Source organism: Diadema antillarum, unplaced genomic scaffold, assembly GCF_040938485.1.
Source record: "Diadema antillarum isolate AM-2024a unplaced genomic scaffold, OU_Dant_1.0 seq00000248_RagTag, whole genome shotgun sequence".
NCBI lineage: Eukaryota > Metazoa > Echinodermata > Echinoidea > Diadematoida > Diadematidae > Diadema > Diadema antillarum.
In genome coordinates this window covers 1,503,322-1,575,410 of record NW_027271292.1, presented here as the reverse complement: position 1 = coordinate 1,575,410, position 72,089 = coordinate 1,503,322, and the positions used below count along the sequence as shown (strand labels likewise).

Sequence of the window (72,089 nt, the reverse complement as noted above, 5' to 3'; positions counted from 1 at the left end):
CAGACCCAAAGCCCAATAAATGTAACAGACATAGGTGATGTCCAGAACTTGAGAGGGCTTAGCAGAGATTGCCGACACTTTTCCCTTAGAAACCAGTGTTGGAACCTGACAGAACACAAGACCCCCTTCAGACGACTCTGCAATGTTACTTAAAACGCTCTTTTACAGAAAATCCTCAGAAAGGTGACTTGAGCTTTTGATCAAACATGTGGGCAAGGCAAACACTGCCGCCACAAGAAACACCAATCTGTGCAGTGAGGTGCCAGAATTCAGGAAGAATAAAAGAGACTCAATACTGGTTATCTGAAGATGGTTATTTTGATACTCCAGCTGATATGGATGGGTAGGCATGGAAACCACATTGTTGATACCTGGTTTGTTGTAACACAATTTGATCACAGCAAATTCAAAATTCAAGAGGTATTTAGTGACCAAAGAGGATGCCATTTTAGGACACTCTTTTAACAATGTCATATAAAAGGCAGGAACAGAAAAAAATTGATGGTCAGAATGAAATATTGGTGGGGAAAGAGTACAGTATGGTGGCAGGAAAAACAGTTCTAAGTAGAGTAAAAGAAGAGAAAGAATAATACAAAGCAGAAAAAGAAGAAAAAGAAGAAAACAAGGAGAGAAGTAGAAGGAAGGAAAGATGAAGAAGGAGAAAAAAAGAGGTAACAAATAAAAAGCACGTAACCATAAAACAGAAATGAACAAGAGAAAAGAACATCAAAAGAGAAAGAGGAGATGGGAAAAAGAAGACAGGAAAATGGAGGATAAAAGCTAATTTGAAAGACGAAAAGATGAAAATACCCAGTGACAATATAACACTAAAGCATTTAGGGTGATCAGCTGTGAATATTTCATGTCATTTTCAATGAGTCAATGACCAAAGAGACTTAGGCTGCGTTTATCTAAAAAATTTCTGAGGCAGAATCACAATCCTAAACGCGTTTGAGGCATTTTCACGGGTTAGATAAACGCAACCATGTTTCCAAACGCGTTTAGAAACAAAGTGCGTTTTGAAACGCGTTTGAGACCACGATCGCCATTCTGTGAGTAGATAAACGCAATGCCGTTTTGAAACATGTTTATATCTCAAGGTCAAATCCCAGCTGTTTCCGGTTTTGTTTTCTACCATTATTTGTGTGTGACTGATGAGGCATGTTTGGTGGTATGCAATTGACCTTTACTTCCCAGGTCGAACGGCGAAAAGTAGCTATGCAGTGACAACACTCGAATAACTGCGATCGTATGATGGTTAGATAAACGCGGCACCCCCAGAATGAAGTTTCAAACCACGTTCGCAAACACCATTCCAAACGCGTTTTGAAACATGATTCTCTCTAAAGTTAGATAAATGCAGCCTATGAGTAAACTCCAGTTGATAGACAAAGTACTAGCAAATGTCACACTGTTTTTTCCTTTACATCGGTCAAGATTGATATCACTTGTTGAAGGGACATTCCTACTACCTGTGTTGTCACATTTCAAGATGTTTACCACGGACTGACCGAGTGGGCGGAAGTTTCAGCCACTTTTCAAACTGGACCACAAGCTTGTTTTTGATGGCAGCAGGTAACTGGAAAGGGATATGCATTTCAATTGATGGAAAGTTGTTGATGTTTATCCTGTGGGAGGGCGAGTAAGCCCATCATCAACATTTGTGGTCAGGTTCTGCCAAGGAGGGCTGTGTACCAGGATTAGACAGGGCAGGTGCCCAGTTCACATTTGAAATCAGCATTGGGTTAATGATGACATTCTGTTGAGTGATTATACTACTGTGATAGAAAAGAGTTTGATGCCAGTGAACTATAAATGTCAAAACTACTCCACTGAAGAGGCCATGAAAAAAGGCATGAGAAATGTTGTTCATCCCAGTATACAAATTCCACACTACTTCTGTGACACTTACACATTTTTTTTTAATCAGATAATATTTGCAATTTACTAAAAATGGGGTAGTCGCTTTTGTTGATGTGAAACATCATGCTCTGGTTTAGTCTAGACTCACAAGATGTCATTAATGCTGCCAACTGGGAAACTACTTTACTTTATTCATTTAATGAATTTTTTTGTATGAATATATCAACATACACAGTTGACCAGATTTCATACTGCTCAATTAGAATTGACAGTGATATTTGTATAAAAACTGAGCAAGAGGAAGCAGTGGAATCTTCCTGATGAGAGTGAGGCACTTTCATACTGATGCATTTGGTTACACTCCAATCCCAGAAGGAGATGAAAGGTTAAGTGTGATTGGGTACCATGGGGCCATCTTGTGGTAAAGGCAGAGGCTCCTATCCCTACTGTCCTGAATCAATATTGATAGATGAGATGTGTCACGGTTTGAAACACTTCTCACCAGCAATCAACTCTAAGAAAAGACACATCATTCTCACACCAAATAAGAAAGAGCAAAATCTGGACTATGGATCTGTACATGAGTGTGGTTAACTTGTTTGCATGTACTAACACCATACTTTGTATTTCTATCTATACAGTCACATGAATTATGACAATAATGATAATAATAGTTTGTCGATGATGATGATGATAATAATAATAGTAGTAGTAGTAGTAGTAGTAATAATAATAATAATAATAATAATAATAATAATAAAAATAATGGTACTTATAGATTATTAGTATTATTACTATCATTATTATTATCATTACTATTATTATTATTATCGTTATCAATATTTGTGAAGAATAACAATAGCGATGATTAGGGTGGTGTGCAACAATGATGATGATGATGTTGATGACGATGAAAAAGAAGAAGAAGAAACATTAGACACATAGGACTAGGTGAGGAATGATGGAACCCACTGATTCCTATCATAGAACACCTACTCTACTCTTCTTGCTATTTATTCTACTACCACCACCATTTTTCGTTCTATTCTGCTTTCATACAACACTCATTGGATTGCAAACAATGATGCAAATTTAAATCATTCTCTCCTGGCTGGGGTGAGGAATTCATCAAAAACAATGAGGCTCTGACAAGAGAAAACCGGGAATAGACGCACCTGGGACCTCAACGAGTATAACCTAATCTCTTGATAGTATTGTCTTTCCACTATCAAAAAAAAAAAAGGAGCAGCAATAAGAACAGAGGTTATAAAGGAGAAAGTGCTGCAAATTAGCTCTGAACCATCCTAGGTAATCTTAGAAAGGAAAACAAAAGAGACATAAACTTCACACTTTTCATAGATCTATTGAATATTGACTGTGTGGCGATTGCACTTCCCTCCACATAATTGTGACATATGATATGGCATGTTTGTATTTATGATGCCATTATGGGCCATGAAAAATGACATCTGCCTCCCTGAGGAATTCCAGAATTTGTCCGACATCACGTCGCTGCACAGTGGTCCTCATGTGAGCTGAGAAGAGAAAATTCTTCATTTCCGATCCTGAAAGAAGCCCACATTTCCCTTGATACTTAGGCTCTTCATAGGCATTTATGAGCATGTGATTTATTACATTAAAATCAAGAAATAGACATATATTCAACACCTTTAAAAAGTCACAATGGAAATGATTCATGTCATAAACTGAGGAGATAACTCAGTTCTGTGAGATAATCACTGTGGAACATCACTATTTTTGCATCATTTGCAGTCCAATTCCTGACTGTGTGAGATTTCAAGAGGAGGTTTGCTGGAACAAAGTCAGGAAATTCATGCTATGAGGGAGAGGATGAAGATTTTTTTTTTTTTTTAAATCAAGCAATATTGCTTAGTACTACATTTAACAAGAAAACATGATGCTTGAGTAACACACATATCGTCTACATCAATATTAATCTTACTGATCATACTACATCCATGTAAGACACACACCGTACTCTCTAAAAAAAATCGAGTGAAAATTTTCACTCTAAAAAGAGTGAATACAAAAAAGAGTGAATTTCGAGTGAAATTGGAGTGAATTTTGAGTGAAAATGCTCATTTTCACTCATTTTGGAGTGACATCAGGGATCACTCGAGTGATTTCCACTCAAAATTCACTCCAATTTCACTCGAAATTCACTCTTTTTTGTATTCACTCTTTTTAGAGTGAAAATTTTCACTCGATTTTTTTTTAAAGAGTAACCCGTTGAGGACGAGTCCAGAGTATACTGGGGCAGGGGTCTATGGGAAATGCGTGTTGTAGCAAAATCTGCCCGTCCTCAACGAGTTAAAATCACCCATACATCAGGAAGACTGAAACGTTTTTGTTTTTTTGTTTTGTTTTGTTTTTTTTGTTTTTTGTTTTTTAGTTCTTGACACCTCTTACGAAGTTCTGGCATTATTACCGACATCAGCCCAGTCCATTCTGGAGATCTACGAAAACTTTGTCTCGCACCGTTCAGACAGCGATTGAAATCACTCTTTCTCCATTGCCTTGAAATACATATTATTCGTTCTCCACCTCTTCAATTTGTCACACTGCGCAAACATCAAATTTAATTGGATTCTGCAGACATCTTGCAGGTCCTGTCTTCATCCTGTCACCCTCAGGATGATAATCACAAACAAATAAAAGAGAACATAAGGGGGGTGGGGCACAGAGGGGGCTTCTCTGAGAGTCCCTATTGAGGGTAGTGTGAAGACTCTTTTGTCACTCTAAGTGAACCTGGCAGGAACTCCATTCAACCAGCTTAGAAAACAACAGTCACTACCCAAGAGTGCCCGGCAGGTAGTTGTAACTTTTACTCAAAAGGGATTTCAACATTTGAAAGAGAAAGAGATGAACACACCGAAAAAAAAGGTTAAGGAAAGAGAAAGAGGAAAGAGACAAGAACTGGACAGTAGCAGACAGCTGATTATTGTGAGAAGGAACGGGTCTCTAATCACCTTTTCTTGCCTATCTATCTGTTCACTCCTGTTGAGGCAGAGACTGAGGCCATCTACAGGCATTTGACAGGTATCACTTGGGACCTCTGACATAAGCTTCTCAGTAACTAGAAATGATGACCAATCATATATGTATTGAAGACATTTAATTCAAGGGCAAGATGAAACACTTATGGAACACACAGCCCACTTTCCACTGAGAAGACAAATTGAGATGTACTTTGATGTACAGTTACTCAATTTGGAAGCCAATGCCATTTGCAAAAGACTGATGACACAAAAATGCATAGTAATACTACATTACTTTCAGATTTGTAAAGCTATCTCTAAAAGCCTCAGCAACAATTGCTACCTTCAAATAAACATTGGAATATTAGGCATGTGGCTACCCTCCTATCAAATTTAAACAATCTGTACCTTTTCTATGGGTTTACACATCATAAACAGCCTTTAGGGCTTGAAATGAAAATATCATGAAGTATTTGTGTCCGCAAATGAGAGAAACATTATACGAGGTGATTACTTGCTTCATTTTAAATTGTTTCTATAACCTTGCAGTTAAAGCTCTTTGAAAATTCATTACTTTCTTTTAAATTTGCTAAGTTTACATAAGGGGAGAGGGATCCAATGACTGTTGTTTTTACAGAATGAGAGGGGTACTAAAGTTGAGATATATATGCCCAAGGCTTAAACCCACATGTTGCTACAAATCCCTTTCTGTATTGCAACCTCCCCTCCAGACTGCGGTTTCCATAGATGGCACTGCTCTGTTGTGACACAAGGGTGTTACTGTAAACTAGTGTGTAATAGAGATTCAAGAATTTGGCCACAAGGGTGTGTCTACTCCTGCACATCTACACATCAGCTCCATCATCTTAGAACTTTCCGCCACACTGAACAGTTGCTTTAAAAAATTCTTGAATCAAATACATAAACATACATATGGTAAAGTCTGAAACCACTTTTTTTTTCTAACAACATCATGAAACTACATAGACAAAGTGAGTATATTTTTTTTGTCGCATTGTACAAATCTAATTACTGATGATATTGGTCCTTCTTCATCGGGATAGCATTCATATTCTCAGCTTATTACAGCAAAAGTCATACAATCCCACAAATTTTGATTTTAGCACAGCTGAGGCAGGATGAAAACTACTATTTTGCAGAAAGGGGTAGAACTTGCATTAACAATACCGGTGGATTTTACTTGTGATTTGCTAAAGTTCAGGTGCCATAAGTCAATCACATGTAACTTTTATTTCAATGTTTAGCTCACATTATAAGACCAACACAATATGGTAAAATATCAAGTACAGAAACAAAATAAAGCAATATGTGAATAATTATAGTTAGGAATTTTTCTAGTCTTCACTTACGATGCACGGATACACATGGTCACAGATTTCACACACAAAACACATTCAAAGTCTGCCAATTACCTACTACAAGCAGATGCATAATCAGTCTTTACACTGCCCTGCTGATCCAGACATAAAGTAGATTAAATCCGGATTAGCTAGTGCCAAAATCCTTCAGGGACCACTACCATTCACTACAGAGCCCTCCCTGGATCAGATTTGCCCCCACAAAGGGTGCCAGTGATTGTGATCAGGTAGAAAGAAGTGCTGCAGCTAACTGGGAGGTGGGGGGGGGGGGGGTGCCTCTATGTGGAAGCAGATTACATTGTAAGTGATATCAAGGGAATGGTTTGGGATTCACAAGGAACTCATCCATGTGCAAAATATGACCACTTTATCAATTGATGTATTCAAGGTCATATTCAAGAAATCATTATTGGTACTATCATTGACAGTATCATTATTATCATTATTACCGCCGCCAAGGGAGGAGGTTATGTTTTCGTTACCGTTGGTTTGTGTGCACGTTCGTTTGTTTGTTTGTCCGTGTGCAAAATAACTCAAAAAGTAGATAACGAATTTGGATGAAACCTGCAGTCTGAAAGGCTTAGAATGATACAAGTAACAGATGATTAAATTTTGGTAGTGATCCGAGAATTTTTGGGGAATTTACGAAGGATTTTTGACATTTTGGCAGGTAGGGTCAATGAACTTGGGAGTTCAGGCTGCGCATATTTGAGGTTTGGATGCGCGCACTAAAGTGCATGCTTTAGTTTCTGCTAGGGCAAGGCGCGCCGTGCAGCTGAGGGTTTATGACGTAACAAAGGCTTCTATATTAGGAAATCGGGCGACTTTCAGCACACAATGCTATAACATAAATATAAGTATAATGGGCTGAAATCACTGATATCTCTATGGAAAAACAAGATCAGTGGTGGAAATGAGCTGCATGCTTGGCGGAGGTCTGCACTCTCAGAGTGCTTCTCTAGTTATTATTATTATTATTATCATTATCATTATTATTATTATCATTATTATCATCAATAATCATTATTTTCATTATTATCATTATCATTATTATCATTATTATTATCATTATCATGATTTTCATTATCATTATCATCATCATTATCATTATTATTATCATTATCGTTATCATTATCATTATCATCATCATCATCATCATTATTATTATTATTATCATTATCATTATTTTCATTATTATTATCATTATCATTATCATCATCATCATCATCATCATCATCATCATTATTATTATTATTATTATTATTATCATTATCTTTATCATCATCATCATCATTATTATGAGCGCTGTGGCATAGCGGATAAGACTCCCGACTCCCAGTCCGAGGACACGAGTTAAATTCCAGCCCAGTGCTTACGCCCTTGGACAAGATGTTTTTACTCGCTATGTCTTGGGTAATGATAATGGCAGGGCCCTGTGGTAGAGCAGTGACAACACTGAAGAAGCTACCCTGGATGAATAAGACATTAGTAGTAGTAGTAGTAGTAGCAGTAGCAGTAGTATCGTTGCTGTTGTTGTTGTTGTTGTTGTCATTATTATGGTTAGCAGCAGCAGCATTAGCAGCATTTTTACCACTACTTCAACTACTGCTACAACTATGATAATAAATTTCATTGCAGTTATCATAATCATTACTATCATTATCAATATAATGTCATCACTATCAGCAGCAACACTACTAAACTGCCAAAAATCCACCAAATATGTATAAACTGCCTGTACTGTTGAATGCTGAAATGAGTGGCTTTCTATCCACTTCAGAGAAGCTGAAAATGTTGAATCAAATTTGAAGAAAAAAGCAGAGTATGCACCTAACAGCTATTCTGGTTCTCAACTGACATGTGTTGCAGAAATTACTGTGGCAGATGAACAATTCTCTGGACTTTATTGGAAAACTGAGTGTAAGGACGTCAACAACCTTTTATTAAGTTAACCTCTATCCAACTATCATAAATAATATACTTCAGCAAGCAATGAAAACTTGAATATGGATCATATGTTCCTGTTTACATGAAATGACATCTGAACAAGAGATGAAATACAGTAATTCTTGATTTCCTGAAAATAAAACATCCTAAATTTACATTAGCTGTTATGATAGGCAAGTTATGTGAGCAGTTGTGAGCCTCTATTGTTTCTGCAAACAATACAATGGTCATAATTTTCCCTCGCTGTGCAGTTTTGATATTTTCTGTCATAAATATTCGATGGCTGCAATGCGAACTAAGAGTCATTCAGCAACAGCATAGATTTAGCATTTCACTGACTGAATGCAATGCAACTAAACTGTGTTTACAACCAGCAAAAAAAAAAAAAAAATCATGAAAGGACTACTGAATGCAGTTGGTATTTCTTTCTCTAAATTTTAGTCAAAGTTGGTTTGTTTTCACGTCTTTAAAAGAAAATTACCTTTATTGTTCAGACAAGAATTCTTGGTTAGGTATATATGGACAGAAAAATTTTGAAGAAAACCTAAAGGAAAGCTATACATTTTCATATTCTTACCTGAAGACTTAAATTTCCCACAAATCCTACATGGTTCTCTGGGCATCTTCTTGCCTTTATCAAGACTCGCTAGGACTTAATTGTGCCGGGACTTCTTAAATCCCTTAAAGTGACATCACACGGACACCATACAAGGCAGTGATGCCATGTGAGAGGTAGACACGACGGTGCCTCCTACATCAGAATTCTCCCGGATTCATTGAGTTCCTAATCCGAGTCTGATGATGTCTGAATACTACAATGTACCCAAATCCAACAGATTTATTCTCTTCCCTCAACGACACTACTGGAATAAGAAATACTGTGCTGAGAAATTCTACGTGAGTAAATCAGTGATTTCATGCTGGGTGATTCAAATGGGTGATTCAAATTCTTTCTTCTTATTATTAGGAGGCCTAGATTCATTTGTGAGGATACATACTTTATGAATCCTCACATGTCATAAATCATTAAACAGGGACTGGACGGATGGGAATATGTGCAATACCACTAACAATCTATCAAACTTCCATCAATCATAAAGTCCTGAAGTTAATTAAAACTTTGCTATTGATTCAAAATCCATAAAGACACTGAGAATAGAGTAAAAAAAATATAAGAAAACATTTTAAGGAAATTAAGTTGTCTAGAAGGTACAAAAAGTGAGGCATTTTGTCTTCACTTCCTAAAGTGTGATACCCGTTATTTTTGTGATGTACATTGCACATTGATGTGGCTACAGCAATATCAGTCGTGAGAACAGCATCAAAACCTATAATTTGCTAATGGACAGTGCAAAAAGTTTGTTTTCCTTTTGCTTTTTACTCTTTCACTGTGGACTAAAATGAAATTCTTTTTCCACCATTGACATCTGAATAGCATATAACAACATACATTGTATTTTTTTAAAAACATGAGGACTGATCAAAGGACTAATCTTCAAATTCATGAAATTCTTGTATCAAGTTGTTTTTATTGTAACTGATTGACAAAATGCCCTACATCAACGTAATGAAGCACTGAATTGATCAGTGTTTTCAGATTTGGTGAATTTGAATAGTTACGCAGTACCCGCTGCAGGCTATAAGGATTAGAACCAGCACTAGCTGTCAGATGGCAGCTCAGTGGTCTAATGGAGAGAACGCCTGTCTGGAGATCAGGAGGTTGTAGGTTCAAATCCTGCTCGAGAACACACACCCATAATTTTTTTTTTTTTTTTTTTAACATGGCTACTACTAAAACACTGATCAATTCAGTGTTTATTTACTTCGATGTAGGGCAATTTGTCAATCAGTTGCCAAAAGGACTAATCTTAACTTTTAGAACCAGAGCAATATTTGTCTGTTATGGTAACTAAAGTTGTAGGTCCAAAATGTCAGGCTAGAACTGAGTAGTGATGACCAGAATCACAATATTGAGTTGCTAAAGTGTGACATTTTCTTAACTTCACTTTGGCTTAATATCAATTTCCTAACATAGACGTACTTTACATCCAATATCCTTGATTCCTAATTTTCTTCACCTGGTGTAAAAACCTCTTTCAGATTCAGGTTATGAGTGTTGGCAGATTACAGACACTTAGAGGATATTGAGGCAAATTGACAACTTCCACTGGATCTACCCACATTTATTAATGTCATGCCAAATTACAGAATGGAAGCTATTCAAAGAATTTAGTTTGTCAAGTTTAAAGTGATGCACGGAACAAACATGCTAGAGTTCTTTTGTTTCCATAGCAACATGCCCAAATTGAATATTGACAAGTTTCATTCATTTAGATAGTATTATTGTTCCTGGTCATTCTTATTCTGACATGTACACATAATAACATAACTCTTTAAAACTCTAAGGAATTCCAAACACTGTACATAAATAGTTCACATTACAAGTACGAGCCAGATGAGAAAGATAAATAAACCGTGACATTATGCTTCACTTGGACAAAGCAATATCCGGTAACTAAAAATGAAATGTATACATCATAACAGACCTAAACCTTCATAAACTTATACCAAGAGATTTTTTTTTTTTTTTTTTTTTTTTTGGGGGGGGGGGTCAATTTATACTGTATTTAAACTTTATAAATTTTTCAAGTAAATACACACTGTTTCAACACATTTACTTGGCTAATTTCACCGGTAGACTAAGCTCCCTAAAACACAAAAATACATGAAGTGTGGTCCATGAACATTTAGTACATGGAACATACTGGAGAGTAAAATGTACTTGGTACAGTATAGTCCATGACAATCACTGGGTTTCTAGCTGTATTTTGAGGAAGCTTTTCAAATCCAGTTGCATCCTAACACCATCAACACAGATGACGAGATCGATATCCTGGAAGCTTTGCGATCCATCGTCCGCTGCCATGCTCCCTCCACCGTGACCAGTGGGGGCGCTACCCTCTTCAGTAGCAGCCAATAGCAGCACCACTAGGGCTCCGAACAATAGCGCAGTGCCAACCAATCATGGGTCACTCCCGGGTGTAGTTTGTAATCTTCGCGTGTGCTATTGCAAGACGCGTGCACAGCACTCTTTCTACATTGTCTGATGAAGACCAGTTAGCAGTTTTAGCTGAAAAGTTACAATATTCTTCGTTTGCTACATCACGTGAAAACTGATCAAGTGTACAATGTATTCTCTTTAATATGATGTATTATGCACAATGCTTAATGCTAAATGTGTATGATTAAGTAAATGACAGCAAGGTCATTATAAATGAAATACGTTGACTTCTATCGAAAGAAGTGCATCACGTCCAGTAAAATGGAGGCATAGTTCTTTATTCAACTTAACCTTTAAGTACAATGAGCCATTTTCAAGAGTTTTTGCTTGCCAACTTTGGACCTTTCATCTAAGATATTGTTCATATTTCTTCCTCAAAAATGGGATTTTCCCTGATTATGCGATCAGGCAAAGTCTAACCAAATTCGGAAAAGTAACGAAAAGTCTGAACATTACAGCCACCAAGAACTAGAGGGACTAAAGACCTGAAAGGAATTATCCCTTAGGACTTTTCTCACTCTGCTTCGCGCCAAGCCTTTCCTGATGTGATGAAGGATTTATATCAACAAAATATCATATTAGAGTATACACAGGTCTCTAAATCTCCACCCTTATGTGGCCATCTTCAAAGCAGGGAGTGACAAGAAGGAAGGGGGTGGGGGGTTTCAGAATCGCTCCTGCCAGAATAGGGCCAGGTAGTATCATCGGTGACTACAGGGTGTGTTTGCTTTGAATACGGTGTCCTGACTTAACCTGTTTCATTTCCACATCCTCTGACAGGTGTGGGGGATAGAGCTTGGTCAGGTACCTAGATAACTTTTCACTTTGAGCGCCTGGAGTGCTGAATGGCACAGAAAGCCCGATAAGGTGCGGTCAGACTGGCAAAAGATTGAGAAGTTTAACATCGCGAAGTCTTCTGGATCTTTTGTTGTGCGGTCACACTGGCAGCCAAACTTGGATCAAGAAGTTTGGGTCATTGGGATGCACGCGCAAGAAAGAAGAAACAGCGCGCTGTCAGATGGCTAGTGATTGTGACGTAACAATGCACATCTGTGCATGATGATGGCCTCGCGCTCTGGAGGCACCATCCGCCAACAGATCGAGAAGTTTGGTGGGGGTGAGGGAAATATCCCCGAGTTGGAGTAGGAAGTTTTGCGAGAAGTTTCGCGGGAAGTTTGTGGTCACACTGGCAAAACTTTAAGATCTTAAGGATCACGAACTTAATCTTATCGATCTTTTGCCAGTCTGACCGCGCTTAATGTGTTAAACACACTGTTCAAAGTTCCTGGTACAGAAAAGGTGTGGTGCATGGTAGGCCTATATGGATGCACTGTTTTTTTTCGTGACATAAACATGGTACACAATTTCTTTATTTTCTTAACTGCTCAAACATTATAGTATCTTAAGTTTATGCAAAACCAACAAAAGCATTGTCTATTTGACTACATCAAGAGGAGTCATCTCATAAACCAATATGACAGAAGGGCCTAGTTTGGGGGAAAAAAAAATTAGACCATTTGTCAAATTCATGAATTCCAAGAATTTTTAGGTTTTTTTTTTAATTTGAAGATATGGCAATATTCTCATTGTTCTTTTTTCATATTCTAGAAATTGAATTTCTTTTAAATGCATGACCTGATGTATGATATTGCCATATATTTTAACATACTTTCACAAGAATCAGTTGTGTTTGTCTACACAAATTCAATCAAGTTCCAAGGTAAGTTTCATCGCTGCAGGCTCATTTGGTCAGTACCTGTCCAGACCATGTCAATTGTGAAATTTCTCTGCAAATATGTTGTCCAAATAAACACTTGAGGAAATTCATTGATAGTCTGGAATGTCACCTTCAGCTCTGAAAAGTAAATACTGCCATAACCAAAAAAAAAAAAAGTATATTATCATTACAGCTAAGTTCTTGGTAAATCCTTTGTGAATACCGACTATTTCTGGAAAGGTCACGTAAGCATGCAGAATGCAAACAAATAATTTCTATTTCTTTGTACCACATAAAAATCAGAGCTATAGAGGATGAAATTAGTCATAAGAAATTACAGCTAGTCACAGGCACGGGAGTGGTTATCTTCTCCCTTGGAAAGTATGCTTCCTAAAACTGAGCAAAGTATACAGTACACTCAATCAGATGCCACTGACATCTTGGGGCTATTTCATCCAGTACTAAATCCCTCATTTTTGTTTTGTTTCTTGGGGTTCTTTGTGTGTGAGTGTTTTTGTTTTGTTTTTTTGGCAGACATTGAACACACAGTATTCAGTGGAAGAAATGAAAGGGAAGTCATGAAAATGACTGATTAATAGGGGAAAAGAGATGAAAGAAATCCTTTTTTCGGCTTAAATTCTTCAAGGCTGCAGGGAATTATTCCAAAAAGAAAATCACATTAATCCCTCAAAGTAATTCTACCTTCAGCTAGTTTAAACCCCTTTGCATGTGAATACAGTTTGAAAAAACAACAACAACATGTCTCCCTGCTTACATGTACTACGTGATGAAAAAAAAAATGCTCATACCAAAGTACCATCCAGTGTTACTCATTGACCAATAGCAAATTAGTGGTTAGTAGAGCCAGTGTAATACTAAATCACAGTATGCATGATAAACAAGGATCAGATCAAAGAATAATTTTCCTGGTGCTGCTTAGCAATTTATATGCATTGTCAGATATGACTGCTATACAAAATATCATTTGTGTAGCTATTTCATTACATCGAGTTGTATACCAATTTGTTCAAAATATGTCCATTCGTTAAAATCGGTATTCACTTTAAGAAGTGAAATCAATCACTGATGATTGACCTGTCATGCGGACAGTATAATTTTTGGCATCCATCCTTCAAATGAAAACTAATAAACATGGAATGAGGACAGAAAGTACAGCAAGTACCTGAAGCCAGTGAAAGACCTGGTCCTCACAAGAGTACTCTGGGTGCCACGCCCAAATATGCCACTTGTTTAACACTATAAGTTTTATCTTGATTTCATTAACCCGTTGAGGACGGTTTGATTTTGCTACAACACGCATTTCCCATAGACGGTTGCCCGAGTATACTCGGGACTCGTCCTCAATGGGTTAAATCTATCTTTCAAATGAAGATATGTGTCCAGATACATCCATTTTGTCAATCATCATTTCAACATTGTATCTAAGATCACATGCACAAATATAATCTCGATTATAGTATCCCCCCCCCCTCCAATGTGATATAGGGCTTATATGTTTAGATTTTCCTTCAAAACTTTAACAAGAAAAAGATTTGATCTTCCTCTAATAGAAAAAAATAATTCTATATGATTTGGACATTATCATGCTTATTTGTTTTCATTTTTCCTCTCTTTCCAAGTCTTGAAATGGGGGTTTGCTATTAGTAAAATAATCAAAGTGAAAACATAAGCTTTAAAAGATCTAAAAATTAATTACAATTTAGTGATATGTGCTTCACACAGTTCATCTGCTTAGCGGTCAAGGTTAGATTTCACCTTGTGTAGTCATATTTTAATCATGAATAGTGAATGGTTCGAGACTTCCTGCGGTTGGCTGGACTGGACTAAGGACATTCCTGTGGTCAGCCTGAGAGAAACACATGGTTCTTTTATAGTATTACTATCTAAAAGGTCTTGGAAAATGTATGAATGTAAAGTGTGTTAGCAGTATAAATTCATTGGAGCATTGATCAGTTTTTGTTGTTGTTGTTATTGTTGTTGTTGTTGTTGTTGTTGTTGTTGTTGTTGTTGTTGTTGTTGTTGCATTTTTTTTTAAATAATGCAATCAGGAGAGATGGTAGTATCAGTATGCCAATAAAAGGACTGGAATGCATAGAAATAATATATTCTGCAGTTTGGGATTATTGGTATTCTTGCTTGTTGGTTCCTTTAAAGGCATGAGTCCCTTAACTCATGTCGTCCTGACATTTTTATTGTTTTGAACCCTTGAACTTAACCTGTTAACATCCCCAGAGGTTCTCTGTTTCTAGTATAGTTGTACTTCAATACAAGGCAAAACAACTGTCAAAACTCTGCTTTTCAGCAAGTAGTTACCCTACCACTATGCCCCGCTGTTAAAGAATATTTTTTTTTTCAAAAAAAAAGTTCATGCTAGAAAGGATACACACCTGTAAATGGGAAGGAATATTGTAAAAAATGATCTACACCTTGCACAGAAAGATACAAAGAATTTAATATTCAGTGTTACTTTGTTCATCAAAAGCTGAGAGTATGTCAAAATAAGAGTTCCACATGATTACAAGATCATTTCAATGCTGGTCTCAAAACAACAATAACAAAATGGAAAGAAATGATGATAGCAACAACAAATGAAGGCATCTCTACAAATCACTTCATGAAGTCACTGACTGAACTGCTAAACTCTTTACATATTTGTGGTGAGTTCAGGCATGTAGTAGAGGAGTATTTTCTATGCAAACTTTTTGATGTAAACAATTATGTCACAATGGAGGTAGAAAAAAAATGTTATGTGATATCCTTTAATAGTTACACAAATAATAATGCTGAATCACAGGCAGACAAGAAAATGCTTGATATATACAGCTCAAAGGCTGACCGTCACTGACCCATCGACTCATCCAAAAGTAGCTGGTTATTTGGCTACAATTTTTGTCAGGGACCGATACCCATTGTGTTTGGCACGTCCCACTGAGGTACAGTACACAAAGCATGTGACTCCTCCCCCACCCCCCTTTCTGATGGTGTTATTTGACCATTACTCCAGCAAGGAATGTAGGTAAAAGCTTGTATATTAAGGATCTTTTCTTTGAATGTTTTCACATCTCTGGTGCATCCTCTACATGCATTTATCTCCAGATCTCCATGAGTGAGTAGAGAATTTTAAAAGCATATTCAGGACCTGTTTTGTAACATGTAGACGGTGACAAACTTTCAAAGATCTTCTCTCGTTGGAGTGTCTTTCTCACACCTAGGTAGTCTTCATTCAGTTTCATTGTGGAGACTCTGAAAGAATCCCCTCTTCTCCATTCTCTTTACCGCATGGTTAACAATATCAGCATGAGTGCAGGTGTGAATCGGTTTACCGTGTGAATCTAGCCTCCTCTTCAAGAACCAGAGGCACAAACTCATTATATCCATCGATGCTCTTAGTTCCTGCTGATTTCTGACCTAGTACCACTGTCAAAATCTTCCAGTTATGAATAAAAATTGCCTTAAGCATATCTTTGTGTCAGTACACTTCTTTAAATTCTGTACATTTACTGTACTTCTTGTGTCAAAGGCTCATGTTCAATTGTGTTTATCATCTTTCTACTTATATACTGTTAAACCACAAGTTTTTGAGAACATGGAATTTTGCAAATTTTGCAAGGAGAAAAGATTCACAAAATTAAAATGCATGCAAAAGTTCTTGTCTACATTATATGCATTAGATGCAAGTGGCAATTCATGAAAATTTCATACCATGAATATTTTTGTTTTTACAGCACTCTGTGATACATTTGTGGGAACTACAGATCAAAGAATGACTCACTTTTACATCATTTGGCATCTTTACAGTAAGTGATGTTCCAATATTACTTTGAAAGGGCAGGGGTTTTTATCACCTTAGTTTGTATGTTTCTGTAAATATACAGCAGTAAATTTTATTAAGTTATTTCTCGCAAGCAGGAGCACGGGAACTCCACTGAAATTATATACTCAAAATCATTGATAGATATGCATTCAAATCATGTTGGCTGTCTAAAATTATACCTATTCATACAAACCAGGGTACCTCCAGAAAATCATGACAAAATTATTTACAGCTACATTCTTTTGGCATGACACAAAAACCCATAGATAGCTAGTGAATTCACAGGTCAATGGTCAACACTCTATAGTGAATCCAGTCCATTCCAATCATCACACAACTTACAACTAACTCTATAAATGGGTAATTTTCTGCCAATTTGGAAATGTTGAAAAAAGTCGACTGACAAGCTTATTAGATGGTCTGTGAATCCTGCAACAATAGAAACTTTATATCTGTATGGATACAGCCTGAACTGGGCCAGGGATGACTCAAAGCAATACGCAGAATTTTGCCAATGTTTGACAGAAATGGTCATTTTATGAATGCAAAGTGTGATTTCTTTGTTAATAGACTGGGTCATGGAGAAGTAGTGTAATACCATAACAAATAGTCATTATAAGAGGTACAAGTCCTTCAGTTATTGATGGTGTTTCTATAGAACTTCACAACACTTGTTCTGACAAGGACTTTTCAAATAAAATAAAAATTCTCTGGAGGATTCAAATCATTCCTTTTCAACCTGGTCTAATACATGGGCAAGTTACAAGACAAAATTTTAAACATTTCGGCTAAATCATAAAGGGCATTATGATCACTTTGTAGTTGTTGTTTTTTACTACTTCATGATTAAAGACAAGGCTGTGAGTGATCTGAAATACACTTTGGAGAATTATATAGTTACTAGCAGCACCCGTGGAAATCCACGGGTCTGAGGGGTTTTATTTTTTTTTCTCATAATACGATTTTGCACATTTTTATTGAAGAAATAAAAAGAAAAGTCTTCTCATTCTTTCGTTAATTGTGCTGTCTTCTAAATGACCACCCTTCCCAGAAATTTTATAATACATTTTTGTAGTATATGCCAGGCGATCCGGTCCATTGGTAGGGATCATTCCCGCCACTACTTGCTTTTATTATAGAACTTGAGTTTCGAGGGGTTATTTGCACCCGTTGAAGTCCAACAGTTGTCTTGTTGCCCCTCACCCCTCCCCCCCCCCTCACGCACACACATATTTCCACCTCCGCAGGGCAAAAAACAAAAACATTCAGGGAAAAATTACCAAAAACGCAAATGAGATTCCCCGAAAGTTCTGCCCACAGGTTGTTCCCGTCGAAACGGGAAGATATTAACACTATGACTTTGATTACCCCCTGCTCTTGCATCCACGCGGGCACCCGCGGGAATCCACGGCTGGTCTCAAGGCCTCGGTTTGTTTTGTGTTTTTTTTTTCATGTTTCTTTTCCCCACGTTATGAGAGAAAAATAAGATATTTTCGTCTTCATAATTTTGCTCCCTCCTTTTTGTTTTTAATCACCAAAACTTGGCTTGATATATCATATTAATATAGAACTACATCTGCTTCAGATTGTACATTATCATAATTAATATTAGGCCTACAATTATTGCTCCTATTATTGTTATTATTATATCATTATTATCATTATCCTTATCATTATTATTGTTATTATTATTATTATTATTATCATCATCATTGTTATTATTTGGGGAGGGGGAGATCATAGTCATCAGGTTTAATAGGCACCCGTGGGAGTAGGTTCTCACGACCTCGTATTTTTTTTTTCTTTAATATTTTTCCCATGTTATGGAAGAAAGAAGAATATACTGTATACATCACTGCATTCGTCTTCATTTGCTCCCTCTTTTTTTTTGTCACCAAAACCTGGTTTGATAGACCATAGAACCACACATTCTATTTCCACTTGCAATTTTAAAAATAGGCGGTCGGCAAAGCGAGGTTTTCCTCTACGTCCGCTCATTTATGAATATGTATGATTACAGCAGCTCTGCAGTAAACGAATGGACACAGCTGCGCGTGTAATCTGATATGTAAGGGTACGATCGGCAAATATATTTAGCCGCGTCCTAAACGGTCTGCGTACAATGACACCGGACTTGAGAGCAAACGGCGAGCAAACTAAATGACGTACCTGAGCTGCATAGTATTCTGCAGTTGTGCAAAATACAATTAAATACCAACGTTCGTTGTTTCCATTTGGGGACGCCAATAATGGCGAACTGTACGTAAATGCCCTTGTAGTCCATATCACGCACACACAGATTCGTGTATGTAACCATCGTCAATACATTCAGTACACGAAACAGGCGGAGGCAAAGGTACATCACAGAACTATATACACACAGTGTAGTGTGTGTATGAGAGTTCTGCGAGGTACATTGTGTGTGTGCGTGCGCGTCCGCCGGAAGATGTCAGAGATTTCGCTGCACCATCATCTTTAGTATCCCCCAGTGTCTCTGCAAGCTAAAAGATGGAAGATCGAGAAAGCAGGAGGCCAGCGCAGGTTCCGTGAATATTGAAACGCTCGGCTCTTTCGTCACGCACAAAAATGCATTATGCATGTTGCTAATTAATTTTTCTTTTTCGTCCTCGACGTCGACACGGAGGCGGAGAGGGGACGAAAGCCGCGCCATTCGATGTAGGATACTCTCCTGCGGCCGACGGCACCGGTCGCAACTGCCCGGAGCCGACGGCTCGGGAGGAGATAGAGAAACCAGCAACGCCGAAATAAAACAGGAAATACATAAGGCCGCGACAACAACAACAACTTCGAGTATTATAGTATAGGACTATCACATATCAACCTTGATACCTTCCACATAAAAATTTTACACTTACATTTAAGTCGCACCACTGCGATTGAAACAGCATTGCACGTTGTCTGCCATGGCTCACAGTTTGTTTGTTTGTTTGTTTGTTTGTTTGTTTGTTTGTCTGTCTGTCTGTTTGTTTGTTGAATGTGTAGTTCATTTCTGTGCAAATATATGATTTCAGTTTACAGCACAAGGATTGGAAGTCAAGCGGGAGACCATAAGTAAGTTACAGTGAATACATGCCTGCATCATTCGGAGAAAGATTACAAGACTGAGTGATTAGCAAGTTAAAATGATTATTAAATCAACATCATATATATGGAAATGTACAAAATTATGCAATTCAGCCATCTGGCAGCAAATGAATTTTCAATAGACCATAACTACTACTAGAAGTATAGAGAGTACATTGCTCCATGTTCAACCTTTTCCCGAAACCTTGTCTGAAAACACAAAGAGCACTGGATGAAAAGGCATAAAAAAGGTGAAGAAAGACATAGCTTGAAATATGTACATCACTGAAATCGGAGCAAGGAAAGGGAAGTGGGGAAAGAGAAGAATGAGACTAGAATAGTAGACAGCTATCGCATGGGTCACAGCTCAAAAGAACTTCTATTACCACCTTCCCCCTGAGATGTCACTGAAAAGAACCTGCTCCTTTAACAGGAGTCTGGAAATTTTCTTCAGAGAATGTTTCATATCTCTGGAGCTGACATCCACTTATCATACACCTGTCAATAGGTGTGGTCCTTCCAATGGTTCTACTTTCTTTCCAGAGTCCTCCTATCAAATCCAATCACAGTATTATGTGCACACAAGTTATCTTTCTTTGTCACCTGTCAGACAGTTTGTGATCATCTCCAGTCACCCACCATGGAAGATGAAAGTTGTATTCAGGGGTAATCAACCCAAATAAATGAACTTTGGGTTGAACTTTGGGAATAAGTTGAATTCTGCTACCAAGCGCAGGTATTAAGTTCTGTGTCTTTCCATTTCAAGGCAATATCTGGAATAGTGGAACAAATTTGAGACGACTTCTGTGTTGTTTATTCATTGATAGTTTTATATGAATGTTCAAATATGTACTGCACAGGTACCATTCTGTGTGAAAGTGAAATAAAAAAACAAATTAACACTGCATTTACTGCTTCTCAACAAAGTGCCAGAGATGATCTAAAGTTTGAGAGAATTTTGAGATGTCATAACATTTCTACTCTAACTGGGAGATAGGCCTACATGTACAACTTGTACATTATGTATCATGACTATCAAAACTCACAATGCTTTAACTGTACCATGCAAAACTGTATTTTATAATGTTAGTTGAATTGTCAGTGTGATGTGCATGGGTGATTGGCTTGGCAGTCTACTGATGCAATTGTTATAGCTGATCACTATGCATGTGGGAGAGTAATACATGGAAGTAACATGACCAGAATCATTCTGAGTTTCCTGCCAATACTTTAGTAGCGAAAAGCTTTTACATGAAGGGGGTGAGAAAAAAAACACTTCTGTGATGATTAACGCAGCTAAAGACACAACTCCCCAGCAAAATTCAGCATAATGTTATATTTTGTCCAATGTTTCTCCTGTCAGTATGAATGACAGAACTTATCATCTTGCCAAATTTTACCCAAATCATATCATGTTGCCACACGACACACATTAAAGGGACTGTACAGTACTGGTTCAGGTAGGGATTCATGTTTTGCACATTCCTAAGTGAGATAATGAAAAGCCTCTTGTGAAATATGAAAGAGCATGTAATTTTAAGAAGGATTCAACGTTTATTTGAAGAAAATTAGTTTTCAAATGGCTGAGATATCAAAAAAAGTGCTAATAATAAAAGGCAACATGCCACAACTTTATTAGGATCTTTTTGTTTCACCTTGTTTTTGGATATCTCAGCCATCTCAATACCGATTTTCATCGAATAAACTTTTGATACCCCTTCTAAGAACTGCATTTCCCCTTACATCTCATAGCGTGGTTTCTGAGTATCTCGCAAAATGTTAATAAAAGCTAAATCTACACCTCGACCAGAACTGTACACACCCTTTAAAAAGTCACCTTTTTCTCAATTGCATAGTAATGCATGCTGCCACTTCTCCATGCTCTTTCTTATCTCTTCAATTCAATTTTCAATTCAATTCAATTCAATTTCTATTTTCCACTCATGGGGTGGAACACCCTCGTCAGCCAAAGGCTGGTTTTCAGCTAGGGATCCACTTTAACTCTAATTACTCAAAAACACTTTATATTTTCTCTCATCTTAATCATCTTGCTTAGTAATGCAACATACCTTTTACTTCTTTGAACTGTGGTCATTAATGAAGGTCTGAAACTAAATTACATATTGCTAGCCTTAATGACTGGACAACAGCCTATAAAACAAAGTGCTATCACCCGGCAATGTAACGGACAAAACACTGAGATGCACATCTCAATCTCTGGTTTCAAGTTTTAAGCACTTCTCTGAAAAGCACATACTAACCAAAACTGTCACCTAACTCCAGTGTGTTCCTCTCAAGAGAATTTGCACACTTAAAGGACAAGTTCACCTTCATAAACATAAGGATTGAGAGAATGCAACAATATTAGTAGAACACATCAGTGAAAGTTTGAGGAAAATTGGACAATCGATGCAAAAGTTATGAATTTTTAAAATTTTTGTGTTGGAACCACTGGATGAGGAGACTACTACAGCTTGTGAGTCATATGCGTACAACAGTATAAAGAAAATGTAAAAGAAAATTCAACATATTTTCACTTTTTTCGCATAATAAAAGAGCTCTTGACTTGCCTCTTTCTAAAGGCAGGGGGAATAATATTACCCATAAAATTTGTCGGTAACGAGTCAGGGTAATGTGTACTTTTTTCAAAAGATGGCATTTTGTGAAATTCTCTTTATATTTTCCTTATATTGTTGTACGCATGTGACATCTAATTTATTCATACACTGGAGTAGTCTTCTCATCCAGCGGTTACTGCACAAAAACTTCAAAAATTTATAACTTTTGAACGGATTGTCTGATTTTCCTCAAACTTTCAATGATGTGTTCTACTAATATTGCTACATTCTCTGAATCCTTATGTTTATGAAGGTGAACTTGTCCTTTAAGACTTGATGCATACAATGATTCATTAATACATCAATAAAAATGATGCAAAACCTGGACTACAATACATTCAACTTCTGGCAACGACAGAAAATGGTGTCATACTAGACGAGGGAAGATTTGTACTAAACTTAATTGTGGTAACCTGAGTATGTCTGTATCATCCCATGTCAATACCAAACAAAAGATGCTCTTTTCTGCTGATAAGACTCATTATTGTAACTGCTTCTTACGTTACATCTGAATACTGGACAGTATGACAGACTGCATGAAGTTACAACTGCGGCATAATGCCCTGCATATTTGAATTTCATCAATAAGTTTGACTATTTACCTGCAGCAATAAAGCAGACTGCCAATGCTGTTTCTATCTCATAACTACTGCAATATGACACAAAGACTGCTGTTGTAGTGATAATGAGCTTGTAAACAGTCGCATGAATTTTCATCACTATTGCAATATTTCTACTCTCTAAATTCCTCAGATTGGAAACCAATCTATGAGATTGGGGTTAGGGACAAATCCAAAATTAGATTTATAAATTAAATTGACTTCTAAATCTATTAATTTCAGATTTTCAATCTTATTTTGGATTTGTCCCTCATCTCAATCTTGGAATTTAGAGAGTAGGCTAGCCATTCCATACATAGAGTATTCCAGTTTAGTTAGATGTAGACTGAATACATTACAGTTTTCATTTCATTTAATGCACCTAATCTTTGCTATCATGAGTTTTTATATTCTACATTCATTTTGTCAGAATTGTGCTGCTGGGTCATACAGGTTGGCATGCAATGAAAACTCTGCCTGTCTGTATGGAAATATTCCTATGCCAGGGGCGACAAATTTCCTTTGCTCCTGCACAGCAGTCTGCACCCCTAAAGAATGTGATCAAATTCCAAGATTTCCAGAGAAATCACAACACCAATTTACCCTACTCTAAACATGTTATTCAACGCCTGTATTGTATTTCACATTAAGTAGCAAACTCCCTTTGCGCCAAATCTGTGACGAAACAATGGATACTGTATCACTCTATCAAAATCCCTGGTGGTAGAGACTGACTGGTTCACTCTCAATTAGATTGGCAATTTACCCTGTAATCCCTTTGGACTCATGAACCATTTTTTCCCCAACAGCTCTTGCAGTTTGTGGGACTGCGTCCTCTTTCATTTCAGGATCCAGTCATGTTAACACTGCTCTACACATCAAGTATATGGCAATTAGCATCATATATCTTACATGAAGATGCAGAAGGCAAAACCGATTTGATTTGATTTGATATGAGATCAAACTTCAATCAATTACTATAGGACGAAGTAAACTCAATGAAAGTGATGGACTGGTCATACTGCTACCAGAACACTATCTACTGAATATTGATATAACAATCATCATCTGCAATCAAAAACTTCAATCCATTAAATCAAAGAAGTACAGCATACCATTCTCCATTATGATTATTTGAAACTGCAATCAATTGACAATTTATGTGGAATATCAGACATGATTACTTAGAATTACAAGATTGCTCATACGATGTAATACAATGGGGGAAAAAACTAATAAAAAATGGATGATTATAAGAATTATCAAATTTTGTAGGGTAAGCAGGGAAGAAAGAAGTTAAAACAAATTCAAACATGTCCATCATAAGAATTTTCTCTCTATTGATAAGTTATTCTATGCATCTGGCTCCAGTCTGTCTAGCAAAGAGTATGAATGAAAAGGGATTGTCACCATTTCATCAGGCATGTATCAGATTGATACAAAATGTCATTCCGGAGTTACATCCTTGGTATGGGTATAGAACTACTGTAAAACAAGAAATTTTTGGGAGCATTCAAACTTTTTCAAATTTCATGAGCATCCAAGATTTGTGAAAGTATAATGCACACAAAAGTATTGTTCTGTACAGTCCACTGAATACCAGCACTTGGCGATTCATAAAAGTTTTATGCCGTGAAAAAGGTTGTCAGCTCCAACTGGCAAAATTTTCATCCTGCTAATGTTTTTGGTTTTACAGCTACAGTACACTGTGTTGTCGCTGCATGGTACACAGGTCTGTTTTTGTGTTTGCATTCATCATCAGCCATCATCAGCGAACACAAACTGACACTGTACAGGTGAGGGCAGTGATGGATAAGCCGTGGCCTGTGGAAGTGACTTAGGTCAGGCAGGGATGAGAGATATGAAAGAGGTGTGGGGAAGATAGCGGTATGCATCTCTCTCGCAACCCCTGCCCCCCCCCCCCCCCCCCAATCAGCTCCCCTCCCCTCCTTCTCTATTGTCTCCTCCTTCTCAGATCTCTCTTGCCTCCTATCTTTCTCCCTTTAATCATTCTACTCTCCCTCTTTCTCTCATTCATTTTTTTTTTCTTGTCTTAAATGCTGCTATTCTCCACCATGATTCTTGCGATCTTTGGATTCATTCACTTGGGTCCATGCTATCACACAAGTCTGTATCTTTTTAAGTAGCAAGAATGCAGTGTTAATTTCTTACTTTGTATGTTGTGTCTTAACCTAGAGCTGTAACTTGGTATCCAATATTGACCTTACTTCTCTTCAAGCACTTTTTTCTTTCATTTTTTTCTCTTTCTCTGTTTTTCCTACTCATATAAACACCATATTTCTCCCATTCCCTGAGTTTTATCTCAAAACTTAAGTGTTCTTTTCATTCTTTATTATCTCATCTCTGTCTCCATAGATCTATTGTAATGTTAACCATCTTTGTCTATTAATTGAGCTAGTCTGGAATTTATTTACTTCTTCTTTTCTGGTTAAATATGTTTCAGCACAACACATATCATAAAAGAAATAGAAATTCCACAGTTCAAAGCACTTTTGGTCTCAGGATAAAATGGCTAAATGTTAAAGATATTCACCACCCCCCCCACCCCCCACCCCCCCCCCCCCCCCCCGAAAAAAAAAGAGTGAATGGGGATTGGCCTATGTGTATCAACAAAGCATTTCTATCCGAGACATTACTGAATGCAATGGCTATTCAGGCATCCTGTTTATTGCCCAGCAGTACCTAGGGTACCAGTACCGGTACACAAAAAGTGAATAGCAACAATGATTTTATTCTCTCAAAGTGAACTCTGATTGAACAATGATGAAGGCTAGCTGGTCTGCTCAACAACTATTTTAGCGGTAAGAACCTTTGAATAGTCTAGAATCGTACAAGTTTAAAAACTTTAAGTTAACCCTCAGATCACGTCGTACATATGTTGTTAGTCCGAGTAACTTAAACAACAAAACTCATCAACTTTCTACAGTTTACATACCTTGTAACATCTGCTCCAGTTTTCGACGATCTACGCGAAAGCGTTCCTCCACGCGATCGGGGTCGCTGGCTGCCGTGTCTTCCGCCTGATCCTCCGGCGCGGTATCTGAGCATGGGCCGTTCTCAGACTCATCCGAGTTCGAGCCGCAGTTGTCCTCCAAGGAAACCGAAGGCGGCGGAGAAGAATTTTCTTCTGCAGAGTCTCTCAAATCGGACACTGCGTCGTCAAAATCAGCCATGACTACACTTAAATTCACATCTACCAACTTACAATGACTGAAAGTTACACATACAATCGAGGCACATACATACACTCAGACATCAATTATTTCTAGCCCAGTGGCCACGCGCTAATGATGCACGAGTTCTCTTTGGGCCGAAGATGAAGGCGTCTTGGAATGGAGCGGTCTAATGGATGGATGTGTCTCCTACGCTACACACAATTCCTCTGCTAGCGCGCCCGTGGGCATGCAGGCTACAGGTAGTTCCCCTCAAGCCTCTCTGGATCGCACCTCCCGCAGCCGATCCAACTATTGTTTTGATGTTTATTTTTGGAAGCTACTGCGTGGAGGATGCGGTGCGGCGATTACAACTGCAGCGGCCACAGTCATTGCACTCAGCTAGCTCATCACACGATGTATCTATAATTATCTTTGCGTTGAAGCTGCGTAGCAGAAGTACCTTTTGATGAGTGAACTAAAGAGGGAGGTATATCGTTTGAGGAGTGACCATATATTTACGTTTTCGACTTTGCACATTTATACAAAATGTACTAGAGTACTAAAGTGTGATGTCATAGGCATTCATCGCCATGGAAACTGGTTCTTAACAACCTCGTCTGACCCAAATATATATACATTGCATCTTTGATCATGCTCGAACAAAAGAATGTGATATCATTACTTCAGTACTCTATACTGTAAGAAGATATAGATAGACAGATAGATGGTTAGCTAGCAAGGTACGTTAGCGAGATGAATGGATGAATGAATGGAAGGATGGATGGATAGATGGATGGATGGATGGACCTTTTTCCTGGATGTAAGTTTTACATAAATATCACTACCATAATTCTCTTCAAAACTTTTCGGAGCTCTCTTCAGTTTTTCGTTATGGTGAGAATTTGATTCTCACATCGCAATGTTGACCACCAACATAACTCTAATTACCATAAGCTGTCTTTTCCAAAATTTACACCAGCGGTACTCGAGAAACCAGCTCAAAATCATTATAAAAAAAAAAACACAGAAAAAAAAACTATCATCATCTTGACTGCAAACAAACTATGATCATCACCACAGATAACCTGCCACATAAACGTCTCGCTCTATCAACATCCTTTCATTTTTTTTTTTCTTCTTCTTTTGGTTTTCTTTCTCCCCCCCCCCCCCTCTCTCTCTCTTCTCTTAACATAATATAGTCTCATCTCTCCTCAACTTACCTTTCTTTCGTATCATTCATCCTTTCTCCGTTTGATTCCGCGTTCCATAGTCCACATTGTTCGCCGACTTCGCTCTTCTCTTTGCTTTCATGAATTCTTACTTTTCTCTCCTATCTCCGTGATTTTCCAACTTTCGACTCCTCCTTCTTCCCCTTCCCTTCCATTTCATCTTTCTCCTCCCAACGACGTCCAAACATCTTACTTGATTCTCACTCTATTCTTCCTTACCACTCTCTGTTCCTTTTCTACCGTCTGGTCTCCAGTAGTGCAACTTCAATTTCCAGCCCATAACTGTCCCCCACTCTTCACTTTTTGCTCTCCTTGCAACCCCATATGTCGCTTCCCTCTTCAATTCTCCTCTTTCTAGGCTCTTCTTATGCCAGACAACGATCCGGATAAGGACTACATACACAATAACGGTGTTACTGCAAACCTTTCTCTCTCTTCCTTTCAATTCTCCCTCGGTAATTTCAAGCTGAAAACATCATCATGTTTCTCTTTCTTTTTTTTCTTTTTCACATCACCATCTCCACAACCCCATAATGTGGGAATCCAGTGAAAAATTAGTAAGTATTTGAAGAGTTTGTTCGCAAAAACCGATAAGTCTATATTTGCCAAATGGAGATATTTGCGATTAAAGGTCAAGAAAAATAAAGAGAATAATAAGAGAATTTGTGCTTCTTTTGACCATAACTTTAAAAATGTACCTTTATATGTAGTGACCAATATATCATTTAAAAGGTATTATTTTGTACTTTATGACATAGACCGTACTTCAAAATCTTTAAAAAATGGACTTATCGGTTTTTGCGAACAAACTCTTCATTTCTTGATAAAATTACCAAATGAAAGAGGTATTGTCTGCAATGCATCCTGATTATTTGTGTTGTGAGTCTTTTCTCATATGTGTGTCAGTTTAAAATGTAGGCCCTATTTTACTTTGTATATCATTATGTTAATGGACCCAAATCATAAGCTGTAGCTTCTCAGGGTCCATGACAATCATTCACTTGTCATGTAAACATGCATATAGTGCAATTTAATCATCACATCAAATATTGTTATTCAAAACTGTTTGTAGCATGTACTGTTACTTGTATTAATCTTTTGTAGTATGTACAGTTACTTGTATTAATCACTGAATGATTGTTTCAAATTGAGTGAATCTACTGTATCATCATTCCTATCTAGTGAGCAGCAACACCAGACATATAAACAAGGCACTCACACCAAATAATTACCATACAAACAAATAAAGACCAGACTTGTATCAATCTCCTTTTCTACACATATATATTTTTGTCTGCATTATCTGACACTTTGTACACAGTAAATCTCAAATGCTGTTTCATTGCACAGAACACCAAATGCAATTTTAACATCATAAACATAATTACGTAACACAATCCACATCAACTTTGCATTAAGAGATAATAAATCAATTATTAATGATGACAGACTATTGCTACATGGTTTTCTTTATCATATCACACTAACTATAAAAATACTTCTCAAGATAAGATATTAGACTCTAGCATGGGGTGACAAGGTGCATGGTGCAGTGCAGACATTATTCTGCAGTATTTGACTGCTGTAGCAATTACTGCAATGAACAGAACCTGCATTTAAAAAATAATAAAAAAGACAAAAAGAAAAGAAAGGTTGTCAAGCCAAAGTAGCTGTTTCTAGAGACACTGTACTGAATTGGTTTGATTCCAAGAAATTCAATAAACTGGGAAACATTATATCAACATATCTCTTTGCTTTGAATTACTTTCTCCTTTTTGTCAACTGTTGAGGACCTTTTAAGTTCCAGAGTTATTTGAGTAACAAACAATTTGCTTTGTTTGTTTGTTTGTTTTGTTAGGAAACTAGAACTTTGTATTGAAAATTTTACACAAACCTCATAGACAATGATTCAGTGAAAAAAGCAAAATCACTTAAAATGGTTAACATAAATGCGGCGCACATACAGATGAAACTAAATTATCAACATCTTTAATATTACATTTAGAAATATACAGCTGTACTTTTATATTTCTTATACAAATAAACATGAATGAACACAAAAATAAAAACATGTGGCCTCTCTGAAATACGAGTCCCATTTGGTGTAAAATAAATGTATAAATAATCTGCATTTGGGGAGATCAAATGATACAAAATGGACCAGGATAGTACAAAAGTATGCACATCATACAATATGGGAACCAACCAAAAAAAAATTGCTGAAATGAGGGTTATTACACATTTGTTTCCGAGATGCGTCACAAGAGCAAACGGACAAAGATAACTAAAAGAGATCACCAAAAATTCATCCAATATCCAACTCTCCAGCTAACATATTTTCGTGTAAACCACAGCCATATACTGACAACATATGTTAGCCGTTTGATGTTATTTCTCACAGGAATTAGAACTGAGGAATACTGTAAAACGACACGGAGGAATATTTGCGTGCATTTAAATTTCGCGAATTTCGCGAGAGCCGAGTTTTGCAAAATTAAAATACACGCTAAAGATCTTGTGTACACTTTATGCATTGAATGTTAGAGGCAACTCGCAAAAATTTCATGCTGCGAATAAGGCTGCAAACTCCCATTTGCAAAAATTTCATGCCACGAAAATATGTTTCACAGTAAATATACAAATGATGCACAGGATAGAGTGTGTTAGTGAAGTGCGCCTCGTGCATGTCGCACCATTGTCAATACTCTCGAGCGCGCCGCACCTTCACTAACGCCACGAAATAATCCTGTGCATCATTTGTTTTATAAAATGGGTCGAAAACTAACAGCATTATTCACGTACCTTTGTGGGTCAATACCAGTCAGCTACATGTAGCACTCGCTCAAAAGTCAAGATGTCCGAAGATGTTCGTCCCAAACATTTACACACGTTGCACTCGGAAATCCCGCACATAAGTACTGTACGTACGTATAAGAGTATACGTACGCCACGTGTTATGCACAAGAAAGGCCGCCGGCTGTTGTGGCAGCCGGAACTAGAAGTTGTTTACAGGATTGACAGCGCGTATAGTAGCGCGTGACGCACTTGTAACAACTGATTGAGTGCGCACTGCTAGTGTAAACATTGTGACGTACGTCAGGCCCGGGCCGTGCATTTACTAAGAAATTAATGCACGCACACGTGACTCATTTCAGCGCTTCCAATTGGCTACATTCTTGAACCCATTTTATAACAGATGCTATCACATATCAGCCTGCTACCACATACACAGTAGGCTCAACACACAGAAAAGCAATTGATGATTGTTTAATGCAAATTCTCTACAATCTCAAGGATTAACTTGATCATAGTCTTGACTTGACATATGAATATTCCTCTTTTTTGTTTTGTTTTTGGCAATTACTGATCATTTGGTCACGGCAATTTATAAAATATAATTCTGTAGAGTATTTGACTTGCAAATCGCATGGTATCAAGCATACTTAGGACATCAATACCTATATCACATCTAGTTCTGAAATATAACAACTTGCTTGGTGCCATACCAGTGAAACAAAACCTACAAATTTAAACAGCCTCCACAGATTTACTTGTGTCAAGAGATTCACAATCACTTCTAGATTTCCTGTTCAGATATTGCTTGTAATTCTAATAGGGTACAAAATGTTCAGAAATCTCTTGTCCCCAGCTGCCATCAGAACAAATTATGAATTATTTTCTCACGGTACAGTCAGCAAACGATGAAACACGATGAGAATGAATGTACATGAAATGACAGAAATATCTTTGTGGCCATGTGACTTCAGCCATCTAAAGCAATTTAAGAACATACTTTACCCCATACTTTGTGTCCTACTTCTACACTCACACCCAAGCATTAACACAGCCACAGAAACATACACCCACATATAGCAAAATATAATCGGTATGCAGTAAAAGTGTTAGTAGCACTGTTTGAGCTGGCATTAAGTTTCCTTGCTGCACCTCCCTCTCCTGCACATCAAATTACATATAATGGATAGCTTTGAATTATTTTCAGCTAAATTGTGAAACTCACACACAGAGATCTTAATATAATGGATACAAGCCAATTGCATGATAAAAGGTCATTCGATAAAAAAAAAAAAAAAAATTGATGACACACAGACAAAACACATCATTACTTTGACTTCTTAAAATCTTTCAGATTTCAAAGATAGTTTCCTGAAGACTTACTACATTTTTAGGATGGATAATACTCAGGCATTATGACTAAGCCTGCCACAGTCTAAAGCAAAGCTTGCAACACCCAGTTAGCAATGAAATTTTGAGATAGTGCTCTTAGAGGGATGATCAAAAGGAGAGATGTGGTAACATTAGCAGACCGAGAGATGATATCAGCTAAATGAGTCTCCACGGAAACAGTGATCCATTGATTTCATGAAATGAAAGTGCAATGGTCTTTTTCTTGATATGTGTCTTGTAAATCTCACGGCTGGTCAATGCATTCAAAGCGCTAACTGCACAAATTATAATGAAAAAAAACTGTCAATCGCTTTATCATTTGAGATGGGAAACTTGACACCATGATAATGCACTCAAACCATCATTTCTATCATTTGAGACGGGATGACACCATGATAACTCACTCATACCATCATCCTGGGAATGACAAACCACGTTACATAAACACATTTTTCGTCCCAACTATCTCTGTCATCAATAAATATGCAGCATACAGCTTACTCAAGGAAACTTATCATATGAATCACTAATAAACAGCATACACACATATTGATTTTAAACAATGGCAACTCACTAAATCATAGGATTTGACAAGTTCCTTCTTGTTTCTTTTCTTTTGTCAAAAAGAGAGACAACATCCACCATCAACACTATGTTAAACTCTGGATTGTAATACTGTTGTCTTTTTTATATTTCTATATATTTATTCCTATAAAGTTATTGACGAAAGACAGACACTTCTATACAAGAATGACATAAATGTAGAACAACACAAACATTTCTACAAACTTCAAACAACAATCACAAATATAGCTCACTCTTGAAGTCTTGCAAGATGTAACAAAAGAAATCATATCAATTTGTTGTTTGTTTGTTTTTTTCTGTACAATGCAGACACTCGACTGACTTGTAAAAATGCTTGAGAGAAAACACAAACAAACAAGTGTTCATACGTGATCCACACTCCAGTGGCATATTGATTACGCCTGATGGAAGTAGCACATTGTCAAGTTTTGACACTTAGGAAAGTCCATGACATATCTTCCAATAAGGACCAGGCAGATTCATGCTCAATTTATCATCATTATTATTGTTGTTGTTATTATTATTATCATTATCATTATCATAATTATTATCAATATCATTATCATTATTATCATTATCATTATTATTATTATTATTATTATCATTCTGAGACACCTACAGGAAATCATGAACTTGTTTTTGCTCTTCTGTTCTTACAAACTAATGGATGAATGTAATGATTTGTATCACTTCAGAATACTGCTCTCAGCTTTATTTGAATTGAGACACTCGCCAAACAACATACTTCCAAGCAGCCATGCGCAGTCACATACAAGTACATTGTTTTCAGTACATGTGAATCACTATTTTGATATACCAGTATATCACAATTTATCATAATTTTTTGCGAGTTTTGTGACACTACCTACTGGAATCTAAGCCTGCAGTGAGTTCAGATTATATCCACATAAAATGATTACCTTTCTTCTCATACACACTTCTGTTCAGATTGACAATTTTTCCATGTATCTAAAATTCAAATCCAAGGAGAATTCAAATCTCTTGTTTTTAAGACACGCTCTTTGACATTGTATTCTTTCATGTCTGTGAGTCAACAAGTTGTGTTTTATGTGCAGGATATTTGTGCCAAAAGACATAAATTCTTTACAAATTCAGAGCTAGAACTCACCTATTGAAGACAGCTAAAACAATGATTCAACATACATCAACATATTGTACTATTTAATTTACAGCGTGCATACTTATCAGAATTCCAGAATAAATCTCTAATTGAGCATATGGTTTACCCACTGAAGACAGCTTGGTTTGCTACATCATACATTTTCCACACAGCCTCCCACACGCGTACCGATAGTCGGGATTTTGCTGAACCACAGGCTAGCAGATTATATTAACAGAAACATATAAAGCAATCCCGGTCAAGTCCATATCATCATCTTTAATCTAAAAAGGAATTATTCAGCATCTTCCCAAGTGTAAGTGCCTATCTACATGCTGAGCAAAATTCAGAACAATTCTTTCACTGTCAGTAAAAGCCACAAATCTCTTTACAATGATGCCAGCATCAAATAGACATAATGAGTTTGGGCCATAAATACACTTTTTTTTAAAATTCTTCATAATTACTCCTTTGCATTGTAGGCATAATTTTTTCCCCACCCTGATACTCAAACCACTAAAATATGAAATGAAAGTTACATGAAAGGAGTGGAAAACGTCCCTTCAACATTTACCGTTACCATGATATCTGCATTTTGTACAAAGGATCAAATCAAACAAAAGGGACTAAATCTTTGGAAAAAATTTCAAACCATCACACACAGGTGCATTAAAAAAAGGTAGAATTAGCCAGATACCATGGTAAACAACACTCTTCTTGAGTATGACTATCACAAATAGCCGCAGAAAAAAGAAAATTCACCAGAATTTGCCAATCAGGAGCATTTTGTAAGGATATTCTCCTTATAGAATGTTCGCAATCTCTTTGTGATACCTGCCTACGCAATCTGTCATGAAGGAATTAAAATCAGAATAATGATATGCACATTTGTAATACAACATGCCAATGAATAAGCATCCGTTGCATTTCACAGTATATGTTATATATGTTGTAACAAAATGATAAACTCCACACCTATCTTTGCAGGATAAATAACCCAGAAGTATCTTTCCACACAAACTTTGCAAATATGGACATTTTATTACCCTTTGCGAGTTTCTTCTTCTTACCGATGAGTGACCAAAATCAAGTAGCTGATTATTAAGTCACTTTAAAAGCAGGTCAGCGTTGTACAATGCAGTAACTTGTCTTCTAGATAACTTACATCCTTGTTGATGATAAATAAATAAATCTGCTTTGAGTGCTGATTGGCACAGTAAACCCCATAGCATCGTACACACTGTGCAAAGTTGTTGGCACAGAAAGGGTTAATAGAAATAAACAAACAGACCTGTGAATGAATAAGAAACCAATACATATATTATGGCAGTACACTGTACATACTGTGAAAATCGTGAATAACAGCCTGTAAAGTAAATTAAACCCTGAGTGGTGACAAAGAAATCCTGAAAATTAAATTAAAATAATTACCATAACTTCAGAAACTCAAACTTTCCTAATCATAATTCCACAAGCATGACTAGAATGAAAGATAACTGAAGTGGGAAATTGGTCTGTTCTTTTGAGATGGCCTTTTTATTTATTTATCTATTTTTATTTTTTTTAATGGGAGACCCTAAATAAGTGCTTTAAGGAATGACAGGTGCATTGATGGGTAACAACACATTGCTACATCACTATTTCACTCACTTATTGCTTTCTGCAATACCAAGTAGTTATTAGGGCTACATAGCAAGTGTAAACACAAAATCCAAGTGGATTTCTGAGCAAGTGACATCAAACAACATTTTTAGCTGATTAAAAAATAGAAAGAAAAAGAAAAAAAGAAAAGATCCATAATGAGTTTATTGACTCGCTGTTCAAAGAGGCCATTCTCACACAATTCAACACCCATATTGCACCAAGAGACATGTTGCTGTTTGATGTCCCTAATGTTGTTTGGACGATAGTTCGTTGCGGCTGGGGCACCACAACGTTTTCCACCTGGCACGGTTAATACTGAGTAGCTTCAACAACTACGTCACGTTTTCCACCAAACACACTTGACCATCCTGTCGTGAAGGCTTGCGTAATATAGCTTTGCAAAAACATGTACATGGCTTCAAGTACACATTGATACATCTGTAATATAACTCTGGCAGAACCTCTACTTCTACAGCACAGGCTCTGGCATGCACAGTACTTTTATCTTAGTGGCATCAGACATATTATATTTACACATTCCCACATCCGTTGACAGTCATCTTTTGCTCTTGGACAACACACATAGATCTAGACTAGTCTACTTGTGGAGTACCCACTGACACAGCTTGTGCACCTTTGACCCGTCACCTTTGACCTTTTCACAGACTTTGCTGCTCCTCCCGTGGTTGCTGCCTTACAGCTAGCAGGACAGCCCTGCCTTTCAGCCCTGCAGGAGACCTCTCTTCTGTAACTGTTCTTGCAGCTGGTTGAAGATGTTGAGCTGCTCATCTGGGGAGAGCTGCAGAATCTGTTGGGTGAGTTTCTGCGGGTTGGCAGTTCTGAAAACGAAGACAACATGAGTAACAATACCGATAATAACAAGAGCCATGATGATAGAATGCATAACATTATTAAATAACTATTTTATCCCAAAACACTCTTTAATGATAAGCTGTCATGAGTAACAAAACATGGGTGTATGTAAGGCTCAACATTAGCAGTGGCCTGGTGGCCCCGGGCCACTAGAAATAGATGTCAGGCCACCATTATCTAAGAATTGATAAATTTTGGTGGCGTCAAATGTCACTTGTTGGGCCACCAAACAAATGAAATTTTATGATTTGGTTGCTAAAATGGGCCACTCCCAAGAAACTTGTGTGGAGCCTTGTTATGTGATGTATCAAAGATAATTCCCATACCCCCTAGAATAAAAACAAATATATATTTCTTCTTTTTTGTTGTTAAATAAAAGAAATAGATGAAATGATGGGGCCATGATAGCTCATAACTATATGTCTAAAAAGAATATCAGTGATCTATAAATCTCTATCTGCAAAAACTTTAGTTTAAATTTTGTAACAGACTTTTTGACAGCAAAGACCCTGTCTGGATTCTGTGTCATATCTGTGTTATCTTAGAAATGGCTGAATTATCTACAGGTCTGCAGCATTGTATGGGGTCGGTCACCAATCTCTCCATATATTAGGAGAGTGTCTTCTGATAGCAGGACAGAACCACTCATTAGCCACAATCACACTGGCAAAACAGAAGTCGTTGCGAAGTTTGCTCATCCATTCACAAGCGCAGCCAAACTTCTCAAATTTTCCGTTCTTAAAGTCAGGGTCACTGGTGCGCATGTGCAACAAAGAAGAAAGCGTGCCCTGTCTTTACAGCTTGTGATTGTTCGACAATGCACACATTAACATCCAAATGAGTGCTTCAGAAGCATCACAAACAGGCTGGTCATATGACAAACTGCACGAAGTTTCAGCTGCAAGCGTTCAGACTTCACAAACTTTGAGAAGATTTCTGGGAGTTCGGGAAATTTCCCTACATTGAGTGGACATTTTTGTGAGAAGTTCTGCAAGAAGTTTTTGGGAAGTTTGCAATCACACTGGCAAAACTTTGGGAACTTCACAAAATTTTTGCAAGTGTGACTGCGGCTAGTGTGTGGTCACGCCCACTTTGTCTACTCACTTGAGGAACGTCTGGATGTAAACGTAGAGGAATGATGCCATGAGGAACTGACAGTCAAATCTGTCCATGATACCACCATGCCCTGGAAACACATCTCCAAAGTCCTGAGCAAAATGAAAAGAAAATTACAACTGATTGACAAATTGCCCTTTGTCAACTAAAAAAGGCACTGATTATTCAGTGTTTCAGTAGTAGCCATGATAAAAATCTTGCACATAATACTCAACTTGGACTCAAACCTCGACCTCCTAGTAGCTAAATAGCAATCAGTCATGGGTTGTAAACCTACCTGACAGATCTGTGTTTGAAAGAATTGATGAAAGATAAAGGTTGAGGCTGCACGAAACACTGAATCTATCACACTGCTATGGTCCAAACTTGAACATACATAGAACCATTCCTAGTTAAAGTTGAGTGTACAGCATGTTTCATGTGCATTGACATATGATTTTTAATCGGTACAAATGAAAAGGTTTAGTGTGAAAAATGTCAAGATAACATTTCATAGTATAGGATCATAACTCTCCTTTCTTTACTCTTCACTTGTACAGAGATTTCAACTACATGCATATGAACATGCATGGAGAGGAGTAAATATGTAAGTAAATGCAGAGAAAATGTCATACCTCTGTCTGAAGCTGTTTTGAGGACTTGATCATGCCATGTGCATTTATACCACAGCTTAAAATGACATCAAAATGTCACACTAATTTGACCTGACATCCATTGATACATTTATTGATCATACTATTCAGCTATACATCCAGTCAGATCTGTATTAATTACAATATCCAACTTCTCATCATTAGAAAAGGTATTTGAGCATGTCATGCAAAGTTTCATACAGAGTCATAGATTTCTCTATACAATGCTCTCCCGGTATAACAAACATGGTTATAACGAAATTCCCGATACAACGAAATAAAATTCAGGTCGCAAAATTATCCACTCTTTGTTTTCTATTGTTTACTTGTTCTGTTACAATGAAATTTCGTTAAACAAAAGAAAACTGCCCATCCCGAGGACTTTGTTATAACAGGAGTCCACTGTATTCATAATAAATTTGTGTTCATGTATGAAGTGATTGTGTCAGCATCACCAAACCATGATTCCTCATGCTCATAGACCTTCTTACCTTGATTTTGAAAGCTCTCTTGAAGCCACTGGCAAAGAATCCTCCAAAGGGACTGACTAGGGAGGCAAAGAGGGCTATGATGAGGGCATGGAGCTGGCACGGCATCAGGTTGACTGTCTCCCAGTGCAGACCAATCTAGGGGGGAACAGTCCATGGGGGTAAAGCAGAGATTAGAGGGGGGTGTGATCTTATGGTTTGCAGTCTTCACTGGCAATGCCTCTTCATTAATAGAGCCCAACTTATGATTTACATGTGAATCTCTTGTGTATTACATTAGCACTAAGGATGTTTCCTCAGGCTTTCAAACACAGCACCTATGACAACTGAGAGAAACCTAATTTTTGGCTACTTGCAAGAGACTTGATCATATATGATATGACACAATGAAGCTTATACATACATTGTAATTACGAAGATGAAGCAGTACTTTCAACAACAACAACAAAGTTTGCCCAGCTCATGTGGGGAATGTTTGACTGCTGTTTCCGAGATATACTTGATAATGCAGCTAGAAGCATAATTTTGATCAAGTTACATGACCATGCTGAAAACCATGGTACAAAAATTCACATTCCTCTGTGACTGTACTGCACTTGTCATGTGAGTTGTTTGCTGGACATTTCTTCCTTTGACAAACACATGTGCATAATATGTTATTGAGTATCTTCTTTCATGCATCTGTGAAATATAAATAAACTGTAAATTTTTTTCTCATTGGATTCCAGAGATCATGCCTGGATGATGTAACCTCATCTATATACACAAACAACATCATAATGATTCACAAAGACTCGCTGTACATACATTTCCGCTCTTACTATTAAGATATACAGTGTACACATAAAATCAACAAATTGATTGCTTGCAGCTTTCATGAAATGTGTATATATTACACTAGAAGAGAAATGAATAGTTGCTATGGCGATTATCAAATCTACGACATCAAGTGGCTGACCAATGAAACTCACCAGACTCAAACCATTCTGCATGAAGCCAGGTAGAGTGTACTCCCTCACTTGGAATGTGGAGCTGGGCTCACAGCTCATTACAAACACCATGTTCTCTTGGTCATACTGGAAGGTCAAAGGTTAAAAGGTCAGCAAATATCAAGTGATTAGACTCAAAGGACTGATCTATATCATTACAGTCATTTGATATGCTTCCACATGCAAACATGTGTGTATTTAGGGATGTGATTTTAAGAACCAAAAACAGAAAATATTACAAGTTAACTACCCTAAAATATCACAACAAGGTATAATTCACTATAAATCAAGTCTGACAGCTTAAGTTTTCAATTTGGAACTAACCTCTCAACAAAGCTCAATACCAAGATTTCGCCCTGAATTTATGTCTTTAAGGTATAAATCAAAGAATATATGATATATTACTTTGGACACATTCACTTCATTACCACCGTAGGGACATAAAGGTAGGTGCTTGCTTTGATTTGACAATAAAATACTGCAGCACAAATAGTACAAGAAGTCGAAAAGAACCTATGACTTCCCTTTCTATTCTTTCAAAAATGTAGCAAATACTTGGTGTACACTGCAAACAATATGAAACCTTACAAACAGTCACAAATGAGATGCGCATTAAGCAGTTTCAAGGACTAGAGCGTCTGCGTCATATCATATCGTCGCTGGGGTGATAAGACCTTGTATCTGCAATTTTGGTGAAAATGAGTTTTTTTGATTAATGGTCAAATAATGGGTTAAGTGATGTCCTGTCCAAATCCCAACTGTCTTACTCCAAAAATGAAGCCACCACGGCATGTCAAAGGAAAGGCTATCCCATTCGCCACAGTGCTTTGGCCGCCATGTTTTTTGGCTCTCCTGAACATTTGACATTTTGTAGATACGAGGTATTATCGCCCCAGCGACGAATACTCTTTCCTCAGAACATACATAGTTTTTGTATACCATAATTGCCCAACAGCTCAAATCATTTTATTCATTTTTTTTTAAAACAGAAAAATCAGATCACTACAGTACTTACTTCAGCTGGACAAACAAAGAACTCAAACTGAGCCAGAAAGCGAGCCAGCTGGATGGAGAGGAGGAAAGATCAAACAGATTGGGTTACATTTACCACTACTCTATCTACATCCACTTGGCAAACAGGGTGAGCTAAGACCCAGATTTAAACAAAATAAAATACTCTGAGTCAACAGCGGCAGTTCTTCACTGTAATGAATGGTGCAGACAGTGATTATTACAAATACATAGCTTGAGTTGACAAATCAAACTTTACACTAATGTCATTTCTCACTGCCAAATAGGTAGAGCAGGCTGATTTAATTTGTCACGTAACTCTACGAGCAATTACAATCTCGCGTTGAAAATTCGGAAAATGGAAGGAAATCAGCACACAGCCATTATTTTTCATGGCCCTATCAAAACTTGGGAAACATGATATTGAAGTAAGTTCTGCAAACTAATTTGCAGCTTAATATGTTATGCAATTGTTAAATAAATCAAACTGGCAAGGAACATTCTTAGTAGACAGCACACATCATGACATTGTTTTTATACAGAGATTTCTCTGTCTTCATATCCAAGAGAGTTAGCTCTGAAGTATTATCTCAAAACTTAAAAGTATTAAAGGAATCAGAAAACAACTCACAAAGAAGCCATAGATGACAGTTGAAAACAGAGCACCAATAAAACCCTCCCACGTCTTCTTGGGTGAGAGCTTGATCAGTGATGTTCTGCCAAAGAAGAAACCTGCAAACACAGAACACATGAACAAAATGTCAAAAAAAAGGACAAATGGACACCAAGATATCTGCATATATAGGCATTCTAGCTGAGTTCTCCATTATCAAACAGCAATGTACAGCCAAACCTGCCTTAGCAGCCACCTGCCTAGAGCGGCCACTTGCCATATACAGTCCCTAATATATTTCCTGTGAATTAACTTGTTTGTTTTTATCAAAACACTGCCATGCATAATGGAGCTGTTAATCTTATTCGCTCAGTTGAACTCAGTACTGGGCACAACACAGCAAAGAAACTATCTATATCCAAAAATGCATTCAAGAATCACAAATACTGACTCCACTTTTTATCAGATTACCAGAGGTCGAACAATGTCTGACACAATTAACATGGTAAAGCTGATAAGCTCTACTACTGAATTCTTTGGAACAATAGTTGAACATGTTGGAAGGAATATGAGGGTTATATACAATGTCAGGATTTAGGATTATCAAATGATTTTTTTTTTTTTTTTTTTGAGGGCCTATTTTATCCAGTGAAAATCAGGTGGGGTGGTGCTTACCAAACATGTACGCCATGATGTCATTACAGATGACGCAGGTAGTGGACACAAGGAACCAGATCATCCCTTCAAACAGAGTCTGGACAATGAGGTTGGACTGAGTGACTACTATCAGCAGAGCTATGTGGGTCCAGCCAAACTGGGAGGGGAAAAAACACAGAGTTTGGACAATGAGGTTTGACTGATTGACCATCAGCAGAGCTATGTGGGTCAAGCCAAACTGGGAGGGGAAAAAACACAGAGTTTGGACAATGAGGTTTGACTGATTGACCATCAGCAGAGCTATGTGGGTCCAGCCAAACTGGGAGGGGAAAAAACACAATGGTCATCAGGTCATAATATTTACTTGAGATTCAAGACTCACTCCTAACATATGAAGTGGGAGACCAATTGCAACTTTGATTTCATTCATCTATGTCTTCTTTGCACTCACATGACTACCACTGATTCACATCAGAGGTAAAGTGACATCTGAACTAGAAGAATTCAGCCATCATATCTTGTTGTCTCTTTTTACTTCAGTTTGGCTTGGCTTTAAACAAAGTTTAAAGACTTAGTAATGGAGTGGGAAGGCAGACCTGGCTCGGATACAATCAAGAATCCCTGTAAAGATTGTGAACAGCCTTATCACCGATCTCTATGCAAGTAAACACAGACGAAGGAGCTCGACTGGAGTCGACAACTACCAATGAGCGTATGCTTCAATGCACAATTTGCTGAAGGAACTATTTGTGGTTTTCGAATGTACCCCGATGGGCAACACATGAAGATCAATTCAATTGGACCACCAATGTTTTTCCAGGCTACTGGGTCTTTAATGCAACAGTAATCTGGTGATTAACTCGTTGAGAATGAGTCCTGAGTATTCTCAGGCAGGTGTCTATGGAAAATGCATGTTGTAGCAAAATGAAACCGTCCTCGACGGATTAACGGTTGGGAGATCAATGATCATTTGACATGAGTAGTTTGACCTACATCCACCTTTCTCCTGAAATAGCTGAACGGATTTAGAAAAAAAAAAAAGAATTCCCTTATTCTCGAGACAGAAGGAGTAAATGATTTTATCTTAAGACATCAGTGAACAACATTTACAGTCTTACAGTCAACCTTGCTTAAGTTGACCTCGCATAAGTTGAATTATTGCCTACGTCGAAGGTCTTTCGAAGTCCTCTTCTCTTTATATTCTATTGATTTTAATCCCTCATAGTCATAAGTCAAATTTTCTCGAAGTCGAAGCTATTTCTTCAGTCCAAATAGATTCGACTTAGGCGAGGTTGACTGTAGTTGCACATCTCTCTGCATGGAGCACTGACAACAAACAAACACGTGAGAATACATTTTAATCCATACAAATGACAAAATCAGAGCATACGATTTACACTGGAAGTTGACAGGTCTGCAGTTACACTACAGCAAGGGGAAATACATACACGCACAGGAAAACAACCTCATTTCCAATGTTAGGAAACACGGACCACACTCTCAATAACCCGTTTTAACTGAGAAGCTTAACTTGACTTACCAAGGTGAATTGCACAAGGTACTGCTTCTTCTGAAGAGACAGGACAAACATGATGAATCCTAGAATGGAAAAAAGGTAAACAATGCTGAGAAATAAAGTGCAAATTCTCAGAGAATTTTAAAGATCCTGTTTACCTTTGGGAGCAGTGATTTAAAGAATGTTCAAGATATCACATTTGATGCATTATGTGTAGGTCAGTTGTATCACAAAACATCCTACCATATAAAATTTTTGCAATAAAGCCTAAAATAAAAGGTGATATCACTATTTTTCTCAATAAACCATAACTGTATATGGTTTAGTCTGGAAACATTTTTCATTATAACTATTTTTCACATTTTGTACATTTAACAATGCTTATCATCAACTGTACTAATTCAAATTTTTACACTGGTTGATTCTACCCCTAATTCATATTACAGAACTATTTTGAAGCACTAATACTGGGTTTTTGTTACATCTGCAAAAGGTAAATCATGCATTTTAATATCTAATGCTTCCCCACTCTTTTGTCCATCTGTTTGTAAAGAAAAAGAGCTGACAGGAATAGATTGGAGATCACAGCTAATTTAATCCACTGACTGAGGAACCTGAGAGGTCTGTACAAAGCCTATGAGAATTTAAAAGTCCGGTAGGGAAGTGGTTAATTCTTTTCATTTACTACTTTAAAGGAATGGTATAGTATTGGTGGGGATGAGGAAGTTTATTAGATGAAAATCGGTTTTGGAATGGCTGAGACATCCAAAAAGAAAGTGAAACAAAGTGATCCTAATAAAAGTGGGCCACTTTTTATGACGATTGCTCTACTTTGGATGTCTCAGCCATTTCAAAACCAGTTTTCATCAAATAAACGTTGAATCCCTCTCGGAATTACGAGCTCTTTCATATTTCATAAGAGGTTTCTCATTATCTCACCAAAAAAAAAAAATGTCAGCAACCTGAAGTTAGTTCTCAACCAAACCTATACGATCCCTTCAATAACTTTGTGCACGGTGTTTGTGTGAAAGTGGTCATGCGCTTATGTGTGCCTTTGTATTTTTGCTTTCCTTAGGGATCATGTTATGAAATTCAATCACGCAATGTGCATAATTATCCCATCATTTGTTTGTGTACCTCTCCAATGTGTGTTGGGTACACTTGGTGTAAAATACTTCACTTCCTTGAACTGCACTGAGATTTACCAATAACCATCATTATTCTCACACATCTATTTAAAAAAAGGGGCACGGGATGAGAAAGAGGATGATCGAATGAGAACCACTATGATAACTTTGACTATCTTAACCTGTTCCCCCCGCAATCCTCCGAGAGCCTAAATTGCCCCTAAAATGAGATTCTTTTTGCAAGTCAGCAGACACAACAAGTAATCTGACTGTGCGAAAGCAGTCAAGTGGTACTTGTATCCCCTCTCCAAGGTCAACTACATGTGCCTTCAAACAAAGGAAAACATCGATTGGGTGCGAGGTATGAACAGACTGTGCGCAGATGGGCTCACAAGCTCCTTTGCTCTACACAGAAGAGGCATCTGACTGGGGGTCAGCGAAAGCACATTTCTACTGATCTCAGCCTAGATCACTATGTACATTTTCATACAAGTTTTATGGCAAAAGAACAGCACACTACATTGGGAAAAAGGCAAATAGTACCGCAAAACACACCGTTTTCATACAGAAAGAAAACTGATATTGACAGAACAAACTTTAATCTTCCTATCAAAGCCACTTTTCTGGGCAGCATAACACAAATAAACATGAATTTAGGCCACAAATGCAGGCACTCTTGTCTAGATTTTGGGAACCTGGTATCCAGGTTCTCGTAAGGAACAGGAAAGCTAAAATAATGGCAGAAATGCCAGTGAAATCAAACCCTGATCATATCTCATTTAAAGTAAGTCACTTTGAAAGGGTCTCAATTGTTTGAAATGGGTGAGTACAGTACTGGTTACAGATGGCATCAACATGCATGCATGTACAGTTCCTGTGTTTTATGGATCAAATATCAAAAACACAAGAGGTGATTTTTCTCTGCATTTCATATCTATAATCCACTACTTACCCAAGACATAGAGGCAAAATGAGATGAATCTGTAATAGTCAATAAAGGGTTGCAGGGCCACCTGTACAGAGAAGAAACATTACATGAATGGCAAGAAAACAAATTAAAACACTTCATTAAGCAGTTCTTATAAATACAATTTCAGACTCTTTGGCCCGAATTTACAAAGGTGGTACAATTTTTGTCCATGGTTTAAACCATGGACAAAGACTGTAGCAGTATGGGGCGCTTAAAGTGTTGCATGGCCTATTTCGTTACAAAATGATCATTTCGTTAACGACATGGTCATTTTGTTAACGACATGGTCATTTCGTTGACGAAATGACTGATTTTGTAATGAAATAGGCCATGAGACACTCGGTGCCCCATACTACTCTGGTCTTTGTCCATGGTTTAAACCTTGGACAAAGATTGTACTACCTTCGTGAATTCGGGCCTTTCAGTCTTCAACATCTACAATCATGTATTACAGATTTGTCTCTACTGCCTGTCATATTGTGACAGAAATACCTTGAGAACAAGGGAATTCATTCTAGAACAGGCATCTTGCATGCTTCCATGTCTGTTTCATGATTCATCAATTGATTAATGACCTTGTCCTGACACAGGCATTACATGAAGTCTGAACAAAAAGACTTCACCCTATGCCATTTCAATATACTGGATTTCATTCAACATGAATGTAAGATAAAACCATCATGTCAATGTTTCCATTTATTTTGATCAAATTTGATTTCATTTCTGTGAGCAGTATGTGAGGACAGAGACACTATCATTTCAGAATAATATATGAGCAAAATATTTCTAAAACACTGCAAAAATACAACTCCAGATTCCATATTGAGAAGTGAGTTGAGATTTGAAATTAGCAATCTCTGAAGTAGAGAAAGACAGTGAGTGCATCTAATTATGAATACTAATGTTGTATAGATCTGTGTACATTGGAACAGGGAGGTGAGACAAAAACCAAACTGAAATCTTTGCTACTAAACAAGGAACCCTTAAATCAGCCTTACCAGCTCTCTTCTGAGGACGATACCAAAGTAATCCTTGACGCTCTGCCCGTAGACAAAGTAGTTGGCACAGAGGAGGAAATACCAGCTGAGGGTGCGGAACCAGGGGAGGTTCTGGGTGCGGTAGACGGCATAGCCGATGCTGATGATTTCTTTGAAGCACATCACCTCAATCAACAGGATCTGGGGAATTCAAACAAATTCAACATTTAGAAAATGAACTTGCCAACAGTACATCTGTCATAATGTGACTTTTAAGTCAATGACAAATTTCACAGGATACAATTGCATATTTTTGGAGAATCCATATATAAAATTTCATGTGTTAGGTCTAATATATCAGCAAAAAAATAAAAAATAAATAAATAAAAAAGAGAAATTATCTCTGCGTCATGAGTACAATAAAATAACATGCTAGTAGAGAATAGCAATAAAAGTTAATAGATGTTTTAAGAAGAATGCATATTTTCCTTTTTTGTCCATGACACATTGTTCACCTTTTCTATATGATTGTGGAATGACACCATACTACATACACAACTTTAACATATTAATACGCATACAATTGTATCATGCTAACAGCCTCAAGTGAGGCACTGCACATATTACAGTGATATATATATCAAACAAATAAACTCTCTAATATTAAAAACACATTCTGCTGGGTTAGCTTAATATCAATTTGTTTTAGATTCATTAGTTCAATATTTCCAACATCTTCCAGAAACTGGCAAGGTAATTTTCACAGCACAGAAATGACAATGTTTTGCACCACACTGTGACATACCCACACACAGGTAGTTAAAATGAAGGAAATACAGATATCTTCCTCTTGGAAACTGTATGGGATCTACAATTCATGTGCCTATGAAATGACATTTTTTTTTTAATCACAAGGTTGCCAGTATGTGCCCTTAATACAAATCAACATGTGTTTTTCTCCCAATTCTATCATGAAAAGGATAAGAGCTTGGTGCACTTTGGCCCTCCAAAGATTTATGCTTCAATAGCAATAGAGCAATTGTAGTAATGACAGGTGTGTGTCTGTGGATAGTACATATTTCAAAATGACATGTAAACATATCTCTGCCTCTACCGGTTCCATAACATTTGTTCATCACTGTTGACAATTGCTCCCATGAAATATCTGCATGCTACTCAAGCCTGAACATAAATTTTACCCACGAACATAACCCTAACCCTAATCCCAATCCACAAATCAAACTAAACCTTAAACCCTGTCACAATCCTAACCCTAACCCCAAGTCCTTGGAGAAAATAAGACTGCAGCAATCGTCGCAGGAGCAAATGTCATGTCATCGCCTTCTTGCTTCAGGCCATTTTTTTTTCATCGTTCATCTTCCACTTCCACACCGGGGGGGGGGGGGGGGGGGGGGGGGGGGGAAAGACTTGCATAAAATATGAGAATTGTGATAAAAATCTCTTTCTCACCAGTCCTGTCAGACCCACAGGCCCCATGTAGATGACAACAGTGTAGAATATCACCATGGCGAACGACACGGCCCCACGGATCACCCAGTTCTGCCATCTGGTGATTCCAAAAATACACAAATATCCCTTATCAAAAACAAAAACAAAAAACCAAAAAATGCATACCCTACAAACACACACATACACAAAATGCAGATATTCACAACACACAAAGTGACTATTTTAACAGACAATACATTTATGTTATGTTGCATCCAATACACATACATGTAGATATTCACAGCATTGATATTGTAGATGATACTTGGTCAAAGAAAATGAAAAACAAAATCAATTGCACAATATTTCAGAGATTAACACAAGATATTCTGATAACTGTTTTGACAGAGTTCATGACATCATGTCCATAGATAATGAAATTAAACAAAAATATGTACATTGTAATGTATTTCCTCAGAATCATGCTAAACAATATAAAGTAATGATGACATTTTCTTGGAACATATAATGATCCTTATTTTCTGGCCTAGAATATGAAAAAGACCCATCTTTTTATCGCATCAATGATTGTTACATTACACTTCACATGCGTACCTGGGAAAAAAAGCTCATCATCTCTTAATGTGTATGCATGCTACATCAAATTTCATATTTGAAGAGAAAATTTTCAGAAAGCATAATTATGTTTTTGTTGGCAGTTCTGCAACAGGATATGATCACAACAAGATTGGAAGAAGGATAATGTGTGGCTCACCTTGGTGGTAACCCTTTAAGAAAGAAAGGTATGTGGTCCTTTTGGGGAGGAATAGGAGGCTCCTTGATCTCAGGCAGTCCAATGTCCTCCGGAGGAATGCATCCTGCCACTGGTTTCTATGGCAACATGGAGGAAATGTATGCAGGGTGAGAATGCAGGTTGTTAAGGAAACACAAACATCCTTAAAGAAGCAGGAACATGGAATGCAAGGCATGTCTAATGTGTTGTTATAATCCAACTGAAAAAAAATCTGATAATGAATTGTAAAATGATCCTGCTTACTTCTTCATATATCACTCTTTCTTTCCCCTCTCTCTCCCTCTCTCTCTCTCTTTTATTTTATTTATTTATTTTTTTTGGTCTGCACAACTGAAGTCTGCACAATCTGTTATTGAGATTGAGATGTAAAGAAGAAAAAAAAAATGTATAATTCTTCTGCCTACCACTACTTGGCAATACACTCACAGTTTCCATCCTTCTAAAATTGAACACAATCACCTGACACTATTTGTAGTTGGGTCACAGTCATTACATTTCATTGATGCTCCCTATGATAACAGTCATCATGTACAGAGTAACACACAACAAATAAAAAAGAAACATTGTAGTGAGGCATTACCATTACAGGACTGCATGCATTTCTCCTGCAGAGATAATACTGAAGCAAGAACAGAACCTATGGTGTGTACATGTACAACATGCACGATGTTATACATGTGTATGAAACTAAGGGACATCATTTGATGTGAAATGATTTGAAAGAGGGCAACTAGTAGGTATTGTAACAGCCATTCATTGGATATGTCTCTGGGGAATGACAAAGAATATAATTATCTCCGCTGGTCATTCTAATTACCGAGGATCAAATTAACACTTTATCCCTCATGCATAGCGAGGGGGAGACTCGGCGTGTGAAGGAAGCCATAAATGTTAATAAGATGTCCCATCCGACAGACAGCTAAACATCAGCCTCTGCTGAGGCAGACAGGGTTGACAGACACTGCAGTCAAGCGTTAGTAAACAATGCAAGATTTTTTTTTTTCCCAAGCGGAAAAAAGATTCCTCAGCCAAGCCTTGACAATTTCCCAAAAATCTAAGCTGTGGATGATAATCAGATGTCATAGCTGAGCTAATGTAAACTGTCTCTCAATTTAAAGGGGAAATCCAGTCCAAATATACGTTAGTCTGGTAAGAAAGAGTAAAATATTATGAGTTCAACGACCACAATTTTGACTGAAATCGGATGAAAAATAAGGAAGTTATGACATTAATGAAGTTTTGCTTTTTTTCAGGAAACAGGTCTTGGACGGTCGATATAAATATGCAAATGGCAAAGTGAGCATGTCACCCCCTCACAACTTACAGTACCATTATATAGTTTGTACATAAAATTGTGAAATTTCCAGTTTTTCATTCAAACGCAATTATGCCCGAGGCTCAAATCCTCATATATCTAACTGATCACTATTCTGAAGTTATTCAATCAGGAATAACATCATGTTTCAGAATTCAGTGACAGAAATATTGAATTTTCATCATTATTTTGTACACGATCAATGGAAAACTGTAAGGTTATGACATGGTTAGCTCACTCATTTGTATATTCATGTCCACTGTACAAGAACTGTTTTGCAGAAATTAGCAAAACTTCAAAATGTCATAACTTCCTTATTTTTCCTCTAATTTCAGTCAAATGTTTACTGTTGAACTCGTAAGATTTTACTCTTTTTTATCAGGTTAACTTATACTTGGACTGGATTTCCCCTTTAAGGATGAGGGAAGGGAATGCTCCAGGAACTTTCCAGTCATAGCAAAGTGGAAAGTGGATAGTGGAAAGTGGCATCTACATTATAGCCTCAACAATCCTGATGTGTATGATTTGTGTGTACACTTGTATGCATGTTTTACTGTACTGTATATGCCACATATTTTGCTGGGTTTTTATTTTTGCCAATTATAAGAGTCAGGCACTATTCGTGAATTTAACAACGACCCAAAATATTAAATCTGATCCATACATAAATGCGACATGTACATTCTGCCGTTCATTACTGTATTTCACAATCACAAATTTAACTACTTGCAGAATTACTGGGAAGTCCCAATTCCAAAAAATATGATTACTGAAATGAAAATATGTGGCATATACAGCATGTCTCATTATGTATACCCAGTACATAAATTGAATGTATTGTGATATAAGCCATGTTCAGACGTATTTCTATCCGGAGTAAAAATTTATGGCACGGTAATTGATATTTAAATTAATGCATATCCTACCACGACCCTTGTGTCCATACGACGGTCGTGGGAAGAAACTGCGACCAATTTATGTGCGAGGGTCGGTGTAACTTCCGGAAGTAGTAGCGCCGCGCACGTCGACCATGCGATTGTTTTTTTACCAGTGGCATTTGTCTTCTCCATTCTTGTTAATGGAAATTTCTGCATGAGCGCTTAGCTTCTTTGTCGCGATCGACTAGGTTAAAATTGCACGTGTACTCGCAAAATGTCAACATTGCGATTTGACCCAGGAAGTTTTACTTAGATCGTAAGGTATGTAAGTTCATAGATACTCCGAGGGCTTGTCCGCACGGGCAATTTACTCCGACCGGCTAGTCGTGGTAGCGAGATACTCCTGAGAAAACTCAGGAGTATCTCGTTCGGAGGAAGAGGTCGTGGTAAGTTCCTCCGATCGGAGGAAGTTACCACGACCTTGTCCAAACGGGCACTACTCTGACCTATCCTCCGAAGTTACTCCGACCAAGCTTCCTCCGACCCTTACTCCGAAATTACTCCGACCAAAACTGCCTCCGTCTGAACACAGCTTTCAGCTACAGTATTTCATAATACACAGTGCACATTGCATAACCATTAGATGGTTACATTCTTCCCAGGCAAAAGCATCTTTTACTCCAAGACATACACAATGTACATGGATCTCTCCATAGTACATTGCATGTCAGCAGATCTATGACATTTGACCTAGGAATGGCTTAAATGAAAATGGTACATATCATATACCACTAATGGACATCCTGGCTTTATTCACCATTGATGGCAGCTTCTTCAGTACTGGCTCAACTCTCCCACAAGACCAGGCTGTAATAATCATTACCCCAGCACGGCATAGTATTCTTTTACACCTTGTACACCTGAGACATACGGGGACACTTTTGCCTTTGGTATTATTAACTTTTATATTCCACATACTACGAATGTTGCAATAGGATTGGTCCAGAGCTGATCACATGATGAAGCGTAGTTTTGCCCATCACATCACCTGAGAAGAAAAGTTCGTTACACTCTATGTTGATAGTCCCATTTGTTTCGCTGATCTCCACACAGTCCACACAGTCCTAACGCAAGATGAGTACGCGCGAAATAAAAGTGCGTTGCACTGTGGACTATCATGTGACCTAGGTCACTTGATAGTACACAGTGGAACGCACTCTCACTTCGGTGCCGCGCGATGCGCGCAGCAAATTCATTGTTTTGTCATCTACGCGCACACGTAGCCTAAGCCCTAAGGATACCTAAAGACAGCCAAAACGGTTTCAGATGTGGAATAAAATGGGAATTTCTAGGACCCTAGATGTGGAATATAAAGCAAATAATCAACTTTTAGTTTCAGGCAATGAGACAAACTATCCCTTCCTCAACGATCTGAATGTGTACGCTATCTTTCCTCAGCTGCGCTTCGGAAAGGTAGCTACATCCAGATCACCTCGGAAGTGATAGTTTGTCCCATCACCTTCACCTATGTTGATTATTTGCTAAAACACATTATGTCCAAGAGTATTCACTCTGGGGTAGCAATCACATCTTTACATTGTGCATCGCTTTTAACCCAAATAAGAGTGTATAAGAAGGTTATGCACTGACATTTAAATACAAATGTATGAATATTTAAAAGTCTTTTTTTTTTCACTTACAAATTGTAGCACAAAATTAGCACATTAAAAAAAAAAATGTTTCAGTCATTTTCATTACTGTGTAATTGAAAGTGTCTTATCTAGTAAAAACCAGATAATCAGCTTACGTTTATAGCTAATGTAGATTTGATTTCCTTTTCAGAATTATATTCATACTTCCCTAATTGTAAGCCCTGTCCATATGGTATGTACATGTAGATATGAAGTTAACCCGTTGAGGACAAGTCCCGAGTATACTCGAGCAGGTGTCTATGAGAAATGTGTGTTGTAGCAAAATCAAACCGTCCTCAACGGGTTAATCACACATGGTGCTGACAATCATACATGGATTCGCACAAGTTACTATAATTACAGCTATAATTGAAGATGTAATAGCTTTTCAATGCCAACATTTGGCATTTGTCCTTTATGCCCTGTTTCAAATTAGCAGACGCAAGGTTAAATACTTGCAATTAAATTGGAGTACTGGTAATGTCATGACACTTGTCACATCACATCAGCCCTAACTCCCACATACAGTACATCATGAGAAATATGCTGGTATCACTACACTGACTAAACCACCCTACATTGTACATAGGGTTGTAAAGATTATGCATCTGTAGTACATTATTGAACATATACTGTATAAGAATAAAACCATTGTTTGAGTTGGAATACAGCCAAGTTCTGTCCAAGAATATAATGTGATAACATGCATAACAGTGTAGAAAGACCATTTCCTAGAAATGTCTCACTACAAAGGCTCCACTGTAGCAGTAAGATCAAGTACTAGTAGTATTACCTTTCTCTTTCTCTCCATTTGTGTGTAATGTACACAATTTAGTACTCCAGATGCTGAATATTTTATGGGGGTTTCGTTTTCTTTTGTTTTTTTTTAAATTTTGCATGTCAAAAAATTAGACAATTTAACAACCTGCCAAAGTATCGCCCTCAAGTTACATGCATACTATACCGTACATGAGAGCGATGTACATACACTGTACACTGTACATGCAATAGGCGAGCAGCAGCTGCACACAGATGCCTTAACTGTATACATGTGCACATTGTATGCATGCCAACATAATAGTTTCCTATGCTGAGCGCAAGCAAGCAGTATGATATTCGTGTTCCTGATCGCGAATTCAACCATCCGCGAAATTGTCTTACAGCTCCCGGGGCACGAACTATTACACCTGCGAAATACTTGGCATCTACAGTATAACTGAATGTGTAATGTATGCATACACCTCAGAAATTTTATTCAGTGCATGAGACATTGTCCAGGTGCCTTTTATGAGACGTGATGAAAGCAATTAATCTTTCATTTCCATTCGCAAGATGAATTACTCACATTTTGTATTTTGACCATGTTTTATCCTATTGTGGTGTGAGACGTACCCTTCCCATTAATTTTCCAAAGGTCTTCTCCAATGTACCTTGAACATGTCAATGGGTTGAGTAATGGGAAGACTGATATTGTTGGCATAAATTGGGATGTTCACTGTAGAAGCATGTTCGCTGTGCCTGAATAGCGGGACATAAAATGTGCCTCATAATTCTTACAGCACAGAGCACAAGGTGAGACTAACACATGATTCAGGTACTGTACAACCTCTTAATGACACAGCATCAGTGTCTGTTATCTTTTCTTCAATCTGTATATGTCTGGTATCTCACTAATCTCAGCTGTATACTATCAGAAGGGTGATGCACTGCAAGCAGTTTGCATACAGTGTAATCCTGATTTTGCTATCAACGAACGAACGGTCATTTCAAAGGGTTTACTTAGACTGTCTTCTGTCTATAGATGGAACAAGGTGCTACAAAGACTGGGGCACAATGACGCACTCATTTTCTACACGCTGGCTTAGCATGCTGGCTCATACTAAAGCAGCAAGCGCTATCTATAGAACCTCAGTGTACAAAACAAAATTTATGTTACGGTAAAACCTTATACAGCTGTACCTTTGAACTACAAGCAGGCTGACATGCTGTACAATACTAATGGCAGTTTGTCAGAGTAGTAATTTGTTGAGTGTACTGCACAAAATTGTCACATGAAATTTATAATTTGCTATCCAGTAGAACCCCATTGTTATAGAAACAGCAAGTGACATGAAATAACAACTTTCATGATAGAATTTTTCACAAAAAACTGTTAACTACAAATTGTAATTTACATCTTTTCTTCCTTTTTTTTTTGGGGGGGGGGGGAGGGGACACAGCATAAAGTAGATTGGATACTTAAAGTACATTACGCTTTCTGTTTACAAGGCAGAGTAACAGTATTCAATACTCAATACAACCTGTACAATTACAGATACTAGGGTATACGGCCTACATGTCTATGAAATTTTACGCCATGTACAGATACACTGCATCCTTGATCTCTTGTGATACATACACTGCAACCCACAATATACTTGCACATTGGATAATTTTCCTTCGTGAGTGCATCAACCATCGTACACTGTACAACGTACATTGAATTTACAAATCTGTATACCCTTTTGTACATTACTATTTAAGAATAGATTTTGAGCTCACAACATTCATTTTCATTTTCACACAATGAATGAAAATTACTCTATACATGTAATTTGACTCTTTCCTATCAAAGTATCAACTACATGTATACACAACATCGTGATAAAACAGTTCGAAAGAAATGTCTAATCTGTGCTGCAATTAAACAATCATGCGTCAGCATCATTATCGGTGTTAAATAGAGACTCCCCATTGAATGTTGAACTGCATCTATGCCTGGTGTGGTATGAAGTGTTTGGGGTGGAATTCTGCTTGAAAGAGTCACATGTCATCACATGACGTCAAAGCCAAGACAAGGCCAGTGTACTGGCCCCGCCCCCTTATTATACAGCAGGAGGTATGCACAATACCAACAGCAGAAACCATAGGAGCCTGAACTTGAGATTGTCTCAGTGCTGATGGAAATACATTGCTACACTGCTGGGTATGCCAAGAATGGCACATTTGCTAATGTATCTATTAATAGTGTGCAGGGTTTATATCACTAAGTACTGCAAAACAAAGGAGATGCTCACTTTGAATGCGCTGCCTATTATAGGGGATCTTGAAACCCCCGAGACCATACACAGAAGTCATCTAGTATAGGAGCAGTGGATTACTGGAGAACCAGAAATGTTCGCTTGCATTTTAATTTCACAAATCCTGCAAGAGCCAAGATTTGCGAAAGTTCTTTTACACTATATTTACAAACAAGTACAAACATGCATCAAGAATGCCAGTGGAAATTCACAAAAAACTTCATGCCGCGAAAAAGACCGTCGGCTCAAATTCGCAAAAATATAATGTCAAGAAGGTACAATGTATCTTGCTTAATACATATATTGTACAGTAACCTGTGACATTTACCTCAGCTGCCATCAATACATTACAATGTGTAATTTTATGTACTACCTATGTTGTATTATTGTATACAGTCTGTGAATACACAGTACACTGCTAGCACATGAGTGGAAGAGCTTTTAAACATTGTACACAATCATGAACCTTGTACAGTTTATAGTTGATACAATGTAGAACCTCTTGGGTTTCCATTCTGTGAATAGCAGATACTGCATGCATTTACATCATTCGTACATGTATATGCACACATGTATACACACATATCATATACACACAGACATACAAACACTGTACATACATTGTGCAATGTACATTGTACATATTGTATTTTAAGTATGTAAAATCATCATGATTTCATTTCCAGGAAATTATTTCCAAAATGATACTTGAATTAAAACTACAGTGTACACAGACAACAGCCTTGGTCTTCCAAATGAACCAAATATTTAACAAGCTAAGCTCAGTTTTAAGTATAATACAGTGTATGTAGGTTCTATTATATTTCTTTAGCATTTATACTTCAGATTACAAGTTTCACAGACAGACCACCATGTGTATTATACAATGTGCATGTGTTTGTTTGTAATATTTTATTGTGCACCCTAGCCGGATATCCTTAGTTATATCTAATGTATTTTTCATTGAGACATATGAAAATAAAATCAAGATCGAAAATGAAATTGAGATACATCAGCAGGGAATGATTTTCCTGGTATCGCATCGCAATTTGTTATGCATTTTTACGACACTGCCACACAAACTAACTCTTGAGTAGCAGTTTTCTTCAATAGAAGTGTACAGGATACCATGTAAAATATTGTTCATCAGCTGAAATTGCTAATCAAATGTGAGTTGGAAACTTATTCCCTGCATCAGTGATGAATTCCTTAGGTACAATGTACAAGCTTGGACATGAAATCATATATCACGTACCAGTATTGTACTGCAAACATGCATTGTGCTTTTCTACACATGTACAGCTGTACAGTGCTCTATGCACAATCAACATTCCATCTCTCTTCTCTTCAAGGTTTGCTGGTATTTTTAGAATGAAGAAAAAGTGCTACAACCCTAGTAAAGTGTATACTGGCCATGAAATGGTCTGGACCAATGTGAACTGGCTGACAAGTGAGCACTGCACAATGTACAACTGTAGGGAGCAGCTGAGACTGCCATACACAAGTGTAATAACCTCAACCTTCAATACTACTATTACTAGGAAAGTCTACAGTATACGGATATAACATTTTTAAATGATAATTATTGTCCCAGCACATGCAATAGCATGAGTACAGTGTACATTCAGCATCAAATCAGTGTGTCTTCATACAATAAAGGAATTTACATTAGTTTTTTTTTCCACTATTTTCAACTTTCTTGATCCACCATAATTTAATACAACACAAACCATGAAAGAACCAAGCAATACAAAGTAGACAGAAAGAAGCCAATCAGTCAGCTCATTAATTCATGCATGTGTACGAATTTGAGTAGACAAAAAAAATAGCAAATGGTGTGTATTATTATACCCCCACAATCTTTATAATACTTGATAGCATCTGGGTAGATCTTTAAGGTAAATGACCGATGTCTCTGTCTTATCTGTCTATTATACCAATAACCAACTCCAACATTTCATTGCTATAAATAGCACTATGTCTGTATACCATAGAATAGAATGCCCTAAGGTTTGAATACCCAAGCAATGTTTACACTGTAATCTGCATGCATGGGCCTCAAGTTTGACCCACTGTACGCATTATAGGTTCTCAATAATTTGTAATAGGCTATTTGCAAAGTGTAATAATTCAGTGGAATGCAAACTGCATATTAAGTGTTGTTCTTGATGTCTTTACCAGAAATGTTGTTTACCTTGTAATGTGGATTCAGTGAATGTAGAAATATTAGGAGAACACATAAAAGTAAAGTTTGAGGAATATTTGCAGACAAGGTGTTTAAACGTTATGAAGTTTTGTTTAAATCCATAATATGAGTCGTCAAGGATGTGTCAGCTCATTTAGGAGACTACATTTTATTTTTTTCTCCCATAGCCATTCGGGGCAAAACTGGTTTTGACAACACTGAACTGAGCATTAGCACTGTACATCTACTTGCATTCATGCAACATATGCCATATATTACTATCATCACTCTGACCAGGCACATCCATTGTACCAGGGTACAATGTAATCTGGACCCTTGATTTTCACTAAGGTTTTATATGTCACAGTGTAACATGAGTGAGCTTTGTACATGTGTACAATTGTATGTGTGTGTTATACTTTGTACATGTACTGTATATTACATACACTGTACATGTACGTTATGAGTGAAGAAAATGACACTTGCAGTCCAAAGTAGGTGTAAAAAAATGTCTATATCTGGCCTCTTTGCTTTAATAGCTGTACACTGTATGAGAATGATAACTGGTCAAATCAAGCTGCAATGTATCCTGTACATGATGTCACATCTATACCCAGGAACACACATTGTACATTGTGAAAAGGACTGCCAGTACATGTATGAGAGAAGATAACAAATGAGGGAGGAGAATACCAAGCATTACAACCCATTATCAGTGATGTGTATGGCATTAGCTAATGTGTTTTTGCCACACGTGTACAGTACATATCTCTCCATGCTCATCACAGTGGAGTGTGATATTCCTCTTGTGACTTTTCTTTCCTACTTCTTTTTTCATGCTTGATTCTAAAGATTGAAAGCATAATATACATTTACTGTACCCACAAGAGAGCACATTCAAAGATTCAGATACTAAACTCTAAAAAATAGCGTATGTGAGATACAATGGTGTAAATGCATGATGCATCAAATTTGTTTCCTGTTTTAAGTTAATGCTTTTGCCACTGAATTTTCCCTGTTTCCTATCAAACCTACCATGTTACACTTGATGTGTAGGTCCTACATGTTTGGGACTCTGAAACTGTGCAGTTGTTTTGTGAATGCTTTGCTATTAAACTCTGGCTTTAAACAAAAGCACCATTTTCTTTCAGTTGGGTTCCACAATTCAAAAAACAGATGTCATCTTCATAGTAATTGTGTTCAAAATCTTGTTTTTCATTTCAAATGTACTTCAGTATCAACAACAATTTGAGCAGTCATCTTAACAAGGTCTAATGTGTACAAAGTATGTTTGTAGATACTGTTTCTGCAATTTTGCAAGACAACTGATACTCACACAATGTAACAACTCCCAAAAACATTGTTGCCTATTCTCAAATGAGCTGTCATTTTTGGAATGCATGGAGGGAAATCAGTACCCCTTTCCTGAAAAGAAATGTTAATTTCTCTTTCCATCATTCTGATTCTTGATCACGAAGTCAATTCCTCATGAAATTGTCTGACTGTAAGTTCCAAATTGCAAAATGATATCGTCGCTGGGGCGACAAGACCTCGTACATGTATGTATCTACAAAATGTCAAATGTTCAGGAGAGCAAAACAACGTGGCAGCCAAAGTACTGTATCCAGTGGGATAGACATTCCTTTGACATGCCGTGGTAGCTTCATTTTTGGGATTTGAAGAACATCTAGGATTTGGACAGGACATCACTTTACTGATTATTTGATCATTAACCCCAAAAAGTCATTTTCACCAAAATTACAGTTTACAGTTACAAGGTCTTGTCAACCCAGCGACGATATACTGGTGATGTACACGTACACTGTATGGCTTACCCTTGTACACAGTTTAACTCATGTGAGACCTCATCATGTTTGCAGCAATGTTTTGTACATTGATTTGTATACACTTCAACACACAATGATTCTTTCTCACACAGCCATTCCCAATGAACAGAATATACCTGTGTGAACCAGTACAATAAGAGGCTTCCAGATACAGTGCACTAAAAGGCACTGTATTGTTGTACAGTATATCTTCTTCTCTACAGGACATGCAACGATAAACACTAGAGACCTGTCCTGGATGGGTAGTCTCATCAACGGTTGAATGAACCAGGGAGGTGGAAAGCCCACCTCCCTGAATGAACCAATGGAGCATCTGTGGAAATTCAACCGTAACAGCTGCACGGCTAGCCCTGCAGAATGAGCTGGGTGGTATGAAAATTTAAGCCGGTCAAACCCACATCTGTGCAGGTTCATAAAGAGATACCTGCCTGTTAACGACAATACCAAAATGTCATTCTAATTAGCCAAGTCTTCTTTATCAATATGGGTAAAAATGATTCCAAGTATGCTCTGTTACTAGCCATTTGAAAGTGCTCATACCTTACATTCTGAAAAAAAAAGGAAAAAAAAAAAAAGAGGAACACGCATTGGAAAGTAGAAAGTCATACAATATTATTACCATAAAATGGAAAGGACCTATTGTACTGTGAAACTTCAGCTGACACTACAGGTCATCACAGCTGATTAAATTTGTTGGAGTGTTGAATGGACAGGTTTTCTCAGGAACTTCGTTTTTTTTTTAAAGAAAAAAAAACTGTCCATTCCAATCTGTTGGAATGGACAGGTTTTTTTGTTTGTTTTTTTCTTCTTAGGATCCCCCTCTAAGATAATAACATTCCAATAACTGTATCTCATATACAAAATTGTAGTAATTCATTAATCACATTTGTTTCATCATAAATATTTTTGTGTACTTGAATTTTTTCCTTTTTTTTTGTTAGCTATTTTGACACACTTTCAGCCTTTGGCTGCATTGACATTGTTATCAGTACATCATTTCAATCGATCAATCAGAATATGCAGTTGTACGCATGCTGCATTGTGCATGATGCTTAACAAGAGATCAACAATAAAACTACAGACCTGCACGTACAGAGCACTGTATAATGACTCACACACAAGAATACATAATTCAGTATGTATTCACTCATCTATCACAGGTACAGTGTACAAACTTTGACAGTGGACAGATGTACATTACACCTACAATGTACGCAACACTGCTCACTCTTGTGTGCACGCATCTAATGTACATGTACAAACACTATGATGTCGGTAGATTGTACACATGATGACAGTTGACAAGCAGTAGCATTTCAACCATCAGTTGGAGCTGTAGGTCTTCCGACTCATTATCCCTACTCATTGTGCCACAAGCTCATAAGTCTTGGGGTAACTGATCATTTCTATAATTAGTATGCTAGTCCATTCCTATGGAATAAACTCCTACAAGACAAAGATAAACATACATGCATTAAAAACTTACCACTGGGAACATGGGTATTTGAAATAATTCTCCTACAAAGTATCTTTGAAAGGCAAATACTTTAAAAATGCTAAATTTCAAATGTTCATTTCCCAATTTATAAAGATATTAACCACTGGAGGATAATTGGTTCCCCACCTTCCTTTCGGTAAATTTTAAAAGTAAAATCTCAGTTTTGCGGTGAAAGTTGATGTTGGTACACAAGTACTGCAATCATGTTATCACCAAAACAATGAACATGGCAGAGAGGGTTTGTCTGTTTGTTTGTGTTCTTATTGGGGGTGGGGGGGGGGGGGGGTGGGGGTTAACTACAACTAAATGACTTCTGAGTAGATGTTCCTCATGCTTATTGTTGTCGTTGTTTTGGTTGTTTTTTCAGAATTCCTAAAAAACCCACTTTAGTCAAACGTGTATAAACACAAGCAGATTTATGTTAAATACAATAGTGCATGGATGGTACAGGGTTGTGTTTGGAATACAGCACATCTTTAACTTACTGACTTTTTATACTTTTTAATGTTATTACCTCCACCAAGGAGGTGTGCAAAGTGAAACTCAAAAGACTGAGAACAGATTTGGATGAAACTTACAGAAAAAGTTTACAATGACACAAGGAACAGATGATTAAATTTTGGTAGTGATCCAAGAATTTTAATGAATTTTTAAAGGACTTTTGGTCTTTAGGTGGATAGGGTCAATGAACTTGGGCATTCAAGCTGTGCGTATTTGAGGTTTGCATACATGCACTAAGTAAAGTACTGTTTACATGTGCTCTGCTTGGGCAAGGGGCTGCGATGATGCTGATGATGTAAGCACAAGGCTTCTGTATTGGGAAATTGTGTGATTTTTAGCATACATGTTAACGCAGCACAGTGTAAACGTAGAAATCACTCATCGCTATGGAAGAACAAGATCAGTGGTAGAAATGAGCGGCTTGGCGGAGGTCTGTGCTCTCAGAGTATTTTTCTAGTATTGTTAATACTAACACACAGCTATACTATTATATAGCCCGACCAGACACCATGCGAAACGACATTTGTATACAGCGACAGGGCTGTGTATAGACATTGTACCACACAGCTACAAAACAGAGACAAGCAGTTGAGTGAGACAATATGACTGGAAGGCCAGATCCCCATTAAAAATGTACTCTTCTTTTATCACTCACAAAAGTCAGGAGTCTTTGTGGAATTATCTCATTTTCATTATTTGACATCACAGAGCCAATGCAATAATGGTTACACTGTAAGTGCAAGCAATAACCAAAAGCTAAAGGCCTGGCAAAATAAATAGGGGGGGGGGGGGGGGAGGTTACCCCGGGGCGCTCCTTGTACACAGATACATTTGTATACTGTGGGAGCGCCCCGAGTCAAAAGAGTGCTATCTCTGTACGTTGAAAAAGAAACACAAATTTTCATGCCACTATAAGTTTCGTATTTTACCAGCAAAAGACTTACCGTACTTTTATAATATACATGTTTCTTTCCTTTACGTTCAATTGTTAATTTCCACATTGATCCCATGTAGTCTTGAAAAGACGTTTTTCTACGAGTTCATTTCCATCCCTCCCGTTAATACTTCGGCTTTCGATGCAACCTTTGAGTGGCACTTTGCGCATTGGCGATATGAATAACGCATGAGAGTTGCGATGATTTTAGCCTTTGAACCAGGCCCTTTTGCTGCGCGCTTCATAGTGGCGAGCGAAAGGGTTCGAGTGAAATGCGGCTGTACCGGAACGACCCACAACACATAGAGAGCTCAGCGATCCTTAACCCCGTCGCGGGGCGCTGTAACACAGTAACAGCGCCCCGAAGCAACCCATGCAATTTTAGGAAGCACTCAAATGCACTGCAACACGTAAACAACTCACCGCTCAAAAGGACACTTGGATTCGCAACGAAAAGCCACATGATATAAAACCATTATTGTTGAACAATAGAAACGACTATGTATTTCTCACCATTACCTCCGAAAACAAGATAAATAGTCATCTTTGAGACCGTCTACTCGAAATACTGTCCGTTCGCCGTTTTGAACGTATCACGCAAATATACTGATCTGCGCATGCGCAAATGAATATTCATATTTTACGTCATCTGCCATATGTACAATGTTGCTCGTATTTGGTTCTCGGTCTCATTTAATAAAGGACACTTGTTCGTACCAATACGATAGGTATCATGGAGTTCAAAGATGCTCTAAGTGAAGTAGAGGAGGATGCAAAAAGAATTAAGTTCAAAGTGGAGCAAATAGAAATTATCAAGAACGCAGTGAAACAGAATGACACCTTCCTAATGTTGCCAACTGAGTTTGGCAAGAGTGCTTGCTTTGGTTTCATCACCAAATCTTGGAAGTTGGATAAAGCAGGGCTGCACACTAACCCATTTTTTTTTTTTTTTTTCTGCCGGTCCAACCTGTCTCTGTCGGATCAGTAAATATCCATTTTTCCTCCCCATTTTTGTACTGGTCGGAACAGAAAATTTACTGGTCAACAACAACCTGAAAAAGCATTAACTGGCTTGCAAATTTATTTTCATGTTTTTGTCGACAATAATATTACCTCCCCCCCCCCCAAAAAAAAATACATTTTGCAAATAAACATTTTGTAAACTCAAGTGCCTTGTTTACGGATCATTTTCTTGAGAAGGAACAAAAAGGAATCATTTGTGAATTGATTTGTTGATACGAAAAGGAAGTAAAAAAAAAAAAAAAAAGGGACTGAAATGCAGTTTTTAACTTTCCTCCGAAAATTTCTTCCCGTATCTTGGCGTTCTTGAAAGTACACTGCAGGGTCGAATTTGTAATGCTTTGTACTCCTATCTCTTCTTCGTGTATAGAACCATTTTAAAAGAATTGAATGTTTGTGAATCAAAGTGTTAAATGATTATGAACAAAATCAGATTGTATCAAATGCGTTTGTGACTTTTTGTCAACATCGGCGCACGTAGAGTAACACGCGTTACTTAAGTTCTGCGCTTTTCACATTTTTGGTGCTCAGCTGGATTGTAATGATTATATGAATTATTTTTGCTGTATAGTATTTTCTGATGCACGTGCCAGAAGGGGTCCTTTATTTTTCTCCCGATATATCTTTTTGCATTTGTGCATGCGCTCTTGAAAGGTATATACGGCAGCATACGGCATCAGGGTCAAATTCACGATTCTTTTTGCGCTTATTTCTACCTCAAATATCAGCGGGATTGTGACGATTTCATGAACTTTACTTCGGATCACTGTTCGGATGTAATCTGTTGTGATGAACACACCAGAATTGTTGACAATGCGCCCTTTATTTTGCTCCGGTAATCTTTTCGCATTTCGTAAATGCGTCCTCTCGGATTAGAAGAAATGATACGGCCGAATTCATGATTCTTTTTGCACCTCTTGTTCTCCTCAAACTTCAACGGGAGTGTGATTATTTCATGAATCATTTCGGCTGTAATTTTTATAATGCACGCGCCAAGAGGTTTAAAATGTGTCTTATTTTTCTCCCGAATTTGTGCATGCGGTATGCGTTTTTGAAAGATACACAGCATGCAGGGCCAAATTCACGATCCTTTTTGCGCCTATTGTTTCCTCAAATTTCAACGGGATTGCCATGATTTCATGGATTATTATTCGGCTATAATCTTAATGATTCACGTGCCAAGAGGGGTTGAAAATGTGTTCTTTATTTTTCCCCGATAAAATCTTCGAATTTCGTAAATGCGTTCTTGAAAGATCATAACACGGCCGAATTCATGATCCTGTTTGCGCCTATCAATTTAATATCAGCGGGATTGTGACGATTTCATGAATTCCTACGGCTGTAATCTTTTACTTTGCACACCAAAAGGGGTTGAAAATGTGTCCTTTTATACTTTTTACCGATATTCTCTCCCACATTTCGTAAATGCGCGTCCTCTCGGATTAGAAGGTATTCACGGCCGAATTTATGATTCGTTTTGCGCCTATATTGTCTCCTCAAACTTTAACGGCATCGCGGTGATTTTATGAATTATTTCGGCTCTAATCTTTTGTGATGCACACACCAGAAGGGTTGAAAAAACATTCTTTATTTTTCTCCCGAAAATCTCTTCGGAATTATTCATGCGTTTTTTGAAAGACAGTATTCAGGGCCGAATTCGATATCCTTCTTGCGCCTATCGTTTCCTCAAATTTCAACGGGATTGCCATGATTTGATATTCGGCTGTAATCTTTATGATGCACCACCAGAAGGGGTTGAAAATGTGTCTTTTATTTTTCCCCCAATAATCTCTTCGCACTATTCGAATATCACGATTTTTTTGCGCCTATTTCTATACCTCAGATATCAGCAGGATTGCGATGATTTCGTGAATTCTTTCGGCTGTAATCTGTTGTGATGCACGCACAAGAAGGATTGAAAGTACATAGTTTTTTTTTCCCGATAATTTCTTCGCATTTGTGCATGCGTTTTTGATAACCAACATGGCATGCAGGACCGAATTCAAGATCCTTTTCGCACCTACTGTTTCCGCAAATTTCAACGGGACTGCGATGATTTTATGATTTTTTTTTTTATTTTTTTCTCGTCACATTTTGTGCATGCGTTCTTGAAAGGTAAACAACAGGACAAATTTCGTTATCCCTTTTGTGCCTATCTTCATTATGAGACCATTCTGAAGGAATGAAATGAAAACAAACGCAATCAGATCTTTATACTGCTGTAATTTTTTCAATTTTTCTAAAAATCTGCAAAAGTAAACTCGTTCTATCATGTCATCTGCCACGCTGCTGCAAAGCCGGGATCGGATCATGGGTTAAAAATAGGCATGAGTGAAATGACCACAGAAATGCGTGCGCCTCTACGAATACATACTCCTTGTCTGATGGCATGACCGCCGATCGCAAGCAAACGAACGATGTAAACGCGTTGGGGAATACCGGCATGCATTTCAGCAGTATTGTACATACACGTATGTATAAGGCTTAAAAGGGTATTGATCAAGCAAGACAACATTAAAAAAAAAAAAGCCATGGGGAGCAATGGAATACAATCCCAATGACCATGTGGATGGATCTGAAAGGGTTAATTTCTAGTTTTTCATTAACCAATCCATTATGCCTTTAAGATGAAAGCCAATCTAAAATTTTATCAATTTCACGACAATGATAAAAAAAATCCAGCAGAACAGTGCAAGAATGATAAAAATCGGATAAAAAATAAGGAAGTTATGACATTTGAAATTTCAAAAATTTTCAGAAGACACTTCTTGTCCCACTGCTATGAATGAATGAATGAATGAATGAATGAATGAATGAATGAAAATGAATGAATACTCAAGAGTCAATTTTATTTATCTGTATGTCACAGTACATAGAAATTTAGCTTCCAATTCTTCCAACTTGTTACACACAATAATTATGAAACACACACGCACGCGGACACACATACATGTACACACAATCAAACAGAAAGTGACAAGCCTGACAGAAAAAGAAAGACAGGAAGGATCTCCTCTCATGCGATAGTAAGTCTTTGGGGGGGGGGGGAAATAGGTCTCTCAATAAATAATCAAACAATTCTCAACTATTGGAAATAAACAAAACATGTATGTAACAGAAGTGTATTCAATTCAAATCACAGTAGAAAATGAACATGAAGCAAAAATGAATATGAGTCCCCAAGAAGCAGAGTTTGTGAGTGGAGCCCATTGTGAATGTGCAACATTAAAACTATAATGTACAGTGTGAAAGGAAACTTGATCTACATAGATGAGACATCTGGGGCATTTCCTCTGCAGACTGGGGAAAAAAATAAAAAACAAAACAAAACATACCCTCTATCATGAAAATCACCTATTATTTTCTTAATCCTTCACATCTCCAGATGTTCATTATGTGTGCACTTCCTTTATTGCAAATAAATAATGAACCACACATTCGAAATGCGCTTTAAAAACGAAATAAATAAGTGCCGGTAGGCCCGATAGTAAATCATCGCCCAGCATGCATTCTATTTGTTACGTCTCATGAATATTCATTTCAGTTCTCAGCGAGCCGTCCGGTTTTTTTCCACACGCATACATTGCGTATTACAGTATATGCTACGTTTTATCCATATTAGCGCATGCGCTGTGTAAGTCATACTACAATACGAAATGCGGTAGGACTATAAAAACCTCGGATAAACTCTTTCACAGGGCTCTCAAAACAGATCATATTGTAAATCAACTTCGCCTGCCGTGATTGTAAGTATCTTATCTAAGAGTAAGGCCACTAATTTCGGTATAAAACCCTCTATTTTGGTCTCTGGTCACGTAAATGCTTAGCCATATCAGGTGCTTCCGTGACAGGATAGGTTTGCTGTGCGACCCCTTTACGGTACGTATTTGTCCGTATGGGGTCGCTGCTGCGGTTAAGCGATCCTATACGATCGCTTTGAGTTTTGATACCTGACATCATTCTTTGTCACCTCAAACTCATTAGATGTAATTTTCATTAATGACACTACATAGCTATGTTATCGATATTGACAAACACATTTCACAACCTATCGAAAATGAAGATTATAATTTATATATGCAGCATGTGCGAACGGTCCATCTGATAATCGGGAGTTCACCCGATCGGACCGTGCGTGCTGCTACCAAAGAACGCACGCACGCAGTAGATCGCTGCACTTCCAGCCACACACGTGCATGCATAATTTGCATTTGCTGGGTGGTCAACGTGCCATTTTGAATTGTGCAACGATGAACCCCCGACAGTCGGGGATTGCCCTAGACAGTGCCATTTTTTTGTTCAATGGACTTATCGTGAGGGCTCTCTTGGACTTATGTACCTTCTGTAATATAAATTATAAGCATGCACTTTACACGAGTAATGTACAAATGTCTACAAGTAATGTATCAATTGTTTTGTAGTTGTGTTGTGGATCCCCACTTTTGATGGCGAGGCCCCGTCTGTCGCAGTAATAGTCTAACTCATAACTGCAAAGAATGCTGAACTGTCCACACACACTCTTGTCTCTTGTTACTTGATCATGATTCTTGCTCAATGCCCTCAAGTTCACCTCCATACACACAACACCTGACATTTATTTTGCTCCTTAAATTGTGTACTACACTATACTATAAAAATTTACGAGAGCTCTAACACCGTTACTTTGTATGGCTGCAGATGCCAGCGAGAAGTACGATGCGGTTCTCGTTGCCTGTGCTGCGTGCGGCAGCCACGGACAAGTATCCCCGCCTACTCCGCCATAGGCATAGCGTCACTGAAACCTTACGAGTCCGTACGTACCTCCTCTTCACCGTCGGTTTTGGCTGGTTTCTCTTCAACTTTCTCCGCTGCCTGCGTCGAATTTTCGGCCTTTTGGACCTGATCCCCTTCTCTCTGACGCAGTTCACTCATTTTTAAAGGATGACAGCCAACACAGTTGCTCAACTGACGAATATTGGCGTAAAGATACAGACCTGTACAATGGACTCACAAAGCTACCAGACAGTGGACGGCAGCCTCGATCTATCTGCGTACCGTGCGTAGTGAATGTGTACGATGTATATTTTATCAGTGATCTCGTACTGTACTGCTGCATGATGCGGCACTGCACTTCACTGCATGCTACATCCACACACGATCATCAGTTGCAAGTTGCAAAATAGCCCTAGCGCCCTCTTTTGCTTCCTCGCCCACACTCTCAAAGCCAGACGGAAGGAGAGGGGTCCTCGTACCGCATAATCTGTGAATGTTTTATCAAATTAGATTATCCATTTATAAGTCGCGGAAATCAATGATAACTCTCGCTTGATAAAACGGGGCTCAGTTTTATATGTCTTTTATCTATCATTTGTTAATCTGTATGTGAAAGTCTGCTTGCTGCTATCAGTGTCACGGTGGTGTGTGGCTAAAAGAAACTCACATTTACAATACCTTCGTGTGAGATTTTAAGATCAAGTTACTGAAATTGAAGAGTTGCTCTCAAATAAAGATGTTCCTTACGAAGAAAACATCGCCTGTCATTTCGCTCCAGAATCTTCGGAAGGGGATGAACATAGACCCCCTTTGGTCAAAACAAGCAAAGCCCCAAATCGTCCCTCTACTCCGGTGCCACGCTGGTACCATTAACTAATGATGAAATTCAATGATTTAGACGAATGAACGATCGAGAGGTCTTAAAATCTTGGGGAACAGCGATGATAAACTTTTAAAATACCCACCTGCCAGACATCTCGGTGTCCATGTTCAAGGTCCTCCTGTACTTCCATCTTTCCTCTCTCCTCCATTCCTTGTCTCTATTGATCTCTCTTTCCTCTTCTTCCGCTGTCTGTCTCTCCCACCATCTCTCCTTTTCTCTCTCTATTATAAATTATGTCTTCCTATACTCTTAACAGTTCTGGCTGGAACTTATTTTTCTAAACCTCGAATTTGTCGTTAAGGACACTTTTGCTAATGCTTTGCTACACTTTTAAGTGATATATAATTATGCTTCATATCCAACGATAGGTGATCAACCCCTCAATCAAATGATAACTTAAAGTTGCCTAAATCATTGTCGAGGCTAAAGAAAATTTGACAATGATAGCTTTGCATTGTCACATTTTTTTCCCCGGATATAATCTGGTATTATACCACCTTGTCATAGATTATGCAGTTCACGTTAGGAGATTATACGGACATGTGCTATTTGTAGGTGTTGGTATTTGATATGTGATAGGCCTACTAAGATTATGTAACTGTTTGATGGCTTTAACACCCATTTCTTTTCTTTTTTTTCGGTACCGTGTGAATTTGTTTTTGATTTGTTTGTGTTGTTCTTATGGATGTAGTTTCGTATTCTTTGTTTTTTCTGTCTTATTGATTCGCCCTTTGTTTTTCTAAATTGTATTGTATGTTGTATGTTGTTGTTGTTGTTGTTGTGGTTGCCGTCGTCGTCGTCGTCGTCGTCGTCGTCGTTGTCGTTTTGCAGGTGCGGGTGGTAGAGTCGGTATATTGCAAAATGTATCTGCCTAAATGTGAAAAACAAGGAGACCTTGTAAACCGCTGATAATTAAATCAGACGTCTGACCAAAAATGAAGCTGTGTATAACCATCACGAAATAATCATTATGGTCAAGGCACTGACCACAGAGAATGCCCATCCCTAAAAATGTCGCAAGAATGGTCCAAATATCAACGCATCGATCTGCAAGAATATAACGTTACAAGGTTCGGGATTAACAGCTAATTCAGAATTATCGAACGACTTTTACATGATCATTGCCTAGCAACGAACGCAAATTTTGATCTCGAGTCCTCTCGACAGTCAAATTTATGATCAAAATTGACCTCAATACGCATAATAACATTTACAAACAACAGAGCTATCGACGTTTCATCAGAATAGAATATTCTGTAAGGCAGTCACGGAACTACAAGTGTCAAGTCCTATATCGTATACTTTATGCACACTGACATAACTCATTATTTCGACGTCAGTACCACATACGTTTTCGATTAGCTTGCACAGTAATTCTCTAGATTTCCTGTTTGACATGGAATCCAAAACCCATGTCAAATCCTGAACTTTTGATATCTATAGAATTGTATTAACTCCACAGTGATGACTGAAGGAAGGAGGGGTGTACATTTGCCAAACCAGTTACCAAAACGAAACTATATAAAATATGTAAAGTTGTTAAAATAATGCCGTTGCATTTTTAATCATGATGTCCACACAGGCGACTCCCGTTAGAACGTATAAATCGTCCTCACCGTACCAGCAGTTTTCTTTATTAATATTATATAATCGAAATTTCGTTATATCCGAACAAAAATGAATATAAAGATAATTATCAGGATAATAGTTTTGGGCCCTGAATTTTACTTTGTTATATCCAAAAATTTCGTTATAACCGTGTTGGTTATAACGGAAGTGCACTGTCACTGACTGTAATAAGATTATGTGGAGCCTTTATTCTCCAACTTTTATCATGTCTGATTGTAATTCAAATTCTACCGCAAGATGTTTGTTTAATTGTATTTTATCATAACACTTTTGATCAGAGATAAATATCGCTGGAAATTATAGTGAGATTGTTTGATTTTCAAGATACATACTAGAGTTGGTGCAATGAAAAGATGGTGCAGAAGCGGACGAGACAAGATTTGTAACCTCTTACGTAAGCTTTTATTACTTCTCAATCTAACAGCGATGCGTAAATCAATCAAATCAATTTTCTCTGGTACAACACGAATATCAATTTTGGTAGTGTTCAAGTAAAATGTAAGACACTCAACATGCACTGCGTCATATAGCCAGGATACTTCCGTGATAGCATTTACATTATCAACATCAAGCGGTTTTCATGACACACAACTTTTGTAACATGCACCACATAAAATGAATGAATACAAGAACAATATGGAATACACTCCAATAATGAACAAGGTTAAGTCGAACTTGAGATATTTTATCTACCACGCCATACGATGACGATTGCTAAGCAAAGAGCGGAAGATGTACAAAAATGTAAAACTATCATGTTGTATTGATATCAAATTCTTAGTCGTAAGAGGCAAATACATGTATAGCCAGGAACGTCTTCTGAAAAAGCTGTCAGGTTTTCCCCTTTTCTTAATATATTTTGGAATATCTGATTACTTAGCACATATAAAGTTTTTATAAAAGCTAACTGGTGGACCAGCCATCTAGTTAAACAAATCTACGAAATTCTAATAGAGATATCAACTGTTATAAAAATATTGCTAAGGCTATGAAACTGTGAGACTATAAGTTTAAGTGATTCAGTATTGTGTCATGTCTGGTAAACTCACTTTTAAATGCAACGAATTTCGAACTAATGAACATTCTGAATAACACCACATATATTCGGAATAACGAACCTTATTTCATTTTTGGATTAACAAATCTTCGGAATAACGAACATCACCCGTTACCGGGGTTTTGTGGATGTCTTTCCTTATCCGTTCACCGAAGGGAAAATAGTCAAACGAATAGATTACTAAGTATGTACTGTTAACGAATCCGAATCAGCGTATGTATGTAAACAAAATTGAGTAAGAAGTTTAAAATGCCCAGGAATGAAAGGAAAAACAAACAAACAAACAAACAAACAAAGACCACACCTTCGCATGAATCCAATACTGGCCATTATGATTACTGACTTTTGACATGAACATTGCTCCAATCACACTTCACTCTGAAGACTCGCATCATGATGTTGTGAAGAGCGCCTCCAAAGTTGGAAGCAACAGATTCACGATGAAACTGAAGCTGTTAGTTCTTAAGCACATGCCACGTGTAGGAACCTCTCCTATAACGGAACATTTTAGAGCCTTGACCTCAATCCCATTCTAGAAAATACTGTTCTCCTCTTTTCACTTTAAGG

The 72,089-nt window shown here is 37.6% G+C and overlaps 1 protein-coding gene across 1 annotated transcript; it reads right to left on the bottom strand.

The window, feature by feature from the left end:
• Positions 1-35,196: 35,196 nt before the first annotated feature.
• LOC139729605 (phosphatidate cytidylyltransferase 2-like) lies at positions 35,197-68,203 on the bottom strand. The gene is made up of 13 exons (XM_071640533.1): positions 68,002-68,203; positions 48,235-48,350; positions 47,481-47,577; positions 46,032-46,211; positions 45,016-45,076; positions 42,961-43,019; positions 41,439-41,577; positions 40,782-40,882; positions 40,155-40,202; positions 39,122-39,226; positions 38,154-38,288; positions 37,019-37,122; positions 35,197-35,880 (listed from the first exon to the last, which is right to left on the bottom strand). The coding sequence occupies exons 1-13, from the start codon at positions 68,110-68,112 to the stop codon at positions 35,763-35,765; spliced, it is 1,374 nt and encodes a 457-aa protein (XP_071496634.1). The 5' UTR covers positions 68,113-68,203; the 3' UTR covers positions 35,197-35,762.
• Between the last annotated feature and the right edge of the window lie 3,886 nt (positions 68,204-72,089).

Bases quoted from the DNA above. Each gene is read 5' to 3' on its own strand.
- LOC139729605 (XM_071640533.1), bottom strand. From the start codon at position 68,112: ATGAGTGAACTGCGTCAGAGAGAAGGGGATCAGGTCCAAAAGGCCGAA. The intron at 48,351-68,001 runs GTACGTACGGAC...ATGTTGCCATAG, and splicing joins AAACCGACGGTGAAGAGGAG to AAACCAGTGGCAGGATGCAT. The intron at 37,123-38,153 runs GTAAGAAGGTCT...CATTTTGCTCAG, and splicing joins AGAGAGCTTTCAAAATCAAG to GACTTTGGAGATGTGTTTCC.